General features: G+C 39.3%; 1 protein-coding gene across 1 annotated transcript; it reads left to right on the top strand.

Moving 5' to 3' along the window:
* Window positions 1–30,813: 30,813 nt before the first annotated feature.
* Window positions 30,814–31,299, top strand: LOC139185698 (ribonuclease H-like). The gene has a single exon (XM_070798157.1). It carries the CDS (start codon window positions 30,814–30,816, stop codon window positions 31,297–31,299), a length of 486 nt encoding a protein of 161 aa, XP_070654258.1.
* Window positions 31,300–72,089: the final 40,790 nt, after the last annotated feature.

Below are 72,089 nucleotides of genomic sequence, written 5' to 3'. Positions count from 1 at the left end.
TCCAAGGTTGTCTCCAAGATTCTTACCCTCTGTCTCCACATTATACATTCTCGTCCCCTTGGTCATGGGTGAGTCTGAATATGACTGATTTCACTCCCATAATTAGGTTATATTATATGACATAGGTGAAGGGATTTTTCCAGATGTAATTAAGGTTCAAGAAACAAATGCAAAAAGGCAAAATGGTTGTCTGAAGAGGTCTTACAAATAGCTGAGAAAAGAAGAGAAGCTAAATGCAAAGGAGAAAAGGAAAGATATACCCATTTAAATGCAGAGTTCCAAAGAATAGCAAGGAGAGATTAAAAGAAAAAAAAAAAAAAAAAAGCTTTCCTCAGTGATGAAGGCAAAGAAATTAAAAAAAAAAAAAAAAAGAATGGGAAAGACTAGAGATCTCTTCAGGAATATTAGAGATACCAAGGGAACATTTCATGAAAAGATGGGCACAATAAAGGACAGAAATGGTATGGACCTAACAGAAACAGAAGATATTAAGAAGAGGTGGCAAGAACACACAGAAGAGCTATACAAGAAAGATGGTCATGACCCAGATAACCACAAAGTGTGATCACCCACCTAGAGCCAGACATCCTGGAATGCAAGTCAAGTGAGCATTAGGAAGCATCACTACAAACAAAGCTAGTGGAGGTGACGGAATTCCAGTTGAGCTATTTCAAATCATAAATATAATGTTGTGAAACTGCTGTACTCAATATGCCAGCAAATTTGGAAAACTCAGCAATGGCCACAGGACTGGAAAAGGCCAGTTTTCATTCCAATCCCTAAGAAAGGCAATGCCAAAGAATGCTCAAACTACCGCACAACTGCCCTAATCTCATACGCTAGTAAAGTAATGCTCAAAGTTCTTCCTGTGATGGATTCATTTTGATATTTGGCAAAACTAATACAATTATGTAAAGTTTAAAAATAAAATAAAATTTTAAAAAAAATTTCACTAACCCAGGAAAAAAAAAAAAAGTTCTTCAAGCCAGGCTTCAACAGTACGTGAACCATGAACTTCCAGATGTTCAAGATGGGTTTAGAAAAGGGAGAGGAACCAGAGATTAAATAACCAACATCCACTGGATCATCAAAAAATCAAGAGAGTTTCAGAAACATGTTTACTTCTGCTTTATTGACTATGCCAAAGCCTTTGACTGTGTGGGTCACAACAAACTGTGGAAGATTCTTAAAGAGATGGGAATATCAGATCACCCTACCTGCCTCCTGAGAAATCTGTATGGAGGCAAAGAAACAACAGTTAGAACTGGACAAGGAACAACAGTCTGGTTCCAAATTGGGAAAGGAGTACGTCAAGGTTGTATATTGTCACCCTGTTTATATGCAGAACACATCATGCAAGATGCTGGGCTGGATGAAACCCAAGTTGGAATAAGATTGCTGGGAGAAATATCAATAACCTCAGATATGCAGATGACACCACCCTGATGGCAGAAAGTGAAGAAGAACTAAAGAGCCTCTTGATGAAAGTGAAAGAGGAGAGTGAAAAAGTTGGCTTAAAACTCAACATTCAGAAAACTAATATCATGTCATCTGGTCCCATCACTTCATGGCAAATAGATGGGGAAACAGTAGAAACAGTGACAGACTTTCTTTTCCTGGGCTCCAAAATCACTGCAGATGGTGACTACAGCCATGAAATTAAAAGATGCTTTCTCCTGGAAGAAAAGCTATGACCAACCTAGACAGCATATTAAAAATCAGAGACATTACTTTGCCAGCAAAGGCCCTTCTGGTCAAAGCTATGGTTTTTCCAGTAGTCCTGTATGGATGTGAGAGTTGGACTATAAAGAAAGCTGAGTGCTAAAGAACTGATGCTTTTATACTGTGATGTTGGAGAAGACTCTTGAGAGTCCCTTGGACTCCTAGGAGATCAAACCAGTCCATCCTAAAGGAAATGCGTCCTGAATATTCATTGGAAGGACTGATGCTAAAGCTGAAACTCCAATACTTTGGCCACCTGATGTGAAGAACTGACTCATTGGAAAAGACCCTGATGCTGGGAAAGATTGAGGGCAGGAGGAGAAGGGGATGACAGAGGATGAGATGGTTGGATGGCATCACTGACTTGGTGGACATGAGTTTGAGCAAGCTCCGGAAGTTGATGAAGGACAAGGAAGCCTGGCATGTTGCAGTCCATGGGGTCACAAAGAGTTGGATAAGACTGAGTGACTGAACTGACTGAATTAAGGTCCTAAGTAAGTTGTGACTGAATTAACCAAAAGAGGGCTTATCCTAGGTAGCCCATTGTGAGCCCATTAAAAAGGAATGGATCCTTCCTAAAGGAATCAATTGGAAATGAAAGAGATTTTCTTGATAGCCTTAGAGAAGTAAACTGACATATTGAGGAGAGGGTGAATTGGCATTTTAAAGGGCAAAATAGCACCTTAGTTATATACAGGCTTTGAAGCCTGATTCCTTGGTATTGAAGCTTGTTTCCAATTAACTCCAGACATGTTAATAGTTCCCTCTGAGCCTCAGGTTCCTCAACTATAAACTCGGGTGACACATGTCTGGCCTGCCATGTAAGTTTGTTGTGAGAATTATACATATGAACATAGATGGAGTACTTGGAAGAGTGACCCCCACATTAAGTTCCTTATAAATGGAAACTGTTCTTATTTTGTGTTCCTAAATGCCATTGTGAGAACACAACCAGATCACCATGCCAGGATAATTCTCCTTTGAGCACCAAGATCTCTTTATCATCCACCTCAAATCTAAATTCGGGAGTACCTCAGGACTCTGTAAAGGCTTTTCTCTTCTTTAGCTTGGTTATTTCTTTCCTAAATGATCTCATCCTTTACTGCTGCTATATATCATTTATGCGTCATCAACTCCAAAATGTATTTCTCATACACAGATCATTGCTCTCATCTTTAAACATACACATATACCATTACCTATCTGATATATCCACTTTGATGGCTCATAGGTATCTCAAATGTAGCATGCCCACACCTAAATCCTTAGCAGCCCAACCCTGTTCAATCTCTTTTCCTCAAGGCTTTCCCTTCTTAGTAAATGGTATGATGGTCCATCCTAGATGCTCAATCCAGAAATCTGGGAAAATTTAGCATTTATTTCTCTCCACAATATATCATATTCAATTCATTAAAATTTTTCTCCAAAAGATAACATAATCCATAATCCATTAATTTCTCTTTCCACCATAACATACCTGCAAGACTGCTCCAAATCCTTTTTAAAACAATATGTAGCCATTTAATTATTATTTTCATGTACCAAGTCTGTCTCCCCCTGCAAGACTGCTCTGATCACTTTTTACAACCACTTTGTACTCTACCACTAGCAAAATGCCAATCCCACAACAGATATTGAGAAAATATTTGTTGAATGAATGAATGAATGAACACATCATAGTTCTCCCCCATGACTGTGTTCTGGTGAGAACAACAGAATTAACCACTCAGACTGAAAGCAGAAACAGCAAAACTACTAGAATATTAATGTCATAAAAAGTTTGAGATTCATATATTTCCACATTCAACTCCAGACATAAGAAGATTGCTTACAATCTGAACCACAGAGCTTCACATCTGATCCCACTTTCTATTGCCATCACCAGTGGCTATCATGTCTTGAATCCTTCTTCTATAGCTAATATTAGCTATACTTAATAGTTCTAATTATACTAGGTAAATGCCCGATACTTAGAGCAAAGGCACCAATTCTACTTATGTATTAATCAATAGTCATATCCTTTGTTGTTCTTATGAGGAATCATTCCAGACCCTAAAATGGTTATGCCCAATATCCTGTGCCAAACTCATTCTTTTATTTTTTCTCATCCCCTGGCTTCTATATTTGACCTTCATCATTCCACTTTGCTGAGGTAGTTCTCCTAGCAAATATCATGAAAAAGGTTGGAAGTGCAATCCAAACAAAGACTTTAAAGTTTCAAATCTACTTGAACCACTTTTATTTATACGCAAACCAAGGAACAAGGAAGGGCTTACATACAAATCATTTCTGTGGTAGGACATGCCCACAACTAAATCCTTAGCAACATGACCCTTCTTCAATCTCTGATGAAACCTCTTACCCACAGGCATCTCCCTCAATAACATCCCATAAAGCCTCTCCTTACCAGGACCATGTCCTGAGCTTCTTTCATTGAAAATAAAATTCTCATTTCAGCCCTCATTGCCCTCTAGTTATCACTCTCTCTCTTTCCCACCGAAGCCAAATTTTTAGAAAAAGATTTAAAGACATTTCCACACGTAATACTTTGTCCTCAAAACACTTCCTCTCCAAAGCAGCATAAATCCAATGACTGACTGATACAGGATATAAAGACCAGATCACTTATGCCAACTTTAAGCAACACAGAAGGGTCATCCTAGCTTCAGGATTCTCAGTGTATCAGGTGAAGCCTTCAGTGGGCCTTCATCATAACCTAAATTTTCCCTCTGATCTATCTGTCCATTTCCTTTCCTTCTACAGAGTTGACCTCAAGAATATTTTTAATACACTCCCTGCACTTTATGAATCCACTCTGAAAAAAGCCTTAAATATTATGTTGTTGTTCAGTCACTCACTCATGTCTGATTCTTTACAACACCATGGACTGTAAAACGCCAGGCTTCCCTGTCCTTCACCATCTACCGGAGCATGTTCAAACTCATGTCTATCAAGTCAGTGATGACATCCAACCATCTCATCCTCTGTCGTCCCCTTCTCCTCCTGCCTTCAATCTTTCTCAGCATAAGGATCTTTTCCAATGAGTCAACTCTTAGCATCAGGTAGCCAAAGTATTGGAGTTCCAGATTCACCATCAGTCTTTCCAATGAATATTCAGGACTGATTTCTTTTAGGTCTGACTGGTTTGATGTCCTTGCAGTCCAAGGGCCTCTCAAAAGTATTCTCCAACACCACAGTTCAAAAGCATAAATTCTTTGACACTCAGCCTTCTTTATGTTCCAACCCTTACATCCATGCATGACTACTGGAAAAACTATAGCTTTGACTAGACGGACCTTTGTCAGCAAAGCGATGTCTCTGGTTTTTAATATACTATCTAGGTTGCTCATAGCTTTTCTTCCAAGGAGCAAGCATCTTTTAATTTCATGGCTGCAGTCACCGTCTGCAGTGATTTTGGAGCCTAAAAGAAGAAAGTCTGTCACTGTTTTCTTTGCTTCCCCATCTATTTGCCATTAAGTGATGGGACTGGATGCCATGATCTTAGTTTTTTAAATGTTAAGTTTTAAGACAACTTTTTCACTCTCCTCTTTCACCTTCATCAAGAGGCTCTTTAGTTCTTCTTCATTTTCTGCCATAAGTGTGGTGTCATTCGCATATCTGAGGTTATTGATATTTCTCCTGGCAATCCTGGCTTGTGTTTCATCCAGCCTGGCATTTTGCATGATGTACTCTCCAAGTAAGTTATATAAGCAGGGTGAGAATATACAGCCTTGACATAGTCCTTTCCCAATTTTTATCCAGTCCATTGTTCCATGTCCAGTTCTAACAGCTGCTTCTTGACCTGCATACAGGTTTCTCAGGAGGCAGGTAAGGTGGTCTGGTATTCCCATCTCTTTAAGAATTTTCCAGTTTGTTGTGATCTATACAGTCAAAGGAGAAGTCAATGAAGGAGAAGTAGATGTTTTTCTGGAATTCACTAGCTTTTTTTGTGATCCAACAGATGTTGGCACTTGGATCTCTTGTTCCTCTGACTTTTCTAAAACCAGCTTGCACATCTGGAAGTTTTCAGTTCACATACTGTTGAAGCCTAGCTTGGAGGAATTTGAGCATTACTTTGCTAGCATGTGAAATGAGTGCAATCGTGCAGTAGTTTGAACATCCTTTGGTATTGCCCTTCTTTGGGATTGGAATGAAAACTGACTTTTCCCAGTCCTGTAGCCACTGTTGAGTTTTCAAATTTGCTGGCATATTGAGTGCAGCACTTTCACAGCATTATCTTTCAGGATTTCAAATAGCTCAACTGGAATTCCATCACCTCCACTAGCTTTGCTTGTCATGATGCTTCCTAAGGCCCACTTGACTTTGCACTCCAAGATGTCTGGTTCTAGGTGAGTGATCACACCATTGTGGTTATCTGGGTCATTAAGATCTTTCTCGTATAGTTCTTCTGTGTATTCTTGCCACCTCTTCTTAATATCTTCTGTTTCTGTTAGGTCCACACCATTTCTGTCCTTTATTGTGCCCATCTCAGAATGAAATGCTCACTTGGTATCTCTATAATTTTCCTGAAGAGATCTCTAGTCTTTCCCATTCTATTATTTTCTTGTTTCTTTGCATTGATCACTTAGGAAGGCTTTCTTATCTCTCCTTGCTATTCTTTGGAACTCTGCTTTTTTCCTTTTTCCTTTGCCTTTCACTTCTCTTCTATTCTCAACTATGTGTAAGGCCTCCTCAGACAACCATTTTGCCTTTTTGCATTTCTTTTTTTGGGGGATAGTTTTGATGACCTGCACAACACATAAGCAATTTGTGCCTCCTATACAATGTTATGAACCTCCGTCCATAGTTCTTTAGGCACTCTGTCTATCAGATCTAATCCCTTGAATCTGTTTGTCACTTCCACTGTATAATCATAAGGGATTTGACTTAGGTCATACCTGAATAGCCTAGTGGTTTTCCCTATGTTCTTCAATTTGAGTTTGAATTTTGCAATAAGGAGTTCATGATCTGAGCCACAGTCAGCTTCTGGTCTTGTTTTTGCTGACTGTATAGAGCCACTCCATATTTGGCTGCAAAGAATATAATCAATCTGATTTCAGTATTGACCATCTGGTGACATCCATATGTAGAGTTATTCTCTTATTTTGTTGAAGAGGGTGTTTGCTATGACCACTGCATTCTCTTGGCAAAACTGTTAGCCTATGTGCTCCAACGCCAAACTTGTCTGTTACTCCAGGTATCTCTTGACTTCCTACTTTTGTATTCCAGTCCCCTCTGATTAAAAAGACATCTTTTTTTGCTGTTAGTTTTAGAAGGTCTTGTAGGTTCAATATTATGGGTATCCTTTAATTTTCATATCACTCTTAACAAATTTGAAATTTACATGCTTATTATGTGATTATCTGATTAAAGCCTTTCTTCCCCATGAAAACTGTCATTTTTTTTTTCACTATTATATTTCCCATACCCAGAACAGTGTATATGTCACATGGAATATGCTTGGTGAATAGTCAGTTCTTGCACTAGAATGGTAAATGAATAAATGCCTGTTTATTCACTATTAGGAATCCATTTACTTAAGTTACTGGGTTTCCGAATCAAAATGTGATTGACCCTTATATTTAGTCCATGCATCCTAGAACAAGCACATAAAGACTTTCCTGATGGGAAAAAGCCTTTAAGAAAGGACTTGGCACTATGTTGAGCTTAGAAAAGACCTAAACGCTGATGGAAGACCAACTATCAACATCATGTAGCTGAAAGATTGAAAAAGCATGGGTTTTGGACTCAGCCAAACATGGATTTGAAGTTGGACTTTGTCACTACCCAGGTGATCTGTCATAAGAATTAAAAGAATTCCAGTTGGAAAATACTGGGCATAAAATAACAATGATAAATATTCGTATTTTATCCATATAATCCCTATCATCCTCCAACTACATTGTAACTTTTTCTGAGAAGAATGCTGCCCTTTAAATCATTTTATCTGAATATCCACTGAGGATAAAAGTAAACGTGAAAATGTTTTTTGGACACTTCAATTATTTTGCTCCTTCTTTGAAAATCCTTTCCAGTCTCAAATTTATTTCAGTAAGCTAGTCATCACAGAATCCTTGAGATGGTTGCTATTGGATCTGGTTTAAAAGCAATGAACTGAAACAAAGTATCATGGTAAAACTATGCAAATTGACCCAAACTTAAATCAAACTAATAGGAAGACTTTTCATCCACTGCCAGCTAATTTACTTCATGCTTCTGGATATCGATTCTACTTGGAGTGGCGGGAAATCTGTCATGCTTAAGATGCCATCTGTTCCAACTGCCAATGAAAGTTACTTCTTTCTTCCAAGGTCTGTTGGCCAACAGCTCATCTCTTATTTCCCACAGTTTTTTGAAAGCTTCATTAGGTTCCTAGTCAACGCTAGACAAGAAATCCAATCTATTTATTTTCATTACTTCAAGCTTCCCCTCAACCACAGACACAAAAATCAATGAAGAAGGGAGTGTGGGGACATGTGAGTTTTGTGGAAAAGATATTGGAATTGTAGACAAACAAGAAGTATAGAAGTCTCCATGAGGCTACAGAGCAAAGAAGGGATTAAACAGCAAATATCAGTTTGTTAGAGGAAACGGTCAGCAAAATTTCAAAGGAAAGTGTGTTTCTGGAAAAATTACACCAAGCAATCTTCCCCACAAAACTATGGAAATTCTGTTTCTTGGAACACTACAGATGTGTCAAATGCTGTGGCCTGTGTTGTAGTAATTAAATACTCATTTGTATTGATTCACACATGAATTGGTGATGCACTTTTCATACTGATATTATGGAACTAAATGAATGAGGGGTTTAAAGAACTCAACTAGCAATGAACTAAATCTAACTCTAAATAGTAAAGTCCAGCGAACATTTTAATGGTTGAGGAATTTTTAAATTATGTGAACTCACTTATTTCTTTAACATAAATTCACTTGATTTAACATTTTTCAATCTATTCAGGATACACATGATGTTCCAATGTTGAACAATGTTCACTGATTCCTCAGAAGACAAAGAAAAATAAAACACATTTCTGATCCATGGGTTTTTAGACTTTCCACCTTTCCGTTGTATCTGTCAATATAAAACTGACAGTATAACTAGCTGATAATACCTAGATTAACTGTGGTTGGTGAATTTTTTTTTACATATACTTGGAAGAGTGAAAACAATTCACCTAGTGTTAAGGCTTTGGGGTTTTTTGGAACCCAGGTCAAAACAGGAAGAAGTAGATTTGAGCTGCTGCTGCTGCTGCTAAGTCGCTTCAGCCGTGTCTGACTCTGTGCGACCCCATAGACGACAGCCCAACAGGCTCCCCGTCCCTGGCAATCTCCAGGCAAGAACTGTGGAGTGGGTTGCCATTTCCTTCTCCAATATAAATCAAAGTTAAGACATGCAAAGAACCCAGCCATTTACTTAAACAAGGTGTTCACTCTCTTTGGAATAAATAAATGCTCAGCAGTATATGTTCTAGAATGCCTTCTCTGGACACATATCTGCTATTTCAAGTCTTTGAGCTCATTCCCTGTAATATCTCCATGTTTCAAAAGTATCAGAGAGGGACTAAGCTGAAAAGTACTCACAACAACTTTTCTTCAGTCAATTCATTCATATTTAACTAATTTTTGTTTATTTATAATATAAAAACATTCACTATAGAAAGCTGAAGAAAATTCTATTCACTCACCTTCTTCCTTGCAGAAATAAGATCTTGGTGAATGCATATAAATCCTTTTCTGTGCATACAGACATATATACATAATATTTACTGACAAAATTGAGAATAGATAGGAGAATGGCATTGTAATATGCGTTTTTTAATGTATCTTGAGAACTTTCCTCTTACACTAAATGTTTAAATGCTGAGTAAGATTTTATATATTTTCATATACTCATCAACAAATATTTATTATAAGATAGTGCAAAGTACAAAAAAAATACACGGCAAGATAAGAAGGATAGGGAGAGAGTGGGGACTTGGGAGATAACTAGAGTTCTCAAAGAAGATGTCACTGATCATGTGACTGCTGCTGCTGCTGCTAAGTCGCTTCAGTCGTGTCCGACTCTGGGTGACCCATAGATGGCAGCCCACCTGTCCCTGTGATTCTCCAGGCAAGAACACTGGAGTGGGTTGCCATTTCCTTCTCCAATGCATGAAAGTGAAAAGTGAAAGGGAAGTCACTCGGTCGCGACCCCATGGACTGCAACCTACCAGGCTCCTCCGTCCATGGGATTTTCCAGGCAGGAGTACTGGAGTGGGGTGCCATTGCCTTCTCCGATCATGTGACATTTGATCAGAAATTTAACAGTACAGTGCTGTAGCTCTGGGCAGAAGGGTGCCTAGCGTGTTCAAGAAATTACTGGAACGTCAACAGAGTTGATATGGAGTGAACTGAGGAGAGTATCAGGAAATGAGTGAAAACAGGAAATAAGAAATGTCAGATGTTGCCATAGAAATGCCAACTAGGTGGGCAGACTATGTTAAGTTTTTTGGTCATTGGAATGACTTTAGTATTTACTCTGAGTGAAATAGAGAGACACAGAAGGATTTTGAGCAGAAGAATCCCTCCCCCCTCCCACCCCTCTGTGGTTACTGGAGGAGAGAGGGGTAGAAGAGAAAACAAACACAGAGAACATGGGGAAATCTAGAGCAATAAGCCAGGTGAGCGTTAATCACGGCCCGGACCAGGAGAGTAGCTGTGGGGATAGTGAGAAATAATTGGGTTCTGGATAGATATTAAAGTGAAATAGATATTAAATAGATATCTGAATAGATACTAAAGTTGCTCAGTCATGTCCAACTCTTTGAGACCCCATGGACTATACAGTCCATAGAATTCTCTAGGCCAGAATACTAGAGTGGGTAGCCTTTCCCTTCTCCAGGGGATCTTCCCAACTCAGGGACTGAATCCTGGTCTCCCGCTTTGCAGGCAGATTCTTTACCATCTGAGCCACACGGGAAGCCCAGGAATACTGGAGTGAGTAGCCTATCCCTTCTCCAGTGGATTTTCCCAACCCAGGAATTGAACCAGAGTCTCCTGCTTTGCAGGTGGATTCTTTACCAACTGAGCTAAAATCTATTTACAAAAAAAGATGGTGGCTGAACTGACTCAAAGGTGATAGTTTGCTAATGCTTTCATCTAAGTTGTCAAATTGATGGACACTGAGTTGTAATAACACTTCCAGAAAGACAGGAATCAGTCAGAATTTTAGCCATGTATATTCTCATGCACTTCAGCCCTACTGCTTTTTCATTCATTGGTAACTGCACCCTCCCCAATCTACCTACTATTATTTACCTCTCAGTTTTCAGATACAGTGTGTGTTTATAATCTGGGTGTTTGTGTGTGTGCGTTGCCTCCAGAGATTTTAAGTGTCAGTGGGAGAGACAGACTGTAACAGATTTACTCAATCTTGGCTGAAACTGGAATCTTGATTGATTTTTGAGTATCCCTATCTTGCATTCTTTGGATAAATCCTACTTATGGTGCATTATCCTGCTGTTTTTACATATTGCTAGATGTTTCTCCAATGTTTTATTAAGGATTATTATATTAATGTCCATGAGGGATATAATTATATAGTTTTACTTTAATGTCTTTATCTTCTGGTTTTGTATTTAAGGTAATACTGGTCTCACAAGATGAATTAGGAAGCTTGTTCTCATTAATTTTCTGAAAGAGCTCATATAGAATATATATAATTTCTGCCTCATATGTGTGATACCATTCACCAGTGAAGCCATTTAGCCCTGGAGGTGCGTTCTAGAATATATAGGCATTCAATATCTTGAGTAAGTTTTGTGTTCCTGTTTCTGTCAAGGTATTTGACTATTTTATCTGTTTCTTAATATTTAACATATTATATAATAAGATTAATAATATTATTATTCTCTTAATGTGTATAAAATATACAGCTGTTGTTTTTATTCCTGATATTGTATTTTATGGCATATACTTTTTTCCTGCTAAACCTAACTAAATGTTTATCAATTTTATTGATATTTTAAAGAAACTAGGTACCAGTTTCATATATTTCCCTCATTACTCTTGATTGATTTTCACACTTATATTCATTATTTCCCTTCTTTTATCTATCTCTGATTTAACCTTCTTTTTTTGTAGCCCCTCAAGTTGAAAACTTAGATAAATGATTTTTGACATTTCCTATTTTCTTTTTTTTTAATTTTATTTTATTTTTAAACTTTATATAATTGTATTAGTTTTGCCAAATTTATAAGCATTTAAGGCCATAGACTTCCATCCAAGCATTGCTTTACTTTGTGCTTTCCTTTTTATTAACTTCACATTTCAATTTTCAATACTTCTTTGACTCATTGATTTTTTTAAAACTACATGGCACAATTTTTACATATTTTGAAATTCTCCAAATATCCTTATGTTATTGATGTTTAATTCTGTTTTGGTCAAAGAATATGTTTTGTGTTATTTTAATAATTCCAAATTTTTGAGACTTGTTTTATGACCATATTATGGTCTTTTTTAAAAGCATTCCCTGTACATTTTTTTAAATGGCAAAAAATAGTATTCATATCTTGGACTGGAGTGTTTCATGAGTGGCAATTAGTTCAATCCAGTTGATAGTGTTGTTTATGTCTATTGGTTGACTTTCTGTTTCCTTGCAATATCAAGTACTGAGAAAGGAATCTTGAAATCTCCAAATGTAATTCTGAAATTGTCCAATTCTCCCATCAGTTTTTCTTTCATAAAGCTTTATGTTTAGCTATTAAGTATATAAACATCTAATTGTTATATATTATTGATTCATTGAAACTTTTATCATTATGAAATGTCCTCCTTCTAGTCCTAATAAAATTTCTATACTTCTCTGATATTAATATAGCCATTCTAACTTAATTATAGTGTTTATATGAAATGTTTTTTCCATCATTGCCTTGTAACCTATCTGTGTTTTATATTGAAAATGATTTACTTCCAAACAGCATAAATTTAAGTATTTTTTTAGCTTTTTTTTAAATATTTTATTTTATTTTTTAACTTTACAATATTGTATTGGTTTTGCCATATATCAACATGAATCCGCCACAGGTATACACGTGTTCCCCATCCTGAACCCTCCTCCCTCCTCCCTCCCCATACCATCCCTCTGGGTTGTCCCAGTGCACCAGCCCCAAGCAACCAGTATCGTGCATCGAACCTGGACAGGCAACTCGTTTCATATATGATACTATACATGTTTCAATGCCATTCTCCCAAATCATCCCACCCTCTCCCTCTCCCACCTAAATTATTATTGAGGTATAATTTGCATATAACATGATATTAGTTTCAAATGTATAACATAATGATTCAATATTTGCAATAAGTCTAGTTAACATTAATCACCATATATAGTCACTAATTTTTTCCCTTGTAATTAGCACTTTTAAGATCTATTCTCTTAGCAACTTTCAAATATGCAACATAGTAATTAAGTATTGACTTTTTTATCCAGTCTGATGACCCATGCTTCTATTTAAAATATTTAGTACATATACATTTAATATAATAATTGAATATAAAGGAAGACAGTCAGTATTTGCTTTCTTTCTTTTTTTTAACCAGCTATATTAACTGGGAAACACAGACTCAGTATAGTTGGAAATATGATTTTTATTCATAGCTTCAACTTGAAATGTTTTTCAAGTATGATGAAAGAAGAACGGAAAAAATACTAAGGACATACAGAAGAAATTTAGAAGGATGGAACAAAGGGTAAGCAGGCTTAAGGGCATGGAAAACGTTGGAAGAACAATGGATTATAGGACTTAATAATGTGAAAATATTGTTGTGTCCAAGGTTCTGAAGGAGTAAATGTCAAAGCTAAAAGTACGTGTGTAAGGTTTTAGAAAAGGTTTAGTTATTGATAATGAAAACTTTTAGGTTGATACATAATTCCTCATTGAAAGTTCAAGGAGAGGTAAAGAATGTGATTTTGTGGCATGTTGTAAATACTAGAACTTTAAAATGTCATTTCACTTTAATAAAGTAATTCATAGAATATATTTACTATAGTAATGTGATATGTACCATAAAACATATTAAACATATGTGACTATTTCAAGAGATAAATATTTTACATGACTTTCTTCCATCTTGAATTTGCATTTTTATTCCACTCCTCCCACAAAATTTTATCACAGTGATGTATGTTCTTATGTTTGAAAGTTATTATCCTATTTATATTTCTGAAACAATAATATGTTTCTAAATTAATTTGTTAAAATTTTTTGTAGATTTAGTTATTGTATGATTATTGGTAGTAAATAAATTGGTCAACGTGTTATAAGTGTGCCACAAAATTGAATAGCTAATAAATATAAAATCTTAATAAAAACACATTTCTTAATAAGACGGATAAGGCTTTAAACAACATATCATTTCCATGGGCTAGCTGTGCTTATTATTAGAATGCAAGAAGGTTTAACATCAAATATATTCTTACATTTTTGTTTGTTTTTCATAGTTAAGCAATGAAAACACTTAAGTAAATAATTAGATGGAAACAGAAGAAGGATGGGTAAAACCATCCTTTATACCCAGGCCAATCTATGTGATCTCCTCTGGGTGAGTCTCAACTAAATGCTAGAAAACTTTGCATCCTTTTCTGGTTCATGGCTTTCTGATGACCTGAATTATTTACTCTAGTGGCTATGTGGTTCTCTTCACTGGGCGGAAGTGTTAAGAGCTGGTACCTGTCTTCCTTCTGGTTATACATCTGTCAGGATTCCAGGAAACTTCTGGTGACTCAGGCTTCTTAACAACCAGGTTATAGGGCTTCCCAGGGGGTGTCAGAGGTAAAGAAACAGCCTGCCAAGGCAGGAGACATAAGAGGTGTGTGTTCGATCCCTGCATCGAGAAGATCCCCTGAAGGGCATGGCAACCCCCTCCAGTATTCTTACCTGGAGAATCCCACGTGGACAGAGGAGCCTGTCAGGATACAGACCATGGGGTTGCAAAGAGTTGGCACGACTGAAGCAATGTAGGATGCATAGGTCCTGCAGTAAAATGATTGCAGGCCAGCCTCAAATATATGACTGAGGAAGGTGTTTTATGTCCTATACTACACCACTGCCTCCCTATGCTTTGGCTGATGAGGAAATCTTTAAATTATCTTGTATGCACTGTGTCTCTCTTTTTGTGTATTTAGGGAAATAATTAACTCTAAGATGCCCCCAAACACCCCCATTTTTACCTTAAAACCTCAGTTTGCTTACAACAGGAGAGAAAATATCTCTTTTTCCCCTTCTAAAGTCTCATCTAGGACTTCCCTGGTGGCTCAGACTTTTAAGCATATGCCTACAATGCAGGAAATCCAGGTTCAATCTCTGGGTCAGGAAGATCCTCTAGAGAAGGAAATGGCAACCCACTACAGTATTCTTGCCTGGAAAATCCCATGGGCAGAGGAGTGTGGTAGGCTACAGTCCGTGGGGTCGCAAAGAGTCTGACACAACTGAGTGACTTCACTCTCCTACTCACTCACTAAAACTCTCACCTGGGATCCTTATAACAAAAGATGGATTAATCAGCAAAACACATAGAAATTTGCTTAATATAAGTTTTATTTGGCCCAGATGCCTTTGTAAGAAAATGAAGACCTGAAATGGTTAAACCTGAGCATTTTTCTGTTAGGCTGGATTAAGAGTGGAAAGTCATGAAAAAGATATGAGGCTACCTTTTAAATTAGAATTTTATGCCCTGATTCAGGGGAAGGTCAGAAAGCCCATGCCACTTCTCAGATTCTTTCAGCTTAAGATATGCAGTATGCCAAAGTACCATATTCGGGGGTAGGGTTCCTGAACTCCATCACTTAATACATTCTCATTAAGATCACAATTCTGTATTTAAGACATTCCTTTAGATCTGAAACAACCCAAATTTTCTGTGACCTACTGTTACTAATTGTGCCTTTTACACAATTCTTCACTTATGGAATGCTTTTGAACTCAAGGGAGACAAAATCTCAAATGCCTAATGAGACTTGTGTGTGTGTGTGTGTGTGTGTGTGTGTGTGCACTAAATCTTCTCTATGTCAATATGAGTCTCATGTAGCTTTCTTTTTCTTTTTACAAAATTCCTTGTTTATCTTAACAAAAAGCAAAATTCAGGAAAAACCTAAACACTCATATCTTTCCCTTCCTTTGACATTTATTGAGGGTAAAGTCTCTTATGAAGAGAACTTGAAGTTTTCAGCTTCCTTACTAATGGCAGTTTCAAAGGACATTCATCCATTTTTTCCTTCTACACTCACATATCCTTTCTAGTAGCTGAGCACACCCTTAGCAAAAAAGAGATTTCTCTTCAGTACCCAGTAAGAACTTATTCACCTCTTCATGTGTCTAAACCTAATCCCATGATAAGCTTCACAGTATAGTTAAATAATTTCAGAAGTTTACAGGCAACAAGCAAAAATGTAAAGGGGAATCTAGAATACTGTTAAGTTCTAATACACTAATTTCCAGGTTTGCATCAATTTAATAGGTTCTCGGTTACCATATCAGAAGGAGGAAAAAAAAAAAAGACTAATCAAAGTAGACTGAAAGCCTAATGAACCATCATACCAGAGGACATGGATAAAACAAATAATGAAATTCCAAAGAAAATTATTGTAGGTCATTTCTGAAACCTCTCCTATTATGGTTAACTGGACAAACATTTAGTCATGCAAGGAGCATGGTGAACTGCAGCCAACTCACTGACCAGAAGCCAGGCATCCCAGGCAAGGGGCAGGTGGCTACACCCACCACTGTAGCTGTGAGTGGCAAAGCCCATGCTTTAAAATAAATACATACATACATACATAAAACAACAGGTAAAATATTCTTGAATCAACTGAGTACTTTAGAAAAAGCCTCATACTTCTAAATAATATTCCGATATAATATCTGGATTATAAAGAGAAATAATAATATAATTGGAAGAATTTTAAATTGGAAAGTGGCTCATCTGAAATTACCACAAATAGTTGAGCACTACCAAGACTCTTGAAAAAGAAGAATGATCTGAAAGGAAAAATCTTACAACATTTCAAATTAAACAAGAGAGTGAAGATGACCAAGAGCACTTGAAACAACACATTCTATTTTCAAATGTATTCTTCTTGCACTCTGAATTTTAACACATAACAAGAAACCAGAAATAATTTGGACATTAGATAAAAGAAAGTCTGCTGCTGCTGCTGCTAAGTTGCTTCAGTAGTGTCAGACTCTGCGACCCCTTGGACTGCAGCCTACCAGGCTCCTCCATCCATGGGATTTTCCAGGCAACAGTACTGGAGTGGGGTGCCATTGCCTTCTCTCAAAAGAAAGTCTATAAAGGCTCAAAAAAAAGATTAAAAAGGCTAATGACATGTCCTACTTGGGACCTCAGTGATAGGGCATACATTCACAAATAGCTGTTTCCAGTGATTATTTTAGCGGCTCAAAATGAGCTTAGCATAATTATTTAAGGCAAACTTTGACATTTCTATTGATCTAATTTCCATTCTTTCTGCACAAAACCATTCCATTTTACCCTCAAGTGGTCCCCCAGAGTAAGTTAGACCATAATTGAAACTGGGAATACCCATGACCCTTTCAAATTTGCCTGATTCTGTCTCTGAACCCTTAACTATCTCCATTAGACTCTTACTAAAAGAACTTAAAAAGTATGTTTTCCTTCTACATGACTATTCTGAGTATTAAATTACTGTATTACAGCATTAAATTACTAGGTAGAGACATTTTTTTTCTTGTAAATGAAATTGTAAAATTCAGTTCACTTAAGAAAGAATTTACTTTTAAAAGTCTAATGAACTAAATAAAGTTAGGCTATAATGAACACATCCAAACTCATTCTACGAGGCCACCATCACCGTGATACCAAAACCAGACAAAGGCAACACAAAAAAAGAAAACTACAGGCCAATATCACTGATGAACATAGATGCAAAAGTCCAACAAAATTTTAGCAAACAGAATTCAGCAACACAGCAAAAAGCTCATACACCATGATCAAGTTGGGTTTATTCTAGGGATGCAAGGTTTCTTCAATATACAGAAATCAATGTAATATACCATATTAACAAATTGAAAGATAAAAACCATATGGTCATCTCAATAGATGCATAAAAGCCTTTGACAAAATACAGCATCCATTTATGATTAAAACTCTCCAAAAAATGGGCATAGAATAAACCTACCTCAACATAGTAAAGGCCATATATGATAAGCCTACAGCAAACATTATTCTCAATGGTGAAAACCTGAAAGCATTACCCCTAAGATCAGGAATAAGACAAGGGTGTCCACTTTCCTAACTTTTATTCAACATAGTTCTGGAAGTCCTAGCTATAGCATTCAGAGAAGAAAAAGAAATAAAAGGAATCCATAGCAGAAAAGAAGAAGTAAAGCTCTCACTGTTCACAGATGACATGATACTGTACATCAGATCAGATCAGATCAGTCACTCAGTCGTGTCCGACTCTTTGCGACCCCATGAATCGCAGCACACCAGGCCTCCCTGTCAATCACCAACCCCTGGAGTTCACTGAGACTCACGTCCATCAAGTCAGTGATGCCATCCAGCCATCTCATCCTCTGTCGTCCCCTTCTCCTCCTGCCCCCAAAGAAAACCCTAAAGATAGTATCAGAAAATTACTAGAGCTAATTAGTAAATTTAGCAAAGTTGCAGAACACACCATTAATACACAGTAATCACTTGCATTTCTATATTCTAACAATGAAAAATCAGAAAGAGAAATTAAGGAATCAAACCCATTCACCACTTCAACAAAAAGAATTCAACATCTAGGAATAAACTTATCTAAGGAGACAAAAGAACTGTACACAGAAAATTATAAGACATTAATGAAAGAAATCAAAGATGACATAAACAGATGGAGAGATATTCCATGTTTCTGGGTAGGAAGGATCAATATTGTGGAAATGACTATACTACCAAATGCAGTCTACAGATTTAATGCAATGCGTATCAAATTACCAATGGCATTTTTCACAGAACTAGAACAAAAAATTTCACAATTCATGTGGAAACACAAAAGACCCCAATAGCCAAAGCAGTCTTGAGAAAGAAGAATGGAGCTGGAGGAATCAAGCTTTCTGACTTCAGGTTATAGTACAAAGCTACAGTCATCAAAACAGTATGGTACTGGCACAAAAACAGAAATATAGACCAGTGGAACAAGATAGAAAACCCAGAAATAAACTACAAAGCTACAGTCATCAAAACAGTATGGTACTGGCACAAAAACAGAAATATAGACCAGTGGAACAAGATAGAAAACCCAGAAATAAACCCATACACCTATGGGTACCTTATTTTTGACAAAAAGGAGCTAAGAATATACAATGAGACAAAGACAGCCTCTTCAATAAATGGTGCTGGGAAAACTGAACAGCTACATGTAAAAGAATGAATTATAACATCTCATAACACCATTCACAAAGATAAACTCAAAATGGATTAAAGACCTAAATGTAAGACCAGAAACTATAAAACTCAGGGGAAAACAGGAAGAACACTCAATGACATAAATCAAAGCAAGATCCTCTGTGACCCACCTCCTAGAGTATTGGAATTAAAAACAAAAGTAAACAAATGGGACCTGATTAAACTTAAAAGCTTTTGCACAGCAAAGGAAACTCTAAGCAAAGTGAAAAGACAACACTCAGAATGGGAAAAAATACTAGCAAATGAAATAACTGACAAAGGATTAATTTCCAAAAGAGAAAATCAGCTCACACAACTCAAAACCAGAAAAACAAACAAGCCACCAAAAAGTGGGGAAAAGACCTAGACATTTCTCCAAAGAAGACCTACAGATGGCTAACAAACACATGAAAAGATGCTTAACATCGCTCATTATTAGTGAAATGCAAATCAAAACCACAATGAGATATCACCTCACACCAGTCAGAAAGGTCATCATCAAAAAAGTCTACAAAAAATAAATGCTAGAAAGAGTGTGGAAAAAAGGGAATGCTCTTGCACTGTTAGTGGGAATGTAAATTGATAGAGCCACTATAGAAGATGGTATGGAGATTTCCTAAAAAACTAGAAATAAAACCACCATATGACCCAGCAATCCCACTCCTAGACATATAGCCTGAGAAAACAAAAATTGAAAGAGACACACATATCCCATTGTTCATTGCAGCACTATTTACAATATCCAAGACATGGAAGCAACCTACATGTCTATTGACAGATGAATGGATAAAGAAGTAGTGGTATATATACACAATGGAATATTACTCAGCCATAAAAAGGAACATAAGAGTCAGTTCTAATGAGATGGAGAACCTAGAACCTATTATACAGAGTGAAGTGAGTCAGAAGGAAAAAGATAAATACCATATTCTAACACATATATACAGAATCTAGAAAATGGTACTCAAGAATTTACTTACAGGGCAACAATGGAGAAACAGACAGAAAATAGACTTACGGACATGGGGAGAGGGGAGGAGAGGGTGAGATGTATAGAAAGAGCAACATGGAAACTTACATTACCATATGTAAAATAGATAGCCAATGGGAATTTTCTGTATGGCTCAGGAAACTCAAACAGCGGCTCTGTATCAACCTAGTGGGGTGGGATGGGGAGGGAGATGGGAAGGAGGTTCAAAAGGGAGGGGACATATGTATGCTTTTGTCTGATTCATATTGAGGTTTGACAGAAAATAGCAAAATTTTGTAAAGCAATTATCCTTCAATAGAAAATAAATTAAAAATATAATGACACTATAAATCTAGGTTTTAATTTCTATGTCTTCACATTTCACTCCTTCTAACAGCCCCGTGAATAGACAAGTTCCCTCTGGCCTATAAATGAACAGATCTATAGATACATGCTGTACATTCTAAACAAAACAATCAAAATGCAGATAGAGGCCCATAAACCCATTCCATAAACTTTCTCAATGTCCACTAAAACCAGAATTTATCACAGGAAGAAGCAAACACTTAATTCTGTCATACACTATGACCTTATATATATCCTGTTTTCCTTGGGGGAGGGAGGGAGTGAGAAGGCTATCAGAGTAACGATTAGTGTAATAGGTTCTTAGCACCATGAATATAGGCTTGCTTTCCAAAACTAATCCAATAAATGCTTTCCATGATTTTTAACTTAGTGAGTGAGCCTATTAGAAAACAGATCAGCATATATCTACATTAGAACCTAGCTATGAGCTATGATTTTAGGACTCTTAATTACTCTTGCTGCTGTTATACCTCACAAAACTGAGCCCAATACAAATAAAATATTTTACCAATGAACCTCTATTTACATTAGGGATTTCATGGAAAGCTAACTAAAAGTATTCAGAGGTAGATGATCCACAAGAGTAGACAACTATACTGAGATCACTGGATCAAGTAGACAATTTTCTAATATGGATAGCCTTTTTCCAAGTTCTTTATGTCACACTTCATGACTGGGAGAATAGATAATCATGTACTAAAGTTTTTTCTCCTTTGCTTATCACTGATTACGTTGTCCTTTACTTTGTACTGGCTTGATATGATCTACTGCTCAGATGGGACTTCCCAGGTGGCACTAGTGGTAAACATCCGATCTACCAATACATGTGGAATTAAGGGATCTGGTTTGATCCCTGGGTCGGGAAGATCCCCTGCAGGAGGAAATGGCAACCCACTCCAGTATTCTTGCTTAGTGAATCCCACGGACAGATGAACCTGGCAGGTTTTGGTCCATAGTGTCACAAAGAGTCAGACACAACTGAAGCGACTTGGCAAGCATGCAGGCACTATACAGATGAATTCCTAATGATCATTTTGCTTGGAGGTGTAAGTTAAACCTTAGTCACACTTTGCTATTCAGATGTTGTTTTATTACAGCTGGTGGCTGCGACCGGTGCACTAAGCACAGGCGGCTGTGACTGGCACGCTAAGCGCAGCTGAGAGGAGCTACCCCACGTCCGAAGTCAGGGGCAGAAGCCGGGGGGACCCCATGTCTAAAGGGCAGGGGCCAAGAGGAGTTACCCCACGTCCAAGGTCAGGGGCAGCGGCCGAGAGTGCCAGGCTGCGACGGCCTAGGAACGGCCGAGAAGAGCTACCCAAGTCCGAGGTCAGGGGCGGCGGCTGGGAGGACTAACCCCACGTCCAAGGAGCAATGACTATGCGGGCACAGTAGGGCCTAGAGGAGCTATCCCACGTTGAAGGTGAGGAAGGGTGGCGGTGAGGAGATACCCTCGTCCAAGGTAAGGAGCAGCGGCTGCGCTTTGCTGGAGCAGGCAAGAAGAAATACCACATGCCCAAGGTAAGAGAAACCCAAGTAAGACGGTAGGTATTGCAAGAGGGCATCAGAGGGCAAACACACTGAAACCATACTCACAGAAAAGTAGTCAATATAATCACACTAGGACCACAGCCTTGTCTAACTCAATGAAACTAAGCCATGCCCATGGGGCAACAAGATGGGCGAGTCATGGTGGAGAGATCTGACAGAATGTGATCCACTGGAGAAGGGAATGGCAAACCACTTCAGTATTCTTGCCTTGAGAACCCCATGAACAATATGAAAAGGCAAAATGATAGGATACTGAAAGGGGAACTCCCCAGGTCAGTAGGTGCCCAATATGCTACTGGAGATCAGTGGACAAATAACTCCAGAAAGAATGAAGGGATGGAGCCAAAGCAAAAACAGTACCCAGTTGTGGATGTGACTGGTGATAGAAGCAAGGTCTGATGCTGTAAAGAGCAATATTGCATAGGAACCGGGAATGTCAGGTCCATGAATCAAGGCAAATTGGAAGTGGTCAAACAAGAGATGGCAAGGGTGAATGTCAACATTCTAGGAATCAGAGAACTAAAATGGACTGGAATTGGTGAATTTAACTCAGATGACCATTATATCTACTACTGTGGGCAGGAATCCCTCAGAAGAAATGGAGTAGCCATCATGGTCAACAAAAGAGTCTGAAATGCAGTACTTGGATGCAATTTCAAAAATAACAAAATGATCTCTGTTCGTTTCCAAACCATTCAATATCACGGTAATCCAAGCCTATGACCCAAACAGTAATGCTAAAGAAGCTGAAGTTGAACGGTTCTATAAAGACCTACAAGACCTTTTAGAACTCACACCCAAAAAAGATGTTCTTTTCATTATAAGGGACTGGAATGCAAAAGTAGGAAGTCAAGAAACAACTGGAGTAACAGGCAAATTTGGCCTTGGAATACGGAATGAAGCAGGGCAAAGACTAATAGAGTTTTGCCAAGAAAATGCACTGGTCATAGAAACACCCTGTTCCAACAACACAAGAGAAGATTCTACACATGGACATCACCAGATGGTCAACAACAAAATCAGATTGATTATATTCTTTGCAGCCAAAGATGGAGAAGCTCTATACAGTCACCAAAAACAAGACCAGGAGCTGAATGTGACCAAGATCATGAACTCCTTATTGCCAAATTCAGACTGAAATTGAAGACAGTAGGGAAAACCACTAGACCATTCAGGTACGACGTAAATCAAATCCCTTAAGAATATACAGTGGAAGTTAGAAATAGATTTAAGGGCCTAGGTCTGATAGATAGAGTGCCTGATGAACTATGGACTGAGGTTCCTGACATTGTACAGGAGACAGGGATCAAGACCATCCCCATGGGAAATAAATGCAAAAAAGCCAAATGGCTGCCTGGGGAGGCCTTACAAGTACTGAGAAAAGAAGAGAAGCGAAAAGGAAAGGAGAAAAGGAAAGATATAAGCATCTGAATGCAAAGTTCCAAAGAATAGCAAGAAGAGATAAGAAAGCCTTCCTCAGCAATCAATGCAAAGAAATAGAGGAAAACAACAGAATGGGAAAGACTAGAGATCTCTTCAAGAAAATTAGAGATACCAAGGGAATATTTCATGCAAAGATGCGCTCAATAAAGGACAGAAATGGTATGGACCTAACAGAAGCAGAAGATATTAAGAAGAGGTGGCAAGAATACACAGAAGAACTGTACAAAAATATCTTTACAACACAGATAATCACGATGATGTGATCACTCACCTAGAGCCAGATATCATGGAATGTGAAGTCAAGTGGGCCTTAGAAAGCAACACTATGAGCAAAGCTAGTGGAGGTGATGGAATTCCAGTTGAGCTATTTCAAATCCTGAAGGATGCTGCTGTGAAAATGCTGTATTCCATATGCCAACACATTTGGAAAACTCAGCAGTGGCCACAGGACTGGAAAAGGTCAGTTTCATTCCAATCCCAAAGAAAGGCAATGCCAAAGAATACTCAAACTACCGCACAATTGCATTCATCTCACACACTAGTAAAGTAATGCTCAAAATTCTCCAAGCCAGGCGTCAGCAATACGTGAACCGTGAACTTCCAGATGTTCAAACTGGTTTTAGAAAAGGCAGAGGAACCAGAGATCAAATTGCCAACATCTGCTGGATCATAGAAAAAGCAAGAGAGTTCCAGAAAAACATTTATTTCTGCATTATTGACTATGCCAAAGGCTTTGACTGTGTGGATAACACACAACAAACTGTGGAAAATTCTGAAAGAGATGGGAATACCAGACCACCTGACCTGCCTCTTGAGAAATTTGTATGCAGGTCAGGAAGCAACAGTTAGAACTGGACATGAAACAACAGACTGGTTCCAAATAGGAAAAGGAGTACGTCAAGGCTGTATATTGTCACCCTGCTTATTTAACTTATATGCAGAGTACATCATTAGAAATCCTCGGCTGGAAGAAGCACAAGCTGGAATCAAGATTTCCGGGAGATATATCAATAACCTCAGATATGCAGATGACACCACCCTTATGGCAGAAAGTGAAGAGGAACTAAAAAGCCTCTTGATGAAGGTGAAAGAGGAGAGTGAAAAAGTTGGCTTAAAGCTCAACATTCAGAAAACGAAGATCATGGCATCTGGTCCCATCACTTCATGGGAAATAGATGGGGAAACAGTGGAAACAGTGTCAGACTTTATTTTTCTGGGCTCCAAAATCACTGCAGATGGTGACTGCAGCCATGAAATTAAAAGACATTTACTCCTTGGAAGGAAAGTTATGACCAACCTAGACAGCATATTCAAAAGCAGAGACATTACTTTGCCAACAAAGGTCCATTTGGTCAAGGCTATGGTTTTTCCAGGGGTCATCTATGGATGTGAGAGTTGGACTGTGAAGAAAGCTGAGCACCAAAGAATTGATGCTTTTGAACTGTAGTGTTGGAGACGACTCTTGAGAGTCCCCTGGACTGCAAGGAGATCCAACCAGTCCATTCTAAAGGAGATCAACCCTGGGATTTCTTTGGAAGGAATGATGCTAAAGCTGAAACTCCAGTACTTTGGCCACCTCATGCGAAGAGTTGACTCATTGGAAAAGACTCTGGTGCTGGGAGGGATTGGGGGCAGGAGGAGAAGGGGATGACAGAGGATGAGATGGCTGGATGGCATCACTGACTCGATGGACGTGAGTCTGAGTGAACTCCGGGAGTTGGTGATGGACAGGGAGGCCTGGCGTTCTGCGATTCATGGGGTCGCAAAGAGTCGGGCACGACTGAGCGACTGAACTGAACTGAACAACGTGCTTGTGTGAATGAATGACATGCCCTGCACAAAGCAAGTAAGGAGCTCTGCTCTGTGGTCCCATGGTGATATCATATGGTTTACTGCAGAAATCTGTCGGGGGTTTATACTAACCTGCCAATGCCAAGAGGCACCCAATGTCTCCTTCAGGGACCGACCAGAAATGTTTAAAAAAAAGTGTGGACTAAACTCTCCTTTCTTGGTCAAACTTTCTGGTCTCTGTGATCATTTCATAACTTCTTGGGTATTAGAACTACTAACCTATCTGTCGGATCATAGACATTCAAAGGACCTTTGATCTATGCTGTTACTATATACTGTTGTTGCTGCTGCTAAGTCGCTTCAGCCGTTTTCAACTCTGTGCAACCCTATAGACGGCAGCCCACTAGGCTCCTCTGTCCCTGGAATTCTCCAGGCAAGAATATTGGAGTGGGTTGCCATTTCCTTCTCCAATGCATGAAACTGAAAAGTGAAAGTGAAGTCATTCAGTCATGCCTGACTCTTAGCAACCTCATGGACTGCAGCCTACCAGGCTCCTCTGTCCATGGAATTTTCCAGGCAAGAGTACTGGAGTGGGTTGCCATCGCCTTCTCCAACTCTATACTGTTACTTAGGTCCCAAACTTGGATTGGTAGTCAGGAAGCACCTAGCTTCACTAGGAGTCGAAAGTTCAGAAGCTAGATGGAGCTCTAGCTTCAAGAGCATCTCTTAGGTTAAAGTTTACTCAGATTGGAAGTACAATGAGTTTCTTCCTTTGGTAACACTATCTCTTAGTGGACCAGAGGAGAATTTTCAGTGGCTTTTGTCCCAACTCCTTAGATATTCTTTCTGTGGAATCTGTGGGAATGAATGGAAGGACTGGCCCTAATAACTCGAGAACAAAAGTCACTTTTTCCTCACTGGCCAGCCCTTCACCATCTCTTTTGCTATCGCTTATACTGGTGAGATGATGTTTGGAAGGAACATCTCAGTTTTATGTTCGTACCCATCTTATTGTGGTCAGGAATATACTCAGGGTCATGCACAGGCACTCAGGTGACAAATGTTTCCCCCAGCGATCTTAGCTTGGGAGGCATTCCAGAAGGTTACTCTGATTGCACCCTGGGTGGCATCAGAGGCAAGCAAGGTTTTAAGGGTGAGGAACTGGACATCACTCAGGGGTGCCATCAGGTCTACCCCTGGTGCATCGCCACCCCACCTCCATGGTAGAACCGGGAGGGACGAATATGGCACCTGCGTTGGTAAGGGAGAGACTAAGTCCAACCAGGGAAGAAAAGCTTCAGTGTAAAGTCTGTCTACACCCCTATCTAGAGCAGGGAGGGGCGCCTCTGGTAGAAAGAGGCACTGGTCGCTTTTTTTCTCTCTTACAGATGGGAGCTAACAATTCCAGCCTCACTCCTTTGAACTGTATCCTGGACAACTGGGATATATTTGGTGCCCAGAGCTTAAAGAAGACATTCCTGATCTTCCTATGTGAAACTGCATGGCCACAGTATTCATTGGAGGATGGCAAACAGTGGCTGGTTGGAGGGTCTCTTAATTATAATACGTTTTACAATTAGACCAGTTCTGTAAAAAAACAAGGGAAATGGGTAGAAGTAGCATATGTGTTGCCCCTTCTGTCTGAGAGATATGCCAGACTTATGTCCTAAGGGTATAGATTTGGGTGTGAAACCTTCAGCTCCCTCCTGTTCTCCTACTTTGCCCCTGTACCTGGGGCTCCAAACTGAGCAAGCTGGAAGTCAGGGACCACCCCCCTCCCCCAGGAAGGGTTACCTCGGTCTCAGTAAAAACCCAAACTGAGATTCAAGCAATCCAAGTAAAGGTCCAAACAACCCCTGTCTCAGTACGACCTCAGACTACTCTGGTTTCAATAGAAACTCAGACAATCGAAGTAAGAGAAGCTCAGACAGCAAAAACTAAGGGGTGAGACAAGAAGGAGGACAGGAAACAAAGATACACAGAAAAGCAGGTTTCTCCAATCTATCCTTGGGATCATATGCACAGAATAGCCAGGGAGGCTGAGGAACAGCCACAGAAGCTATTGCCTCTTCATGAAGCACCCACTGGGAGAAATAATCAGTCTATGAGAGTTAATAAGCCCTTTTCTTATCAAGAAATACAAAGAATCAAGGAGGATCTGGGAAACTATTTAGAGGATCCAGAAAATATGTTAGAGCTTTTAAAGGTGTTACTCTGCTTTATGACCTTATTTGGAAAGATGTGATGTATATCATGGGACAATCGCTGACTCCTGGCTCAAAAAGTCAAGTTTTGGGGAAAGCCATTGCTTATGGAGATGAATGGCTTGGTAATGAATCAATAAGCAAGAGGGAGGACGGGATAGCTGCCCTCCCCACTGGGAATGAGGCAGTCCCAATTATAGAACCAGACTGGGACTATAACACGGCTGAAGAAAGATGGGATCAGAGTCATTTTGTCAGATGTATTCTTGAAGGACTCAGGCAAGTGCGTGCTAAGATATTCAGTTCAGTTCAGTTCAGTTCAGTCGCTCAGTCGTGCCCGACTCTTTGCGACCCCATGAATCTCAGCACGCCAGGCCTCCCTGTCCATCACCAACTCCCGGAGTTCACTCAGACTCACGTCCATCGAGTCGATGATGCCATCCAGCCATCTCATCCTCTGTTGCCCCCTTCTCCTCCTGCCCCCAATCCCTCCCAGCATCAGAGTCTTTTCCAATGAGTCAACTCTTCACATGAGGTGGCCAAAGTACTGGAGTTTCAGCTTTAGCATCATTCCTTCCAAAGAAATCCCAGGGCTGATCTCCTTTAGAATGGACTGGTTGGATCTCCTTGCAGTCCAAGGGACTCTCAAGAGTCTTCTCCAACACCACAGTTCAAAAGCATCAGTTCTTCAGTGCTCAGCTTTCTTCACGGTCCAACTCTCACATCCATAGATGACCGCTGGAAAAACCATAGCCTTGACTAGATGGACCTTTGTTGGCAAAGTAATGTCTCTGCTTTTGAATATGCTATCTAGGTTGGTCATAACTTTCCTTCCAAGGAGTAAGAGTCTTTTACTTTCATGGCTAAGACTTTAAACTATGCTAAATTGCCAAACATAGAACAGGAGGAGAAGGAAGCTCCTGGTAAATTCCTAGATAGACTGAGAAAAGCCCTTTGCAGATTCACTGAGATTTATCCCAAAAGTGAAGAGGGAAGAGTGATCTTAAAAGATAGGTTTCTCACTCAATCGGCTCCAGATATCCATCGTAAGCTATTAAAACAGGTGTATGGACCAAATTAGTTTTTAGATAATCTGGTGCAACTGGCTCAAGAAGAAAGAAAGGCAGAAAAAGACAAAGGAACAAGTGGAAGCTCTTGTAATGGCTGTCAGAACCATTCTTAAACAGCCTGAGAAACATGCCAAGAGGGACCCAGGTGAAAAGAGATGGGCTTGCTATTACTGTGGAAAGGAGGGGCACCTCAAGCAGGATTGCCCTTAGGCATCTAAGCCGGCCCAAGCTCCATGTCCGGTCTGCAAAGGACCACACTGGAAGAGAAATTGCCCCCAGAGGCATATGTTTCAGGGATCAGATTCTCAAGACAATCAGGACTGAAGGTGCCCAGGGGCCCCCACACAAGCTCCCATCCAAATTATACCTGAGGAAACCCAGGTATTAATAACTGTCGGGGGGGGGGGGGCAATCCATCAATTTCCTTTTAGATACTGGGGCAACTTACTCTGTGCTTACTGAAGCCCTTGGCCTACTTTCTTCCTGATCCACTTCTGTAGGGGGACTGTCTGGACAAGGCAAAAGGTATTACTTCAAAATTGTTCTTTAAGCTGTAACTTGGACTCTGCTATTTTCACACAAGTTTCTGATCACACCAGAGTCTTCCTCACACCTTTTGGGGAGGGATATACTTTTGGGTGAACTCCAGGAGTTGGTGATGGACAGGGAGGCCTGGCGTGCTGCAGTTCATGGGGTCACAAAGTGTCGAACATGACTGAGCAACTGAACTGAACTGAACTGATACTGAGCACGGTCCATGCCTCTGTTTTCATGAATATGGAGCCCTCCCTTTCTCTCCCTTTAATTGAACAAAATGTAAATCCTAGAGTGTGGACTGATGGAAAATCTGTGGGTCGAGCACAAAATGCTATTCCTATAGTTGTCAAGCTCAAAGACCCACACTTATTTCCACATAAGAAGCAGTATTCACTGAAACCTGAGGTTAAGAATGGGTTAAAACCCATCATTGAGAATTTAAAGGAGTAGGCACTATTAATTCCCTGTAACAGTCCATGCAACATTCCTATTTTTGGGTATAAAGAAATCAAATGGTAAATGGAGAATAGTTCAAGATTTATGGATAATAAATGAGGCTGTAGTTTCTTTACACCCTGTGGTGCCTAATCCTTATACTCTATTGTCTGAAATTCCTGAACTAGCCAAATATTTCTCAGTAACTGATTTAAAATATGCCTTCTATTCAGTGCCTTTGGCGGAGGAAAGTCAATTTCTATTTGCCTTTGAAGACTCTATGCAGCCAGCTTTTCAGTTAACCTGGACAGTTTTGCCCCAGGGATTTCATGACAGCCCTCACCTATTTGGGCAAAGTTTGTCACGGAATCTACAAAACTTTAATAGCTCCGAAGCAGTGGTGCTACAATATGTAGATGATATTCTGCTCTGTGCTGAGACAGAGGAAGCTTGTTCACAAGCCTCAGAAGATTTCTTAAACTTTCTGGCAGGCTGTGGATACAAGACATCAAGAGAAAAGGCTCAGCTTTGTCAACAATCTGTTAATATCTGGGCCTAATCATATCAGAAGGGACTAGGGCCATAGGTCCTGAGAGAATTAAACCTATACTAAATCATCCCCTACCTATGATTTTAAGACAATTGAGAGGATTTTTAGGAATCATAGGCTACTGCTGCCTTTGGGTTCCAGATTATGGGGAACTTGCCCGGCCTTTATATGAAATTATAACTGACACACAGCAGGCCCAAACCAACAAACTGGTTTGATCTCCAGATACTCAAAAGGCTTTTAAGGCTCTTCAGACTGCTCTCCTACAAGCTCCTGCTTTGAGCTTGCCGACAGGGTCAGAATTTAATTTGTCACTGAAAGAAAAGGTATGGCCTTGGGAGTTTTGACACAACCCCAAGGGCCTCACCAGCAACCTATTGCTTATTTAAGTAGAGAATTAGATGTAATTTCACGTGGGTGGCCACACTGTCTAAGAGTAATTGGGGCAACAGCTTTATTAACACCTGAAGCCTTAAAAATAGTGGGTGAAATCTTACTGTACTGACTCCACATGATGTGAGTGGAATCTTAAACTGTAAGGCTAAATACTTGGATGACAGACAGTAGCTTCTTAAATATCACTCATTATTGTTAGAAGGACCAATAACTAAGCTTAAAGTTTGTGGAAATTTAAATCCTGCCACTTTCCTTCCTGAGAAGAAAAATGAAACACCTGATCTCAATTGTTCCCAATTTCTCACTTTAAACTATGCAGTTCGGGAAGATCTAATGGATACCCCATTAGACAATCCTGACATGGAAATATTTACAGATGGCAGTTCTTTTGGTCGGGTTGGGAATTGTAAAGCAGGTTACGCCCTGGTGATGGCTGAACAGGTTTTAGAAGCAAAATCTCTCCTCCAGGGAACCAGTGCTCAGTTAGCGGAGCTTGTGGCTCTGACCCAAGCTCTAGAGTTAAGCAAAGGGCAGCAAGTAAATATCTACCCTGATTCTAAGTATGCTTATTTGACTTTATATGCTCATGCTGCAATATGGAAAGAAAGACATTTTAAAACAGCAACAAGAGAACCTATTAAGCGTTTCAGAGAGATTGAGAGACTTTTAACTGCTATATATTGTCCTAAAGAAGTAGCTGTTATGCATTGCAAAGGGCACAGCAGGGATGGGAGTAAAGAGCCTAGGGTAATCAGCTGGCTGACTGTCAAGCCAGAAAAGCAACACTTTAGGAAACCCCTTCACTGCAGACGCCTTTGATCTGGACAGGTCCTGTGGAACAGGAAAAACCACAATATACTGAGAAAGAATTAGAAAGATATGAGAAAAGAGAAGCCAAGACTCCTGAAAAAGGACGTCTAGTATCTACTGCCCCTATATTCTGGGAACAAATAGAGCCATCCCCAGAAGCTAGCCAACAACTTAATTATAATGACTGGAAACAATTGGGATTTTTGCCTCAGGAAATGTGCAGTGTAATCATTCCCATGTTTTCCAACCCCAGTTCAGGTCCTCCCTTTGCCTGGGCAGGCACTGATTGAGACTGCATATCTCAGTCACGCTGGCTTGCTCCAAACGGGACCCATTGGATATGTGGCTCTTACATATGGGCATGGCTCCCCCCTGTATAGACAGGGAGATGCACCCTAGGTCTAGCTTTTACTCACTGCTTCATACTTTCAGAGCTTCCAGAAAAGTCTGCTAATTTACCACACCTTAAAACTCGGTGGGCAAGGCCTGTATTTCACTGGTATGATTATTTGGCTTCAGTGTTTGTTCTGTCTTTGGGAACTACAGATGTTATGCTATGAGTGGATGCTTTGACTAATTTTACTCAGGCATTAGAGGATTCTCAAAAAGCTATTTCAGCTCTTAATGCTGAACAAGTACAAATTAGAAAGGTGGTTTTACAAAACAGATTGACCTTAGATATTCTGACAGCTGCACAAGGAGGAACTTGTGCCATTATTCATACCCCGTGCTGTATGTACATACCTGTTATGAACAATAACATTACTCATTTTACTAAACACATGAACAAGGTGATTGAGGCTATGGATGCTCCTGAAGCCTCAGTTGCCTTACTTTGGTAGAAGTTGACTAGTTCCCCATGGTGGAAAACTATCTTAATTACAATAATTCTGATTGTTCTGTTTTTTCGCTGTTTGCTCCCTCCATCTGTAACTGTGTAGCTGGATTTGTTTCTAGTCACATGAAGGCTTTTAAGTTACAAATGGTTGTCCAAGCTCCTACAAGTGCCACAGCTTCCTCCAACTATTACTGGGGGCCCCTGGATCAGAGACCCTCAATGTGAGGGTTAGGACAATATGTTACCTCAACAATTTAGGGACAATGCCCCTTAACAGCTAGGAAGAAGTTATGGAACGAGAACAACACCCCTTTCCCTTGGCAACATAATTCTCCTAAAAGAAAAGGGAGGAATGAAAGAGTCACTTCTTAGGCAGGTTGATAAGAAGTCCAGGGGTCCCCAAGGAGAGAGGGGTCTGGAATTCTCAAGGAGGAGGAAAGGACAAACTCCCCCCCCCCTCTAAATTCCTTAGTCTTTAGTCACATAAAACATTTTCATCTTTAAGCCTCTTTAAACTGATGAATACACAACAATCAACTCAGTTAAAATTGTACTAAGGATTATGTAGCAACAATGTATCCTGCTTGAGGACAGTTTCTCCCTCCTGAAAAGCTTCTGGCTAATCCTGTTATTTTAAAACATAAATTATTGGAGTGGGTCTAGTAAGATCTTTACAACCTCCAGATATTCTGTTGATTCATTTTAAGTTCTGCCACGAGAACACACTGGTCATAGCAAACACCCTCTTCCAACAGCACAAGAGAAGACTCTACACATGGACATCAACAGATGGTCAACACCGAAATCAGATTGATTTTATCCTTTGCAGCCAAAGATGGAGAAGCTCTATACAGTCAGCAAAAACAAGACTGGGAGTGGAATGTGGTTCAGATCATGAACTCCTTATGCCAAATTCAGACTTAAATTGAAGAAAGTGGGGAAAACCACTAGACCATTCAGGTATGACCTAAATCAAATCCCTTATGATTATACAGTGGAAGTGAGAAATAGACTGAAGGGACCAGATTTGATAGATAGAGTGCCTGATGGACTATCGATGGAGGTTCGTGAGATTGTACAGGAGACAGGAAGCAAGACCATCCCCAAGAAAAAGAAATGCAAAAGAGCAAAATGGTTGTATGAGGAGGCCTTACAAATAGCTGTGAAAAGAAGAGAAGTGAAAAGAAAAGGAGAAAAGGAAAGATATACCCATTTGAATGAGAGTTCCAAAGAATGGCAAAGAGAGATAAGAAAGCCTTCCTCAGCGATCAATGCAAAGAAATAGAGGAAAACAAAAGAATGGGAAAGACTAGAGATCTCTTCAAGAAAATTAGAGATACCAAGGGAACAATTCATGCAAAGATGGGCCCAATAAAGGACAGAAATGGTATGGACCTAACAGAAGCAGAAGATATTAAGAAGAGGTGGCAAGAATACACGGAAGATCTGTATAAAAAAGATCTTCACGACCCAATAATCACAAAGGTGTGATCGTTCCCACTCACCTAGAGCTGGACATCCTGGAATGTGAAGTCAGGTGGGCCTTAGCAAGCATCACTATGAACAAAACTTACTAGAGGCAATGGAATTCCAGTTAAGCTATTTCACATTTTAAAAGATGATGCTGTGAAAGTGCTGCACTCAATATGCCAGAAAATCTGTAAAACTCAGCAGTGGCCACAGGACTGGAAAAGGTCAGTTTTCATTCCCATCCCAAAGAAAGGTAATGCCAAAGAATGCTCAAACTACCGCACAATTGCATTCATCTCACATGCTAGTAAAGTAATGCTCAAAATTCTCCAAGCCAGACTTCAGCAATATGTGAACTGTGAACTTCAGATGTTTTAGCTGGTTTTAGAAAAGGCAGAAGAACCAGAGATCAAATTGCCAACATCTGCTGGATCATGGAAAAAGCAAGAGAGTTCCAGAAAAACATCTATTTCTGCTTTATTGACTATGCCAAAGCTTTTGACTGTGTGGATCACAATAATCTGTAGAAAATTCTGAAAGAGATGAAAATGCAAGACAACCTGACCTGCCTCTTGAGAAACCTGTATACAGGTTAGGAAGCAACAGTTAGAACTGGACATGGAACAACAGACTGATTCCAAATAGGAAAAGGAGCATGTCAAGGCTGTATATTGTCATTCTGCTTATTTAACTTATATGCAGAGTACATCATAAGAAACGCTGGGCTGGAAGAAGCACAAGCTGGAATCAAGATTGCTGGGAGATATATCAATAACCTCAGATATGCAGATGACACCACCCTTATGGCAGAAAGAGAAGAGGAACTAAAGAGCCTCTTGATGAAAGTGAAAGAGGAAAGTGGAAAAGTTGGCTTAAAACTCAATATTCAGAAAATGAAGATCATGGCATCACTTCCTTGGAATTATATGGGAAAACAGTGGAAACAATGGCTGACTTTATTTTTCTGGTCTCCAGAATCACTGTGGATGGTGTTGTAGCCATGAAATTAAAAGATGCTTGCTCCTTGGAAGGAAAATTATGACCAACCTAGATAGCATATTAAAAAGCAGAGACATTACTTTGTCAACAAAGGTCCATCTAGTCAAGGCTATGGTTTTTCCTGTGGTCATGTATGGATGTGAAATTTGGACTCTAAAGAAAGCTGAGTGCAGAAGAATTGATGCTTTTGAACTGTGGTGTTGGAGAAGACTCTTGAGAGTCCCTTAGACTGCAAGGAGATCCAACCAGTCCATCCTAAAGGAGATCAGTCCTGGGTGTTGGAGGGACTTCCTGAAGCTGAAACTCCAATACTTCGGCCACCTGATGTGAAGAGCTGACTCATTGGAAAAGACCCTGATGCTGGGAAAGATTGAGGGCAGGAGGAGAAGGGGACAACAGAGGATGAGATAGTTGGATGGCATCACCGACGCAATGGATACGGGTTTCGGTGGACTCTTGGGAGTTGGTGATGGACAGGGAGGCCTGGCGTGCTGCAGTTCATGGGGTCACAAAGAGTAGACACAATTCAGCGACTGAACTGAACTGAACTGAATAATTAAAAAGTATATAACTCCCTTGCTAACACAAGGGAAGGGGGCACTCTTTCTGCCCTCTTCTGATGTCTATGTCAGACGCTTTCTCTATCTCTTTTCAGTTCAGTTCAGTTCAGTCGCTCAGTCGTGTCTGACTCTTTGTGACCCCATGAATCGCAGCATGCCAGGCCTCCCTGTCCATCACCAACTCCCGGGGCTCACCCAGACTCACATCCATTGAGTCAGTGATGCCATCCAGCCATCTCATCCTCTGTCGTCCCCTTCTCCTCCTGCCCCCAATCCCTCCCAGCATCAGAGTCTTTTCCAATGAGTCAACTCTTCACATGAGGTGGCCAAAGTACTGGAGTTTAAGTTTTAGCATCATTCCTTCCAAAGAAATCCCAGGGCTGATCTCCTTCAGAATGGACTGGTTGGATCTCCTTGCAGTCCAAGGGACTCTCAAGAGTCTTCTCCAACACCACAGTTCAAAGGCATCAATTCTTTGGTGCTCAGCCTTCTTCACAGTCCAACTCTCACATCCATACATGACCACAGGAAAAACCATAGCCTTGACTAGACGAACCTTCGTTGGCAAAGTAATGTCTCTGCTTTTGAATATGCTATCTAGGTTGGTCATAACTTTCCTTCCAAGGAGTAAGCGTCTTTTAATTTCATGGCTGCAGTCACCATCTGCAGTGATTTTGGAGCCCAAAAAATAAAATCTGACACTGTTTCCCCATCTATTTGCCATGAAGTAATGGGACCAGATGCCATGATCTTCGTTTTCTGAATGTTGAGCTTTAAGCCAACTTTTTCGCTCTCCATTTTCACTTTCATCAAGAGGCTTTTGAGTTCCTCTTCACTTTCTGCCATAAGGGTGGTGTCATCTGCATATCTGAGGTTATTGATATTTCTCCTGGCAATCTTGATTCCAGCTTGTGTTTCTTCCAGTCCAGGGTTTCTGATGATATACTCTGCATATAAGTTAAATACACAGGGTGACAATATACAGCCTTGAAGTACTCCTTTTCCTATTTGGAGCCAGTCTGTTGTTTCATGTCCAGTTCTAACTGTTGCTTCCTGACCTGCATACAAATTTATCAAGAGGCAGATCAGGTGGTCTGGTATTCCCATCTCATTCAGAATTTTGCACAGTTTATTGTGATCCACACAGTCAAAGGCTTTGGCATAGTCAATAAAGCAGAAATAGATGGTTTTCTGTCTCTTTTAGACTTTAATAAACCTTTATTACACAAAAGCTCTGAGCGATCAAGCCTTGTATCTGGCCCCAGAGTGAATTCTTCTGCTGCAGAGGCCAAGAATCCCAGCATCTTTCATTGTTCAGCAACAACCTTTCATGCTGATCTGGTCACTGACCAGTAGTACCCTGTAGCATTCTATAGAAAACAAAGTAATGTCCAGATAACCATAGGACAACCAAGCATTACCTAGCTTCCCCACCCTTGGTTTACAAGTTAGTTTGCTGGGTGAAAAGGTTGACTGGTTAGAGAATATGAAGCTAAGTGCAAAATTCACATGTGTCCAGTATCCTATTATAAAAACAAATCAGTGATCCTGAATAGGAAAAACTCACAAAGTCAAACTTATTTATTCAAATCTGTACCTCAGAGGAATGACTGACCAAAAGAAGAAACTTAAAGAGGAAAAAACTGCATTTTGTCCTACATTTCCTCAGCCTAGAAAAGTTTTGCATTTCTTAATTAAATAGAGTTTTTTCCAAGATGGGCCATGAGTAGAAGGACCTTCTTAATATCAGCTATGAATTACCAAGACATCCAAAAGAATAGATGGCCTGTAATTGGATGACAAAGGAACTCAAATTTCTGGGATTATTTACTATTATTTTGTCTGCCATAGGATCAATTAGTCTATGCACGTAGAAAGCATTTTCTAAATGCTTGTTGAACTGGAAAGGAAAGAGATTGTGAAGCTAATCAAACACAAAGAGATCTGAATTTTTTTATGTATTAAAACTTTGGTTTCTGTCAAATATAAACTAAACATGCAATTGGAATTGTGACTCCCATGTAATAATCTGATCTGTAAATACCATGGATTGTATCTTTTATGGGTCCTTTTCTTTTAAAATTGTGGACCCTTGCATGCATGTAAAATTCTCTTATTTCCCCCGCCCAAAATCGTGTATAAGTCAGTTTGTTTTAAGTAGGGGCAACATGTCAACTTAATATTGCATTTTAAAATACAATATGAATATGCTACTTAACTCAATAATTGCTAGCTTTGAACATTTTTCTCCTACATAGTCAAACTGCTGTGAAAATGACAATAATCAGAACAGAAGAAGACAAAACTGGAAACAGAAGAGGATTAGACAGGATATATTCAATTTACAATTTTATTTTTAAAGAGAGTCTTAAAACTGAAAATGTTTAAGGAAATATAGGTTTAAATTTGGTCAATAATTGCTTGCCCAAACTCTTTCCTTGATGTCGCTCACTTGTTTCACTCTTTTCCTTCTGTTTATTTCTTTCTAAATTTTCCTTTATGCACTAATACAATATAGTTCTCTCTTGACAACCATATTCAGTTGGTCCCAATTTCTAACGATGTTTCCCACATGGAGGCCTTCAATTGCAGGCTCTCTTATACTAACCTAGTTTAGGCCCTCAGCACTAACTGTCATCATTGTGTGTGTGTGTGTGTGTGTGTGTGTGTGTGTACTTAGCCGTTCCCCATTGATGATAGCCTACCAGGCTCCTCTGTCCATGGGATTCTCTAGGCAAGAATACTGGAGTAGGTAGCCATTCCCTTCTCCGGGTGTGATCTTCCCCAACCAGGATCAAACCCAGTTCTCCTGCATTGCAGGCAGATTCTCTACTGTCAGAGTTAAGTCTCACGGTGGCTCAGAGGTTAAAGCCTCTGCCTCCAATGCGGAAGATGGGGGTTCAATCCCTGGGTTGGGAAAATCCCCTGGAGAAGGAAATGGCAACCCACTCCAGTACTCTTGCCTGGAGAATCCCATGGACGGAGGAGCCTGGTAGGTTACAGTCCACGGGGTCACAAAGAATCAGACACGACTGAGCGACTTAACTTTCTCTACTGTCTGAACAACCAGGGAAGCTCCATATATAAAATATATGTTTCATTTCCACAACTGCTTCTTTAATATCTGGTACTTGACCATTATTTAATCAACTGTAGACCCAAATATGCTATATACATAATAAGTGTTCAATAATTATTTGTTGAATTAGAGATATAAGAGACTATAAAATCTACTAAACTAACCTAATGCTTGAGTGCACATTTAGATACAAATATTGGACTTTCCATGTGGTGCTAGTAGTAAAGAATCCACCTGCCAATTCAGGAGAATTTTAAGAGATGTAGGTTCAACTCCTGGGTTGGGAAGATTCCCTGGCAGAGGGCATAGCAACCCACTCCAGTATTCTTGTCTGAAGAATCCCATGGACAGAGAAGCCTGGCAGGCTACAGTCCATAGGGTAGCACAGAGTCAGACTCAACTGAAGCAACTTAGCATACACAGATATAGATATTGTATATTAAATTTCTGGGTATATCAGAAACTTGATTGACTAAAGAAGATTCAGATACATTTGCAATAGGCCAAGTTGTTATTTTCAGTTCAGTTCAGTTCAGTCGCTCAGTCATGTCCGACTCTGCGACCCCATGAATTGCAGCACGCCAGGCCTCCCTGTCCATCACCAACTCCTGGAGTTCACTCAGACTCATGTCCATTGAGTTGGTGATGCCATCCAGCCATCTCATCCTCCGTTGTCCCCTTTTCCTCCTGCTCTCAATCCCTCCCAGCATCAGAGTGTCTTTTCCAATGAGTCAACTCTTCGCATGAGGTAGCCAAAGTACTGGAGTTTCAGCTTTAGCATCATTCCTTCCAAAGAACACCCAGGTCTGATCTCCTTTAGAATGGACTGGTTGGATCTCCTAGCAGCCCAAGGGACTCTCAAGAGTCTTCTCCAACATCACAGTTCAAAAGCATCAATTCTTCAGCACTCAGCTTTCTTTACAGTCCAACTCTCACATCCATACATGACTACTGGAAAAACCATAGCCTTAACTAGACGGACCTTTGTCTCTGCTTTTTAATATGTTGCCTAGGTTGGTCATAGCTTTCCTTCTAAGGAGTAAGCGTCTTTTAATTTCACGGGTGTGTTATTTTACAATAAGATTAAAAACATCATCTGGAAAATGAATAAAATGGAAATCTTGTCTTCACTGATCCAAATCACGATTCCCCAAGCAATCATGTCATAAAAAATTAAGCACTTTTGTTTCACTCAATTAATAACTAGAGCAAATATTTATCAGACTACATACATCACACTGCATATATTTCAAGAGCTAACTGAAACTGGTATAAGCAATTGGATAGGTATTTGTTTGTTTAATTTATTTAAGTGATGGTTACTCATGGCCATACCCCATGGGTTCTGGAATCAAAATCCTTAGAGTCAAATGCCTGCTCTACCACATAGTAGCTTGTCATTTTGAACAAGCAATTTGTTTTTTTAATCTCACTAAATCTTACTTATTTCACATGAGAACCAATGGTAAGATTACATATATAGTTGACCCTTGAACAATGCAGGGGTTAGGGATGAAAATCCAAATATAACTTTATAGTCTCCTCCTTTACTCCCCCACCCCCTGACCCACCACACCACTGCAGTTCTACAACCGAGGATTCAACCAACCATGGATGGTGTAATACATATCCTTTTTTTTTTAAATTGCATATAAGTGGACTCATATAGTTCAAACTCATGTTGTCCAAAGGTCAACTGTAGTTGTTGTGAGGATTAAAGGAACTATAAATGTAAACAACTTAGCGTGTATGAACCAAAGAAGGTTTTAGTAAATGATAATTATTTTTATTAAAATCTGTTTTTATTTATTTCAATATTTGTTTTTCCTTTCCAACTTTACTTCTTCCTGGCTGTCATGTGACTTCTACTCAAATTGCCATTTTAAGAAATAAACTTGTAGACAACACATCAGTGGCCTCCCTGGACAATACTTTCACCACAGCTGGGATTATTACTGTTTATAGAGAATCAGACACATTAATACAAAATTATAATACCAAGCATGGTCCTGTGAAGAAGAAAAAGCAGTAGGAATGGATTACTCTTGAGCAGCTTAACAGTTAAGGGCAGTAGTAGCTTGAAGAAGGAAAAATTTAAGGGAAAATTGTGATAGGATAAAGGTACTTTAGTCATGGAGGGAAAGCAGCAAATGGAGAGGGTTGGTGGGAGCGAAGGGGAGATCTTAAAAGAGGGGAGTGAATTAAAGGCAAAGTGCAGGAAATGGCTGCTAGAGTAAAATTCTGGTAAATATGGGAATGAATGGAATCAGGAGAACAAAGGAATGGATCCGTTTTAGAAAGAAGACAGACATATTCCCAGAAATGAGAGGAAAAGAGCGAATAGATGAGGATGTGGAGAAAACATTAGTTGGAGAAAGAAGTTGAAGAACTAACTTGCCAGATAAAATATGGGACACCTAGTTAAATTTGAATTTCACATGAACACTGAATACTTTTATCTTCCTGACCCAGGGATCGAACCCAGGTCTCCTGCATCGTAGACAGACGCTTTACTGTCTGAGCCACCAGGGAAGTCCCTTTTTAGTAAAAGTATCTTCTAAATATCGTGTAGGAGATACCTATACTTTTGAAAATGATTGATTGTTTATTTGAAGTTCAATTTTAATTAGGTTCTTTATTTTTCTTGCCTAATATGACAACTCTATAAAGGGATACATTTTTTCATGATCAGTGAAACCAGCTATATGAAAATTTACCCAGATAAGGACTTTTGAAGACATGGATGCATGAGAAATTGAAATGAATGTAACAGCCATGGTAAAGAAAAGCTTTGTGATCTATTCTGGGTAGAATTTTTAAACAGTTAGGTGGGAAACACTGATTTTTTAAGTCAAATGTTGATCATCCCTGGTGTTAAGAAATTAATTCAAATACTGAAGGTTCTTTGCAATTTTATCTTCCAGTAGGTCAGCATCTAGCATTACTCTTCATTATTATTCTCCACATTTAATTTCCCTCAATTAAGAGACCAGAATCAGTTCCTTTAGCATCCCTGACACATAAGAAAATATAATTCTTTTGGTCATAACCCCAAGTCCAAGCAGCCTATTTAACTATTCTCCAGAGTATGCTGTGCTCTGATTCAAAGGCTTTCCAGTATTCTTCTAAAAATCACTTTGTGCACTGTTTCCTAATGCATTGTTTCATTCTTCCTGGAAATTTTCCTTTTCATCAGGTGGCCACTTTGAAACCTTTCTAGCTACCTACCTGATTCTGCTGATTCTGGTTAATTAACAGCTTCTAGTCTGACCAGTCCCAAGCATCTCTATAATCATAAATGCTCCCTCTTGCATCCTCATCCATTGCATCACATATCCTGAAAGCCCAGGTTTTAAAATATCTTATCTCCTCACACCTCCATCCCTAGGATCATCACTTCAATGTCGGGCACAAGGAATTAATTTCTTCAATATTTGCTGGCTACACAGTCACCATACCTCAGGATGTCAAACCACCGGTCAGTAACAACTTTGTTATACTTTAAAATTTCCATTTAACATCAAAAGAGACATTTAATAGATAAATTTCAGAAACTATAGATGTAGAATGAGGAGATATACTGAAACTCTCAAATCACATCACAGAATATCTCCATGACTATTTGTCATGTAAAACCCTAATTATAAATGAACTATCAGGATAGGCTACCCACTCCAGTATTCTTGGACTTCCCTCGTGGCTCACTTGGTAAAGAATCCACCTGCAATGCGGGGAGACCTGGGTTCAATCCCTGGTTTGGGAAAATTACCTGGAGAAGGTAATGGCTACCCACTCCAGTATTCTGGCCTGGAGAATTTCATGGACTGTATAGTCCATGCAGTTGCAAACAGCTGGACACAACTGAGCAACTTTCACTTTCACTTTCACTATCAAGGAAGGTAGCCCTTGAGAGATTAAATTCTGAGAAGACTCTTAAGTCCAATTTGGTTTAAAAGCACCTGATTCAACCTACCCAAGGGTTCATTTTTTCGTTCATATCTTCTGCTAATTTTGTATTAACATTCAGTTCAGTTCAGTTCAGTTCAGTCGCTCAATCGTGTCTGATACTTTGCGACCCAATGATTGCAGCACACCAGGCCTCCCTGTCCATCACCAACTCCCAAAGTTGACTCAAACTCACATCCATCGATTCAGTGATACCATCCAGCCATCTCATCCTCTGCTGTCCCCTTCTCCTCCTGCCCCCAATCTCTCCCAGCATCAGAGTCTTTTCCAATGAGTCAACTCTTCGCATGAGGTGGCCACAGTACTGCAGTTTCAGCTTTAGCATCATTCCTTCCAAAGAACACCCAGGTCTGATCTCCTTTAGAATGGACTGGTTGGGTCGCCTTGCAGTCCAAGGGACTCTCAAGAGTCTTCTCCAACACCACAGTTCAAAAGCATCAATTTTTCGGCACTCAGCTTTCTTCACAGTCCAACTCTCACATCCATACATGACCACTGGAAAAACCATAGCCTTGACTAGACGGACCTTTATTGGCAAAGTAATGTCTCTGCTTTTGAATATGCTATCTAGGTTGGTCATAACTTTCCCTCCAAGGACTAAGTGTCTTTTAATTCCATAGCTGCAATCACCATCTGCAGTGATTTTTGAGCTCAAAAAACTAAAGTCTAACATTGGTTCCACTGTTTCCTCATCTATTTCCATGAAGTGATGGCACCAGATGCCATGATCTTAGTTTTCTGAATGTTGAGCTTTAAGCCAACCTTTTCACTCTCCTCTTTCACTTTCACCAAGACGCTTTTTAGTTCCTCTTCACTTTCTGCCATAAGGGTGGTGTCATCTGCATATCTGAGGTTATTGGTATTTCTCCTGGCAATCTTGATTCCAGCTTGTGCTTCCTCCAGCCCAGTGTTTCTCATGATGTACTCAGCATATAAGTTAAATAAGCAGGGTGACAATATACAGTCTTGACGTACGCCTTTTCCTATTTGGAACCAGTCTGTTGTTCCATGTCCAGTTAGAACATGTTGTTCTAACTGCTGCTTCCTGACCTGCATATAGGTTTCTCAAGAGGCAGATCAGGTGGTCTGGTATTCCCATCTATTTCAGAATTTTCCACAGTTTATTGTGATCCACACAGTCAAAGGCTTTGGCATAGTCAATAAGGCAGAAATAGATGTTTGTCTGGAACTCTCTTGCTTTTTTCATGATCCAGCGGATGTTGCCCATTTGATCTGGTTCCTCTGCCTTTTCTAAAGCCAGCTTGAAAATCTGGAGGTTCACGGTTCACGTATTGCTGAAGCCTAGCTTGGAGAATCTTCAGCATTACTTTACTAGCGTGTGAGATGAATGCAATTGTGCGGTAGTTTGAGCATTCTTTGGCATTGCCTTTCTTTGGGAATGGAATGAAATCTGACCTTTTCCAGTCCTGTGGCTACTGCTGAGTTTTACAGATTTGCTGGCATATTGAGTGCAGCATTTTCACAGCATCATCTTTCAGGATTTGAAATAGCTCAACTGGAATTCCATAACCTCTACAAGCTTTGTTCATAGTGATGCTTCCTAAGGCCCACTTAACTTCACATTCCAGGATGTCTGGCTCTAGATGAGTGATCACACCATCGTGATTATCTGGGTCATGAAGATCTTTTTTGTACAGTTCTTCTGTGTATTCTTGCCATCTCTTCTTAATATCTTCTGCTTCTGTTAGGTCCATTCCATTTCTGTCCTTTATCAAGCCCATCTTTGCATGAAATGTTCCCTTGGTATCTCTAATTTTCTTGAAGAGATCTCTAGTCTTTCCCATTCTGTTGTTTTCCTCTATTTCTTTGCATTGATCACTGAGGAAGGCTTTCTTATCTCTTGCTATTCTTTGGAACTCTGCATTCAAATGGGTATATCTTTCCTTTTCTCCTTTGCTTTTCGCTTCTCTTCTTTTCACAACTATTTGTAAACCCTCCCCAGTCAGTCATTTGGCTTTTTTGCATTTCTTTTTCCTGGGGATGGTCTTAATCCCTGTCTCCTGTACAATGTCAAGAACCTCCACCCATTGTTCATCAGGCACTCTATCTATCAGATCTAGTCCTTAAATCTATTTCTCACTTCCACTATATAATCATAAGGGATTTGATTTAGGTCATACCTGAATGGTCTAGTGGTTTTCCCTACTTTCTTCAATTTAAGGCAGAATTTGGCAATAATGAGTTCATGATCTGAGCCACAGTCAGCTCCTGGTCTTGTTTTTGCTGACTGTATAGAGCTTCTCCATCTTTGTCTGCAAAGAATATAATCAATTTGATTTTGGTGTTGATCATCTGGTGATGTCCATGTGTAGGGTCTTCTCTTGTGTTGTTGGAAGAGAGTGTTTGTTATGACCAGTGTGTTCTCTTGGCAAAACTCTATTAGCCTTTGCCCTGCTTCATTCTGTACTCCAGGGCCAAATTTGCCTGTTACTCCAGGTGTTTCTTGACTTCCTACTTTTGCATTCCAGTCCCTTATAATGAAAAGGACATCTTTTTTTGGTGTTAGTTCTAAAAGGTTTTGTAGGTCTTCATAGAACCGTTCAACTTCAGCTTCTTCAGTGTTACTGGTTGGGGTATAGGCTTGGATTACCGTGATACTGAATGGTTTGCCTTGGAAATGAACAGAGATCATGCTGTCGTTTTTGAGATTGCATCCAAGTACTGCATTTCGGACTCTTTTGTTGACCATGATGGCTACTCCATTTCTTCTAAGGGATTCCTGCCCACGTAGTAGATATAATGGTCATCTGAGTTAAATTCACCCATTCCAGTCCATTTTAGTTCTCTGATTCCTAGACTGTCGACATTCAGTCTTGCCATCTCTTGTTTGACCACTTCCAATTTGCCTTGATTCATGGACCTGACATTCCAGGTTCCTATGCAATATTGCTCTTTACAGCATCGGACCTTGCTCCTATCACCAGTCACATCCACAGCTGGGTATTGTTTTTGCTTTGGCTCCATCCCTTCATTCTTTCTAGAGTTATTTCTCCACTGATCTCCATTAGCATATTGGGCACCTATCGACCTGGGAAGTTCCTCTTTCAGTATCCTATCATTTTGCCTTTTCATACTGTTCATGGGGTTCTCAAGGCAAGAATACTGAAGTGGTTTGCCATTCCCTTCTCCAGTGGACCACATTCTGTCAGATCTCTCCACCATGACCCACCCGTCTTGGGTGGCCCCACACGGCATGTGTTAGTTTCATTGAGTTAGACAAGGCTGTGGTCCGTGTGATTATATTGACTAGTTTCCTGTGATTATGGTTTTAGTGTGTCTGCCCTCCGATGCCCTCTTGCAACACTTACTGTCTTACTTGGGTTTCTCTTACCTTGGACATGGGGTATCTCTTCACGGCTGCTCCAGCAAAGCGCAGCCGCTGCTCCTTACCTTGGACCAGGGGTATCTCCTTATCACCACCCCTTCTGACCTTGAAAGTGGAGTAGCTCCTCTTGGCCCTCCTGTGCTGGTGCAGCTACCACTCCTTGTATTAACATTAATGATATCAATCCCATAACATATAATTGAACTATTCATGATGCATTAATCTTCTCTTTAGATTACTAGGGGTTTCCCTTGTGGTTCAGCTGGTAAAGAATCTGCCTGCAATGCGGGAGACCTGGGTTTAATCCCTGAGTTGGGAAGATTCTCTGGAGAAGGGGATGGCTACCCACTCCAGTATCCTGGCCTGGAGAATTTCATGGACTGTATATACTCTATGGGGTCACAAAGACTCAGACACGACTGAACAACTTTCACTTTCACTTTGGATTAGTAGAAATTGATGATTCATCTGAAAGAAAATCAAACTTTTATTACATCAGGTCTTCAAAAAAAAAATCATAGATTTTCAAGACATTTGAATACTGTCCTCTTTATCTTTACCCTTTTCATCTGAATGCCAAACTCAGAGACATGCAATTAAGGTATACATATTTTAGAATGCATTTTAAATCAAATGTCAATAATGCCAGGTGGCAAAATTTCATTTCCTCAAGTTTTTTGAGAGGAATTACAATAATTTGTAATTGTATAAAATACATCCAATTTAGCATATCTAAAACATTATCTCTTAAACTTAAAATCAGAACCTTAGAAAATTTTGTGTGAAAAGCAGCATGAAGTGTCACCAGGTTCTCATGTCCAGCATCCACATCCATCAAGAGTGGTGTTACTCCAGTTACACATAGGTGTCATGCTATTTAAATGACATTTTCTTGATGTGGAAGAAATAAATTTTTAATTTCAAGTTATTTTTTCCTGTGTGTGCAGGGTGGAATATGAAAGAGAATCTGTTATCAGTTCATATTCATGTATACTAGAATATAATATAGGTTATTTGTTTAACATGAAACTATAGTTGTATTTAAGTGAAATAAGCTATCACCAGTAGGCAGCTGCAAGAGCTCCGACATATAAGCACTTGTAAGAAAACTGGAATGAGCATCGTCAGGGATGAGGGACCTGGGTTTTACTTCCAGGTTTACCATTATTTCATTATGCAGCCTTAAGCAAGTTCATCTATTTTTTATGGACCTCAATATCCTCAAATATAAAATAAGGACTTGGGTTAAATCCATGGATTTTAAACATGGTTTTAAAATTAAGAAAGCTAGTTTAAAACAAAATCTTACCAAGAAATAAAAACAAATATGATAAAAGAAAAAAAATTTGGTTGAATAGTGGGGATGAAAGGGGACAGCCCCAAATTACCCTCAAACTTTCTTTTGATAATGCTTAACTCTCACTCCTGGGAAACCCCACACACCTTTATTATTACATATATTTATATTCCTATTTCAACTATAGCACTAAGTAAACTCTCAAATAATCTCTTTATTTATCACGTAGTTATTACATTAGATGCAAATATACTACAATAAAGATAATATCCGTTACTGCACTGAGTTAATATAAACTTAATAATATTGGTTCAGGACTCAATGTTGAGGCCAAAATAAAACCCTGGAGATGACCTATAAATATGAGAGCTGATTACCATTTTAGTTAAGGGAAATTTTGAGTTGGTCAGATATGATAGGTAAGGAATACACAGCAAATGAAACTAAAGAAGAGGCAAAGCAGACTTTGTCAAGAGAAGACCACAAGGGAGCATCATGAGAAAAAAGTAGGCTTATCCCTAACTTTTGTGGAGTCCATGAAACTAAATTCAGGCCCACATATCACATGCCTATATATTTAAGAGTTACTAAACAACAGGTTTTGGGGCTTCCCAGATGGCTCAGTGGTAATGAATCCACCTGCCAAGCAGGGGACACAGGTTCAATTCCTGGGTCTGGAAGATCCTCTGAAGAAGGAAATGGCAACCCACTCCAGTATTCTTGCCTGAGAAATCCCATGGATAAAGGAGCCTGGTGCACTCCAGTTCATGGCATCGCAAAAAGTCAGACAGGACTTAGCAAATAAACAACAAGAGCAATCAACAGTTTAAGTCAAAATTATGTAAATCATTACTTTTTTCCCTACATGTGAGAATTTTCTCAACAAATGCTAGAAACAGTAGTAATTTTTAATAACAACCACGTCGGTGGTGGTCAGAAACTATGACCTTCTGCCTAGTCTCCCTAACCCTCATTACTACAAATGTGTCTACGTCGATGAAGCCATAACTCTGATGTTAAATCCCTTGATCCCATATTACTTAGAGGGGATCTGTTTTCCTGATTAAATCCAGATGGATATGCTATTTTTTATGGAAAATATTCTAGGATAATAGAATCTCAAGAATAGGAACTAGAATAGGTTCTTTGATTACAGACAGTAATGACACTACAATGATTCAAGGTTGGAGAATTGAGAGGACTCAAAAGACTTTTCAGTGTACACTCACCTGAAGTATATGAAAAGAGAAAGCATGTGCTAGAAGGAAAAAAGTGAGCACAGGAAGCATAAGGGCTGAGAGATTTCCAGGCACAGTTTCCCAGGTTCCTGTTTCACCAGCACAGGAGCAGCTTCATTTCTGGATTCTGAACCTCTAACAGTGATGTGGATGTAAGTGAGTATTCTAAATAGCTTCAGGAGAGATAAGGCAAGAGTTTCCAGAGGGATCTTCTACACCCTATTCATTACATAGACAAAGCCCAGCTATGGATCTGGCTAAAGCTGGGGTAAGTTATCAATATGCATATCCCTGAAAACTATTTTTAAAAAGCTGATCCTCACCTGCATCAAGAGAATTTTGAGCTTTTAACAGCAAATAAAAGATCACTCATCTCACACACTAGCAAAGTAACGCTCAAAATTCTCCAAGCCAGGCTTCAACAATACATGAATCATGAACTTCCAGGTGTTCAAGTTGGATTTAGAAAAGGCAGAGGAACCATAGGTCAAATTGCCAACATCTGCTGGATCATCGCAAAAGCAAGAGAATTCCAGAAAAACATCTACTTCTGCTTTATTGACTATGCTAAAGCCTTTGACTGTGTGGATCACAATAAACTGTGGAAAATTCTGAAAGAGATAGGAATACCAGACCACCTGACCTGCCTCTTGAGAAATCTGTATGCAGGTCAGGAAGCAAGAGTTAGAACTGGACATGGAACAACAGACTGGTTCCAAATAGGGAAAGGAGTACGTCAAGACTGTATGTTGTCACCCTGATTATTTAACTTATATGCAGGCACTCTGCATATGAGAAACGCTGGGCTGGATGAAGCACAAGCTGGAATCAAAATTGTCGGGAGAAATATCAATAACCTCAGATATGCAGATGACACCAGCCTTATGGCAGAACGCAAAGAAAAACTAAAGAATCTCTTGATAAAAGTGAAAGAGGAGAGTGAAAAAGTTGGCTTAAAGCTCAACATTCAGAAACCTAAGATCATGGCATCCAGTCCCAACACTTCATGCCAAATAGATGGGGAAAAAACGAAAACAGAGACAGACTTTATTTTGGGGGCTCCAAAATCACTGCAGATTGTGACTGCAGCCATGAAATTAAAAGATGCTTGCTCTTTGGAAGAAAAGCTATGACCAACCTAGACAGCATATTAAAAAGCAGAGACATTACTTTGCCAACAAATGTCCGTCTAGTCAAAGCTATGGTTTTTTCAGTAGTCATGTATGGGTGTGAGAGTTGGGCTATAAAGAAAGCTGAGTGTCTAAGAATTGATGCTTTCAAACTGTGGTACTGGAGAAGACTCTTGAGAGTCCCTTGGACTACAAGGAGATCCAGCCAATCAATCCTAAAGGAAATCAGTCCTGAACATTCACTGGAAGGACTGATGCTGAAGCTGAAACTCCAATACTTTGGCCACCTGATGTGAAAGGTCAACTCATTGGAAAAGACGCTGAGGCTGGGAAAACTTGAAGGAGGGAGGAGAAGGGGATGACAGATGATGAGATGGGGCATCACCGACACAATGGACATGAGTTTGAGTAGTCTCCGGGAGTTGGTGATGGACAGGGAAGCCTGGCGTGCTGCAGTCCATGGGGTCACAAAGAGTTGGACATGACTGAGCAACTGAACTGAACTGAGTAAAAGATCACTAGTTAGCCTTCTTCCTCTTAATCTTGCCTAAGTATCACTACCAGACTTTCAGACTTCTCAGAGATAAGCAGAGGTATGTCCTAGTCCCACTATAACATAACTGTATCTTACAAAGACCCTATTGGCACTGGATAATAAGATACTGGTAGTCCATGACAAGCAGTAGTAACACCAAAAGAAAAACTGCTTTTCTGGAAGGACTGCAGAGATCGATGTCACTATCAGGACTTGAAAGATGTGGGCAAGGTTATACCTATCACATACCCATTCCACTCACCTATTTGGGCTATGCAGAAGCCAGATGCATCTTAGAGATTTATAGTTGATTATAATAAATTAATCCAAAGACAGCTGCTGCTCCAGGAAATCAACACAACCTCTATTACTTGATGTGTAACTACAGATCTGATTTTTTTTTCTCTCTCTCCCTCTATTCCTTTAACAAAGGAATAGTGTATTGCTACTCCTTATTTTAGGAATATATTAACTTTCCAGCTTACTGCTTTAATCTAGGCTATAAAGAATTTGGTTATTTGGCCATTCCATAGATCATGACAGCAGTTCAACTCACTGAATGCTGATTGACCTGGTGAGCAGAAAGTAGATTCTTTACCATCAGAGCCACCAGGAAGCCCCAACAAATACTCTAGATCAGTATTACTCTAAGTGCAGTCTCCAATGGAGACTAGAAAATTTTATGTGCTAATTTTCAATGAGTTAAGTAGAGAAATTTAGACTAAGAATTTATGTTTTATAGCAGTTTGACAGCATGATTTTATGTTTGTGCTGTGCTTAGCCACTCAGTCGTGTCCAAGTCTTTGCAACCCCATGGACTGTAACTCTCCAGGCTCCTCTGTCCACGGGGATTCTCGAGACAAGAATACTGCAGTAAGTTGCCATGCCCTCCTCCAGGGGATCTTCCCGACCCAGGGATTGAACCCAGGTCTCCCACATTGCAGGCAGATTATTTACCATCTGAGCCACCAAGGAAGACCATAATTTTATGCTTATTGAACCCAATATTTAAAAGTAAAGTTTTATTTTCTATCTTTATCATCTTATTTTTAGTTATTCATTTTTACTAATTTTTACAAAAGTAGCAGTCTGAAATGGATTGCAAATTTAAGAAGAGAAAACCATACTACAGATAGTTAGGGAAGTATTGCCCAAAAACTGCAATCAAACTATGAGGAACCTGTCTTCATACAACTCGTGAACTAAGAACATTTTTTTCCATTTTAAAATAATAGTGAAAAACCAAACAAAAAGGAAGAACATGTGACAGAGAATGCTACATGGTCTGCAAAGCCTAAAATAATTACTATTTAGCTCTTTACAGAACATTTTTCTAACCCCTACCACAGATACCTTGGTTAGACACACATATGACAAAGCATAGGAAATAAACCCCTCAATAATTTAGGATTCTGTAACTTCAGTAAGGTTTTTGGAGTTTCAGTGCATGTCAATATATCAGCTCTGAGGTGAAGGACAAGTTGGTACATCTGGCATCCACTACCACCAAGGCCTATTGGGCACCTGAGTTTTAAAGGCAACGTATGGCAGATCTGGTCATGAACGTGGCTTGGCACATTCACCAAATAATTAGTAAGATTTCTAGTTCTTAGTTGAGCCCACAGAGCAGGCTCTGCCATGGTGCCACACTTCTGTGTAAGCCTTTCTGCCACTCGTGCCATATGATGCAGCAGCCTCAGTGGAACATGAAGTACCTGTGATAGGAATGGTGTATGGGACCTTTGGCAGGACCTTATTGATGAATTACTCTGCAGACCTGGGATACTAGAGTAAATTGTGCTCTTTCCTACAGAAAACCACTCTCCTGAAGAGCTGATGGTGGCCACAGAGTTACTATGTAAACTGAACTACTCATTACAAGCTGAATGCTATATGAACCACCAACTCATAAAGATTGACGTGACAGCAATGCATCATCAAGTAGAAGTGGTATGTGCAAGACTGGGCTCCAAAAGAAAGGCTTATATGAGCTTCCACGAGCTAGTGATTTAGACTCCTGTGGTGCCTGTTCAGGTTGCATTGCCTCTTCTCCTTTACCTCATCTCATGGCCTCATGCGAGAGGGAGGGGCATATGTATACTTATGGCTGATTGATGTTGTTGTATGGAAGAAGCCAGCACAACATTGTAAAGCAATTATCCTCCAATTAAAATACATTTTAAAATAAAATAAAAATAATTTTAAAAAAGACTCCCCTATGACCACTTCATTGAGAACGGAAACTAGTTGGGCATGACTTACAATTGGTTCCAGAAGATAATCTAAAACTATTCAAAAGTAGGTGGAAGTAGTAGTACTGAAGGAAAGCTATTTAAGGGACAGCCTCCTTGAGGTAGGCTTTTGAGCAGTTACAATCTTAAGTTAGGTATGCCTCAAAGATAAGATTACCTGGAAAATAAAAGTATAAGTCTACACGTATCTATATGTAGTCACTTACAATTTAGCTGAATGACCAGAGATTTGAAAATAATGAGATTCAAAAACTGGAAAAGCTGCTTGGGAGAAGGGTTATGTGGATGAATCTTTCAAAATGGGCATAAAATGTGGAGGATATCCATGTGACATGCAACAATACAAGAGAAAACACAGTAGAGGAGACACAACAATTAGATGGGCAAAGTGTCCCATTCTATGAAAATCAGCCAATGCTGGAGATTAAACATATGAGTTTTCATTCCCCATAGCTGATATAGCTATATCCACTGCTGAATGAGCACTTTATCAGCAACATGGATACCAATTCTGAATCTCCACAAGGCAAAAAACTATGATATACTTGCTGAGGACAAAGGGGTTATGGATAGTGAAAGTGGGAAATTATGAATACTAACCACAGCCAGTTGTACTCTTGCCTGGAAACCCCCATGGATGGAGGAGCCTGGTAGGCTGCAGTCCATGGGGTCTCTAAGAGTCAGACACGACTGAGTGACTTCACTTTCGCTTTCATTTTCATGCATTGGAGAAGGAAATGGCAACCCACTCCAGTGTTCTTGCCTGGAGAATCCCGGGGACGGGGGAGCCTGGTGGGCTGCCGTCTATGGGGTTGCACAGAGTCGGACACGACTGAAGTGACTTAGCAGCAGCAGCAACCACAGCCATTTGACAAGTTGCAGGAAAAAAATGGCTAGTAACTGTCCATATTTTCTTTATTCTTTGATATATATATATATATATATATATATACACACACACACACACATACACACACATATGTATTTGTATAAATAAGTTTAAGTTTAGTTTAAGTTTATAAATAAGTATAAGTTTCTCATATATTCTCAATTATGAAATTAAAAATATGCTCATGGTGGTCAACTCTGTATTTTAATATCCAAGTCATGGATTATCAGAAATGGATAGAGTGGCAAATGAGCCTTCCTGCCTTATCTTTGGGGAAAATAAATGTGTCTGTACATGAATTAATGTAAGTTGCCTCACAGTAGTTGAAAGCAAGGCGTTATATTTGTCTTTATTCAGAACTTAAAATTTTAAGAAGAAATGTTGCACCTGGATGTTGCGTTGATGAAAGGGTGATTGTATTGAACTACCATTTGTCAGCTCAGCACTGCCCCTATTCCTCTCCTATGCAATGCAGAGTAGTAGCCAGGAACAATATATTTTAGAAGTCTCAGCTTTGTATGGTTCTGAATGAGAGATAGATGGTGAAAGAAACTCATGTGATATTTTGTAGGCAGAATGGAAAAGAAGTCATTATTCTTGTGGGTTTATGGTACCAAGATTCATGGGTACAAGGAGAATATCCACCGACTTCCCAGGCATACCAGGTGCATCCGCATTGTTGCTGTCTGCTGGTTGTTAGACGCTTTCTTAGAGCTACTGAGATTGCAGCAATTCCCAATCAGTCCTTTAAGAATAGTATGTCTTAGAGCCTCCAGCTCGTTCTTAATGACTATTTTCCTGACCTTCAAGCTCCAGACTTCCAACATCCACTGTCTCAGCTCTTCCCACAATCATGGCAACCTTAATTCCTTTCACTGATGTTTTTTCTCATAATACCTAGAATGGTTCTGTTTCCTGATTAAACCCAGACTGACACAAATTACTTGTCTTTTCTTTTATCTATGTAAGTTTGCCCTCAAATTCTCTCTGATTTCTAAAGCACAGACCATCTGTGACACCAGCAGTATCATGTCTCACAAATCTTTATAGCACTTGGAGTTGACAACCGTCTATTTTGAAAATATAGGACAAGATATGGAGAAGTAGTTTTCTGAGGCCTAAATGGTACTGGTCACGAGAATGGATGCTCATTGTTTCAGTATGAACTGTGCCAGTATGAGTCCTACATCCCAGGTGACAGAAATAACCACACTTTTTTAGATAAATGTACTCTGTGTGTGTTTCCATGATACACAAGGCCCTCTAAAATGCAGGGCCTTATCCCAACCTGAAAGCAGTTCTAAGAGCAAGGAAAACTAAGAAGTAAACTTGTGTAGATGCTATATATTCTGGTCTACATGTTACCATCACTTTAAAAACTATCACAGTCAGAAACCAGGATGCACTGTTTATGTATTTATGTAAAGCCACTGAAATACAGGGAGTGATTTATTCATGTTGTTCCATATATAGAAGCAACCTACACAAAATTAGTCACAAGAGCACTAAGTCACACTCTCTGTCACTGACATCAAAGGCCAAAGGAACATGCTCAGTGTGACTCATTGATGGTAAAAAGGCCTACAGATTGTATTAAGCTTTTTGGAATTATGTATTAGAAATGCTTATGATAAATATGCTCAAAATAGTCAACTGAGAAACCAACCAAGTGACATATATGCTGCAGTGCATTTGTTGGACACTCCCCACTGAATCAGAGTTATCTAAGCCCACACAGAAGACATCAATTGCCATCCCAGCCGTAAAGATTTCAGATTCATTTTAATCCTAAGATTAAACAGATAGAAAAGATGCTGAGAGATCTTCAAGTTCATCAAGATTAGACTTAAATTGCTCCAAGGAGAACAAAATTCAATCTCTTTAGACTCTCTAGGGAAGGGATATTCAACTTCCCCTGCTACCATTCTATTTGGATGTGACTTTAACTTAAATCAATTCCATTGCTATTTCCTGTCCTTTGTTCCCAAGTACACAAGGACAGTTTGTATTCTCTTTGTCAATGAATGGTTTGAGACCAATTTATTTATATGTACATAAAATACATATGCGATCCTGAAGCCTACATTGATTTCTTCAACAATCAATTTATGAGTACCTCCTAAGTTATTATGATTGCTGTGCTAGATATTAAGAAACAAAAGCAAAGAAAAGGAGCTCATAATCTAGACTGTGAACCAAAACACTGCCTTTAACCTTTGGAGCTCTTTATGGTTTATAAACTCTTTTTATTCTCTTGGTAATATTTGAACTCATAAAACCTTCTAATATCTTTCAGGAGTACTCTATCAGTAATATGACATGAGACATAATGAAGAGGTGAGGGTTCTTGAATGTTAGCCCATACCTTTCAATTCTTTATTCAAGGCTCTTTTTATTATGCCTGTTTTATGAAATTTTTATGAAAACTTTTCTTCAAATGAAAGCTGAAACAATAGCCCAGCATATTTGAAATCCCAGTCTGGGCCCAACTGCTGCATTTAGTCAAACCAGATATCAATCTTGCCACCCAATATATTCATCCTGTACACTGATTATTAAAAAAAAAAAAAAAGCACACTCATCCAAAGTTTAGTGAATATTATAGGTTTTCTGAACATTTCATGGGAAAATGAAAGAGAGGGTGCAGATTATTTACTATGACTTAGTAAAGAACGGCATTTGACAATTTCCCCAAGTTTTTTGATATCCACTTGGCCAATCAGTGGTCCTTTCTTTCGTCTGTTGGCCACTCCCTCTGGCTTTCCTCTAGCTTCCTCTGCCTTGAAACAGCACATGCATACAGCCAGCTCTAAAATTCACACTACCCACAGGTGACCCTCACTCCTCTATGCAGTGGTCCAGAAAGGTATAGTCAATTTCCCATTTTGACCCAAGTACTTTCTTTAGAGGTTATCTGATTGTGAATAACAAAACATAGCTTCAAAATTTCTTTAACAACAATACGAGTTATGACCACTTTACTTCCATAAGGGACTAAATCAGATAGTGGGAAACCAAGTCACAGGTTACTTTGCAATGTTTCTAAGACCCAATTCTGTGGCTGCCTCATTACTATCACCCTCTGTAGAATAGTTTTATCTTTTCCCAGTAGAATAAAATTTCCCCATGGAAGGCAGAAAGCACTTTACTTTAAACATCCACCAGAGATTGACAGCAATTTCCATATCCAGTGAGAGAAACTCTGATTGACTCAGCATATGCCAGTCAGGTTATATGTCCAGTAAACCATGGCCAAAGTCATATAACCCATTCTCTATCCAGAAGAGGGTGATACAGATCCACTATCAAGAAGGGCATTGGAGAATTCCCTGGTGGTCCAGTGGTTAGCACTCCCTGCTTCCACTGACAGGGGTGTGGGTTCAATCCTGGTCAAGGAACTAAGATCACACAAGCCTCAGGGCAGGGCCAAAAAAAAAAAAAGCCCGGGATGCAAATGGTACCATTAAACATATACTTAGGTCATAATTCAAAGCCTGTAATTCTGAATTTAAGATCAATATTTATATAGTCAGTCAATCAGTGCTTCAATAAACAAATACAAATTTCCTTTCTACAGAAAACTTCTCTATAGAGAAGAAACAAAACCCAACTATGTAGCCTGGCCAATGACAACTTGTCTACTGGAGAGTAAAGCATATATACAAATTAAGATTGACCACAGTGCTTCTCTAATATTGCTGCTACTGCTGCTAAGTCGCTTTAGCCGTGTCCGACTCTGTGCGACCCCATAGACGGCAGCCCACCAGGCTTTCCCGTCCATGGGATTCTCCAGGCAAGAACACTGGAGTGGGTTGTCATTTCCTTCTCCAATGCATGAAAGTGAAAAGTGAAAGTGAAATCGCTGTCGTGTCCAACTCTTTGCAACCCCATGGACTGCAGCCTACCAGGCTCCTCCGTCCATGGGATTTTCCAGGCAAAAGTACTGGAGTGCGGTGCCATTGCCTTCTCCGCTTCTATAATAAGGATCTGTTATTTTATTTCTGTGAACCCTATAAAGTTCTTTATGATGTTGTTTAAATATTGTTTGTATTTTGTTGAGTCTAAAAATATATCCTATTCTAGATTATCTAGATAAATCCTTTCTTAAGTCTGATTGGTATTAATGTGGAAGGTGTGAAATGACCACCTAATTATTTAATAAAGTGTTTCTTACATTGAAATCCACAGATATATTGGGGGAACTTTGAGGTTATTCAAGTTTAAAAAGCATTGATACAAGATGAAAGTTGATAAGGCATTGTCATTTATCAAATCCCTCATATAAACCATATATTTTTAGAAAGATTTTATAAAATTTCACACTTAACCTTAAAATAATCACTTGAAGTTGACATTATCATCTTCACTTGTAGATAGTGAAACTGAAGTCTATAAAAGCTAAGCCAGTGAGAATTTGCTATATGACACAGGGAGCTCAAACCCAGTGCTCTGTGACAACCTAGAGGGGTGGGATGGGTCGGGGGTGGGTGTTTCAAGAGGGAGGGGACATATGTATACCTATGACTGATTCATGTTGATGTATGACAGAAACCAAAAAATACTGTACAGTAAGTATCCTCCAGTTAAAAATAAATTTTAAAAGTGCTCAGCAGTTTGCCCAAAGGTCACAGAGATGGTAAAGTTGAAGCCATAATGCTAACCTGAGTAGGTCTCATTTGTATCCTTCTACAACATGCTGACTTAGGAGAGGGAACAATTACGTGCTCCATACTTTTATTTATGATATCTAGGTAGTTAGGAGGTAATTCTGACAGAATCAGAAAAGCTGAAAAGCATGAGGTACATGTAGAAAACAAAATATACTTGAATCCAATAATGTAGCAAGGATGGAAGAAGCACTGCCAGATTTAGCAAACAAAAGTACTCAGTTAAATTTACATTTCATATGAATAATGAATCATTTTTATGGTATGACTATTTTCCATGCAGTATTTTGGATATATTTATACTAATAAATTCTTTATCTGAAATTCAGATTAACTGGGCATATTGTTATCCAGCAATCCTTCATGAAAAGAAGTAGTCGAGGGTAAGCAGAAGAGGTAGGGAGTGGTAGAGATAAATGGAGCCAAAGGTTGTCAACTAACTAAGATTAGATTTCATTCTCCAGGCATAGGGGAATCATTTGGGGTTTCTGAGAAAAACAGTGATATGATTGGATTTGTGCTTCAGGAAGATTAATCTGGCTGAGACAGGTAAAACAAATTAGAGACATGAAGAGTTGGTGGTAGCAATTCAGAAGAGAGGTATAGGGGCTGAATTATGCTAGTTGCAGTGGGATCGAGGTGCCAGGGAGGATTTGAGTGACAGAATGGAGGGAGCATGATCAAATTGGGTAATCTCAAATAGGCTAGTGAAATTTGCCTATATGGATTTGTAGAACTAACACCTTCAGGGAAAAAAAAAAATATATGTACCACTGTCAATATTCCTATTTTAAAACAAATACTTGAAATGCCTTTTGGATTGTTTCCCTCCACATTTGGATGACATTTTCTTCAGAAGCTATATTATTAATAGCTGAGACTCAATCTGGAGTTCCTCTGTAGAGTTCATGGAGTAGTTTTTCATCATGACAGTGAACCCAGAGCACACACTCAAGAGGTCTATGATGGATTAAGGACAGCTTCGAGCTGCCAGTGGGGATGAAAAACAGAAGAAGACTGAAGACTGCAGCACACCAGAGAGAAGTGTTACCTTTTGGTTGTTTTTTCATCAAGCATGAGGTTTATCATTTGCTCCAGGACTCAATGTTTTCCACATGGGCACAGTACTTTCTAGTCACGGTGGAGGTACTCTCCAGAGGTCACCTAAGTTATCCATCAGGCCCGGTTGCCAGTTGTCACATGAGTATCATCCGGATACCCGCGCACTCTGAAAAAGAGAACAGAATATGTTGGCAACAGTAGAATTTTTAAATCAATTTTAAATATTTACTCAGCTAATGTTTATTGTATACGTACTATGCTCTACAACAAGCTTAACAATTTAAAGCCCTTATGCCAAATCTGTGTTGTAGACTGTTTTTATAAATAAAGTTTTACTGGAACACAGTCACAAATATTTAGCTGCTTTCAAACCCCAATGGCAAAAACAGATGCCATGTCCTGCAGGATTAGCAAACTTTCCTAGAGACAAACAATAAATACCTGAGATTTTGTGGAGTCATTTGGTCTCTGTCACAACTACTCTATTGTGCATTGTCAAACCAAAGTGGCCATAGACAATATGGAAGTGAATGGCCATGGCTGTATCCTTATACGATTTTATTTGCAAAAACAGGAGGTCAACCTGCAGCCATAATTAGTCACTCCTTGGTCTAGACCATAGAATTATCTCCGAGAAAAAGCAATAATAAAATCTCCAAGAACTGGCTTTGTATTTTCAAATAACACTGGCTCAGTATTTTTATTTCTCTCCATTACTCTAGAAACAGAGGTTTGATAAAACATATTTTATTTCTGTTTTTCCATATCATGACTTATCTATATTGGATAATACAATTTCAACAGATCACAATTAAATCTCAAGTGCATGTTATTCTATTTTTTTCTCATTCAAATATTTATTTTATTATTATGTCTGTTGCAATAGAGAAAAGAAAACATCTTCATGCACCTCTCAAATTCATTTGACAACACACATTTTATGGTGTTTTGTTTTTATTTCAACATATTCTTGAGTAAATTGAATTTTTTTAAAACTAAGTTTGGATGTAGATTCTTCCATATGAGGGACAATTGCTGGTAACTAGAGAGGAAAATATAATACCATTTAAAATGTACACTCTGAATTTATCAATTGCTACATTGGGGTGATATCTGTTATACATGGAATAATAATTTATTTGTAAAAACCCAACCAGATACAGAAACTACTACAGTAATTTAATCAGGGGAACTTTAAAGAATTGTTAACTAGCACAAAGAAGATAAACATTTTACTAGTAAAAGGTAAAAGAACACCAAAGAATACAGAAAACAAACATGAGATGCAGCCACTACCCATAGGGCTGAAGAATAGTGCCCAAGGAAGTAATAAACCCAGAAATGACCTTCACCAGGGTGAGATTCAGATATCACTGGAAGGCGGGGCTATGGCCCAAAAGATGGTCAGGTTTGCCGAGTTCCTGCAAGCTGAGGCTGGCAAACAAAAAAATAACCATTCAAATAACCACTTGCTGGGGTGCCAGTTTGGAGAAGGCAATGGCACCCCACTCCAGTACTCTTGCCTGGAAAATCACATGGGCGGAGGAGCCTGGTAGGCTGCAGTCCATGGGGTCGTGAAGAGCCAGACACGACTGAGCGACTTGACTTTCACTTTTCACTTTCATGCATTGGAGAAGGAAATGGCAACCCACTCCAGTGTTCTTGCCTGGAGAATCCTAGGGACAGGGGAGCCTGGTGGGCTGCCGTCTATGGGATTGCACAGAGTCGGACACGACTGAAGCAACTTAGCAGCAACAGCAGGGGTGCCAGTTAGACTTTTATGGAAGCCACCCATGAGGGCACCCACAGGACCTCCTAGAGAGCTGCCCACTGGGGCTTACTTGGGAACTGCCTACTAGGTTCCTGAGAAAACTATGTAGAAAGCCATTGATTGCCCAAGATAAATAGCATGGAAACTGGAAGACATGTTCCTAGATACCATCCAGGGCCCTCTACTAAAGAGACCTAGCATTTGTGACTGACACAAATAATAATTTCATTTTGCAAATATAGCCTGCAAAGCATCATTGCATCAATGTACTATGTTCTAGTAAGAATCTATTTACATGTCTTGTATTTAAAGTCACCCATGTGCAAGGCAACTTTAATAAGCCTGAACGTACACTTGCATCTGGATGTAGTGTAGATGTCTATTGTAAACTGCATGTTTGTGTCCGCTCAAATTTATATTTTGAAATCCTAACCTTCATACTGCAGTGTGATTGGAAAGCAAGTCACTATTCCCAGAGTTTAGCCACACTGCAGGGCATGCAGTGTATTAATTTCCTGGGGTCAGACCTGTGTCTACTGCAGCGGAAGCATGGAGTCTTTACCACTGAACCCTCAGGGAAGTCCAGGCCAATGATGTCTAAATTTTCAACTTTGCTAATGCATTTTCCTCTGATTTATTGCCCCCAACCCTTCAAAATAAAACATTTGATGAAATCCTGCCAAGTCTTTAAGGTTGTTTAAAGGCACTGCCTTCATTGTCTTCCCTATATTTCCCATCTAAAACAGTTATCTCTATTTTGTGCTTAGTCACTCAGTAGTGTCTGACTCTTTGCGACCCCATGGACTGTTGCCTGCCAGGTTCCTCTATCCATGGGGATTCTCCAGGCAATAATACTGGAGTGGGTTGCCATGCCCTTCTCAAGGGCATTTTTCCCAACCCACGGATCAAACCCAGGTCTCCCACATTGCAGGATTCTTTACTGACTGAGCCAGAAAGGAAGCCCAATCTCTATTTTGGGGCCCCTAATATTATGTGTCAGTTTCTAAGTATTGAGCATATAGGTAAATAAGATAAAACTTGCCATACAGAGAGTCTTTGGTAGTAGATGAGATAGACAATGATGAAAGAGATGTTAGAAAAACCAGAAGAATAGGACCCCAAAAACCAGTGAGGAAATGTTTCCAAATAAAATGAATGATCATCAATGCCAAATGCTACTGAGAAATACAATAAGATAAAAACTGAAAACAGACCATTAGTCTGGCAAAACAGGAATATCCTTTCTAAGAGTTACTTTGTCAGAAAGGTGAAAACAAAAGCCTAATTGGAGAATTGGCATGGATCAAAGAGAGAATGACAGATGAGGAAGAGATAATGAGTAGAGGCAAAATTTTATTTGGCTGTAAAAGGGAGAAGACAAATGGGAGTGTTTGCTTAATAAATATGGGTCCTTTACTATACTTTAAAGTGATATACTTTACAGCATGATTTTATATTTATGGGAGTGATCAATAAGAGAAATAAAATATTAAGATTCAAAAGAGAAGCCCTTGAATAGGCAAGAGAGAATGATATCTAATATACAAATACAGAAACTGTAGGTTAGAATAGGGCTAGTTTGATCAGGAAACAAGAGGGAAAAGACTACAGAGATGCAGGTATAGTAAGAGATTTGGGAAGGGATAATGAGGTCTATTTGGAGAGATTCTAGTTTTTCAGTGAAGTAAAGAATAAGGGTTAGAGGAGTATTAAGAGTTTGGAGGAGAGGGAGGTGTGAGTCTTCATAGAAAATAAGGTGAATTTTCTAGGCTTACCATGAGGCATCAATGATGTGTTTGAGAATTTATGAATAATATGCATTAGGCAACATGATTGTGTCTTTTTCTCCAGACACACTTTGATGCGTGGGTGCAGAGGGTAAGTATTAATATCTAGAGAGTTAGGTTTAATGAAGGAAGAGGTATTGTCAAATAATTATGACAGGACAACTGAAGGGAAAAGAGTTGAGGCTGTAGTTGGGAAAAGTTGTGGTAATGGAACACAGATTCTAAGCTGGGTGATCAGGGAAGGGAGCACAAGAGAATAGTAAAGAGTATGTAAAAGATACTGAGTAATAGAAGGCCCACTGAGGTCAAAAACCTGTTGAAAATGAGGCAGTGGAATGGTAGAATTACTCCTGATGACAAGATCTAAAATATGATTGTAGAAGTGGTTAGCTGGTGTGATGTAGAGTAGAGAAAAAGATGCTTGGGAGTGGGATTCAAAGAAATGTAGTCCTATTTAATGGTACTCATACTTTGCTCAGTACTGTATACAGAGTTCTACATTTGTATTCCCCAAATTTTAAGTTTATAGCCCCTTTAACATCTTAGCAATTTTTCTCAAATCACTCAGAGGCAAAAAACAAAGACCTAATAGTTCTGTTTATTAAGTAGTTGGGTCAGAATAACATAAGCATTTAAATCTTATCAGTTGTTTCAAAAATGCACATAAACTGAAATAAAAAACAATATTGGGTTAATTAAATAGATGGATAAATTACCATACTTCAAAAAGCATAGCCCCAGGAATTAAAGTTTGAGTAAATTCCGGGAGTTGGTGACGGACAGGGAGGCCTGGTGTGCTGCAGTCCATGGGGTCACAAAGAGTTGGAACAACTGAGTGAACTGAACTGAACTGAGAATTCCTTGGCAGTCCAGTGGTTAGGATGCCACACTTTCACTCCCAAGAGCCCAAGCTTAATCCCTGGTCAGAGAACTAAGATTCCTGCAATCTTTAATCTGCTCAGCGTGACCAAAAAGAAAAAGGAAAGAAAGGGTAGCCCTCACCTCATAGAGAAAATTGGTCTCTTGATTGGCTTGGAAATGGGATGATACACTGCTGGTATTCTCTATAGGCTGTGGCACACATTACTAGGAACCCAGGTTCTAGAAGGACTTATGCTGAAGCTGAAACTCCAATACTTAGGCCACGTGATGCAAAGAACTTACTCATTGGAAAAGACCCTGATGCTGGGAAAGATTGACATCAGGAAGAGAAGGGGACGACAGAGGATGAGATGGTTGGATGGCATCGTTGACTCGATGGACATGAATTTGAGTAAGCTCCGGGAGTTGGTGATGGACAGGGAAGCCTGGCATGCTGCAGTCCATGGGGTCTCAAAGAGTTGGACACAACTGAGCAACTGAACTGACTGACTGACTGCGGCTCTGGTTGAGGGATCATATCTGATCCATATGTCCACATATGGCATAGAAGGCTAGAAATTATGTTTGTTAGTTTTATGCTTGGGATATGTAGAGGAGAACAGGATTCAAAAAGAAAAACAATATGAATATATTCATGCAGGAAGAAGGAAGATTTTTACTTTTCTGTTATTTTTCATTAGCAATAATAATAACAATAATGATGACAATGATAACATTGTGATCCTAATCTTTTTGAATAATTGTAGTCTTCTCCCTCTCTAACACTGCCATGTCCAATTGTTGCCAAGACCCAGATCCATTTAGTCTATTATGTTTTCCTCCTAATTGAGGTCTGAACTCTAAGTCTCTTTTGACATTTAAGGACTCCTTGGCTTTTAACTTAAAGACTCCCATAAAACTGGCTAATTTTCTTTTCTAGGATTACCTCTGTATGTTCTTGCATAAGTAACTTTATAGCTGTGTTTTTTTCTTCTGGAATGTTCCCATCCCCATCTCCAACTGTCAAAATTTTCTCATCACTTAGGAACCAATCTCTAATTGTCTTTCACATGAAGGGTTTCTGTTGCTCCACTAAGTAAATATACTCTTCCCTTACTCTGATCGCCTCCAACTACATTTCTATTTTGCTTCTGTCAATTAATATTCTCCATGGGTATTATATTCCTTTGTTTACTATTTTGAGAAGGCAATGGCTGATAAGCAACTTACAGACTAGGGCTATATGTTAGGGAGTTAGCGTGGTACACAGGGTGCTATAGTAAATCTGATGGTTGGGTATGAGCCCCAGCTGCTATACTTGCCAGAGGTTCTTTTCAGGCCTTAATTTCTGATTCAGTGAAATACATTACATTACCTAATATTAACAGCTTTGCACACAAATTCACTAACACACTGTTCTAGTTCACAACATGTGCCAAATAAATATAGGCTTTTTTCTTTACATCTTTAGAGTCCTCTTGCCTCCAACACAAAAAAAGTTCAATATTTGTAATTCGTTTGCTTAGAAACATAGCTCATGATAAAGGGAATTCAGTATCATATAGGGAATTCAGTATCATTAATTGAACAATCCTATTTCAATCTGTAGTGTAGCAAAATCTTAAAATGACTAATTTCCAAATCTTAGTCTTTTCAATATGAGAAACAAATATGAATTAATCTAGTGTTCCCAACTTTGTATGTGTGTGTGTGTGTGTGTGTGCGTGTGTGTGTGTGTGGAGAGACAGAAAGAGAGAGAGAGAGACTATGTAAATGAAAGACACATGGAGACGGAACTTAATCCTAAATTACAAACTTGAACCATCATTTGGATTTTGTATTTATTTTCTCAGTCCATTCACTACTTTTTTTTATCGCTTCAGTTCAGTTCAAGTTTACATGGAAATATGTTGCTTCTTTTTTTTTTTTTTTAACTCTATTCTAAACTTTCTACCTTTCTTTTTTTTGTATTTGTCCCCCTCATTTTGCATTGTCTCCAAATCTAAAGCAATTACTGTACTGTAAGTCACTTCAGGTCTGTCCAACTCTGTGCGACCCCATAGATGGCAGCCCACCAGGCTCCCCCACCCCTGGGATTCTCCAGGCAAGAACACTGGAGTGGGTTGCCATTTCCTTCTCCAATGCATGAAAGTGAAAAGTGAAAGTGAAGTCGCTCAGTCGTGTCCAACTCTTAGCAACCCCATGGACTGCAGCCTACAAGGCTCCTCCGCCCATGTGATTTTCCAGGCAAGAGTACTGGAGTGGGGTACCATTGCCTTCTCCGAAAGCAATTACTACTGTCTACTAATAAATAATTTGGGGAAAGTGAACATTTCACATTGATATATCTCTTTTTAAATGCAGGTTTTCAGGTGTCAGATTTTCTTTATATGGGATAAATCTGTAATCTCATCCCTACCTCAGTATCAGTTCAGTTCAGTAGCTCAGTCATGTCCGACTCTTTGCAAACCCATGAACCACAGCACGCCAGGCCTCCCTGTCCATCACCAACTCCTGGGGTCTACCCAAACCCATGTCCATTGAGTCAGTGATGCCATCCAACCATCTCATCCTCTGTCGTCCCCTTCTCCTCCTGCCCTCAATCTTTCCCAGCATCAGGGTCTTTTCAAATGAGTCAGCTGTGATTTTGGAGCCCAGAAAAATAAAGTTAGCCACTGTTTCCCCATCTAATTTCCATGAAGTGATGGGACTGGATGTCATGATAATAGTTTTCTGAATGTTGAGCTTTAAGCCAACTTTTCACTCACTTCATTCACTTTCATCAAGAGGCCTTTTAGTTCTTCTTCACTTTCTGCAATAAGGGTGCTGTAATCTGCATATCTGAGGTTATTGATATTTCTCTCAGCAATCTTGATTCCAGCTTGTGCTTCCTCCAGCCCAGAATTTCTCATGATGTACTCTGCATATAAGCTGAATAAGCAGGGTGACAATATACAGCCTTGACATACTCCTTTTCCTATTTGGAACCAGTCTGTTGTTCCATGTCCAGTTCTAACTGTTGCTTCCTGACCTGAATACAAATTTCTCAAGAGGCAGATCGGGTGGTCTGGTATTCCCATCTCTTTCAGAATTTTCCACAGTTTATTGTGATCCACACAGTCAAAGGCTTTGATATAGTCAATAAAGCAGAAATAGATATTCTTCTGGAACTCCCTTGCTTTTTCAGTGATTGAGTGGATGCTGGCAATTTGATCTCTGCTTCCACTGCCTTTCTAAAACCAGCTTGAAAATCTGGAAGTTCACAGTTCATGTATTGGTGAAGCCTGGCTTGGAGAATTTTGAGCATTACTTTACTAGCATGTGAGATGAGTGCAATTGTGTGGTAGTTTGAGCATTCTTTAGCATTTCCTTTCTTTGGGATTGGAATGAAAACTGACCTTTTCCAGTCCTGTGGCCACTCCTGAGTTTTCCAAATTTGCTGGCATATTGATTGCAGCACTTTCACACCATCATCTTTCAGGATTTGAAATAGTTCAACTGGAATTCCATCACCTCCACTAGCTTTGTTCATAGTGATGCTTCCTAAGGCCCATTTGACTTCACATTCCAGGATTCCTACCTACTTGGTATTTATTTCCATAATGACAAAATATATATTGTCTTTTGAGAAAATAAAAACCACACTTATTGAGTACTTGGATGCAATCTCAAAAATGACAGAATGATCTCTGTTCATTTCGAAGACAATCCATTCAATATCACAGTAATCCAAGCCTATGCCCTGACCAGTAACGCTGAAGAATGGTTGAATGTTCTTCAGCAATGGAAGAATGTTGAATGGTTCTATGAAGACCTAGAAGACCTTCTAGAACTAACACCCAAAAAAGATGTCCTTTTCATTATAGAAGGCTGGAATGCAAAAGTAGGAAGTCAAGAAACACCTGGAGTAACAGGCAAATTTGGCCTTGGAGTACAGAATGAACCAGGGCAAAGGCTAACAGAGTTTTGCCAAGAAAACACACTGGTCATAGCAAACACCCTCTTCCAACAACATAAGAGAAGACTCTACACATGGACACCACCATATGGTCAACACCAAAATCAGATTGATTATATTCTTTGCACCCAAAGATGGAGAAGCTCTATACAGTCAGCAAAAACAAGACTGGGAGCGGACTTTGGCTCAGATCATATATTCCTTATTGTCAAATTTGGACTTAAATTGAAGAAAGTAGGGAAAATCACTAGACCATTCAGGTATGACCTAAATCAAATCCCTTATAATTATACAGTGGAAGTGAGAAATAGATCTCACTACATCTGATAGACTAGATCTAAGCAACTAGATCTGATAGAATTGCTGATGAACTATGGACAGAGGTTAGTGACATCATACAGGAGACAGGGATCAAAACCATCCCCAAGAAAAAGAAATGCACAGAAGCAAAATGGCTCCCTGAGGCAGCCTTACAAATAGCTATGAAAAGAAGGGAAGTGAAAAGCAAAGGAGAAAAGGAAAAATATACCCATTTGAATGCAGAGTTCCAAAGAATAACAAAGAGAGATAAGAAAGCCTTCCTCAGTGATCAGTCCAAAAAAACAGAGGAAAACAATAAAATGGGAAAGACTAGATATCTCTCCAAGAAAATTAGAGATACCAAGGGAACATTTCATGCAAAGATGGGCTCGATAAAGGACAGAAATGGTATGGAGCTAACAGAAGCAGAAGATATTAAGAAGAGGTGGCAAGAGTACATAGAAGAACTGTACAAAAAAGATCTTCACGACCCAGATAATCACGATGATGTGATCACTCACCTATCCTGGAATGTGAAGTCAAGTGGGCCTTAGGAAGCATCACTATGAACAAAGCTAGTGGAAGTGATGGAATTCCAGTTGAACTATTTCAAATCCTGAAAGATAATGCTTTGAAAGTGCTGCAATCAATATGCCAACAAATTTGGAAAACTCAGGAGTGGCCACAGGACTGGAAAAGGTCAGTTTTAGAAAGGAAATGCCAAAGAATGCTCAAACTACCACACAATTGCACTCATCTCACATGCTAGTAAAGTAATGCTCAAAATTCTCCAAGCCAGGATTCACCAATACATGAACTGTGTACTTCCAGATGTTCAATCTGGCTTTAGAAAAGGCAGAGGAAGCAGAGATCAAATTGCCAGCATCCGCTGGACCATTGAAAAAGCAAGAGAGTTTCAGGAAAACATCTATTTCTGTTTTATTGACTATGCCAAAGCCTTTGACTGTGTGGATCACAATAAACTGTGGAAAATTCTGAAAGAGATGGGAATACCAGACCACCTGACCTGCATCTTGAGAAATCTGTATGCAGGTCAGGAAGCAACAGTTAGAACTGGACATGGAACAACAGACTGGTTCCAAATAGGAAAAGGAGTACATCAAGACTGTATATTGTCACCCTGCTTATTTAACTTATATGCAGAGTACATCATGAGAAATGCTGGGCTGGAAGAAGCACAAGCTGGAATCAAGATTCCCGGGAGAAATATCAATAACCTCAGATATGCAGATGGCACCACCCTTATGGCAGAAAGTGAAGAGGAACTAAAAAGCCTCTTGATTAAAGTTAAAGAGGAAAGTGAAAAAGTTGACTTAAAACTCAACATTCATAAAATGAAGATCATGGCATCCAGTCCCATCACTTCATGACAAATAGATGGGGAAACAATGGAAACAGTGGCTGATTTTATTACGGGGGCTCCAAAATCACTGCAGATGGTGACTGTAGCCATGAAATGAAAGGACACTTACTCCTTGGAAGGAAAGTTATGACCAACCTAACAGCATATTAAAAAGCAGAGACATTACTTTGCAACAAAGGTCCATGTAGTCAAGGCTATGGTTTTTCCAGGGGTCATGTATGGATGTGAGAGTTGGACTGTGAAGAAGGCTGCGTGCTGAAGAATTGATGCTTTTGAACTGTGATGTTGGAGAAGACTCTTGAGAGTCCCTTGGACTGCAAGGAGATCAAACCAATCCATCCTAAAGATCAGTCCTGGGTGTTCATTGGAAGGACTGATGTTGAAGCTGAAACTCCAATACTTTGGCCCCCTGATGCGAAGAGCTGACTCATTTGAAAATACCGTGAGGCTGGGAAAGATTCAAGGCAGGAGGAGAAGGGGACGTCAGAGAATGAAATTGTGGATGGCAACACCGACTCAATGGACATGATTTTGAGTGGACTCCGGGAGTTGGTGATGGACAGGGAGGCCTGACATGCTGCAGTCCATGGGGTCGCAAAGATGCCGATGACTAAGCTACTGAACTGAACTGAATGAAATAAAGGGGATAAGTCAAGAGCTGCATTAATAAATTTAACCAAATCAAGTACCCCATCTCATACTCAAGTGGAAAAGCCTTCCTTGAAGGCAGAAAAGAATTATAACTCTATTAAAACCTCAGACACAGGCTGCTAACCATTGAATGCAATTTTATAGATTATTTTATACTTGAATATGGAGAGGCTTTTGACTCTCATTTCTTCAATAAGATTTGTATAAAAGAGGGATGACCAGTTACATGGTAATATACAAATATACTGCTCCATCTGCTACTTCAATGGTTTTGCTGTGATGATAAAAAACTTACAATGCCATTTCCCTTGACATAAATGCAGATCTATAAAACAGAGATCTTCATGATCACAGGATATTTGCACTAGTGGGATCATAGTGTAGCCTTTTCCTTTTATATTTCAGGATACTGAGACCTAGAGAGATAATGACATACTCAAAATCAACCTGGTTGTTAGCATCTATACCACAGGAAATTTTAGTTGTTTCTTCTTTTATTCCATAGCTGAAAACAAAAATGGGAAATTCTAATGCAGTCAAAATTCACAGTTTAGCTTCTTGCCTACTTGTTGAGAGCCTGAGCTGCTCTGAAAATTCCAAGACTTCATTCTTCTAGTGATTGGTATAAACTCTCAAGGTGGTCCTTTAGGCAGAGGCTGGGCTTACTGACTTCAGCCTCTGACTTCCGGCTGACTTAGAGCTGACTTCTGGCCCCTCTTATGGTCTCTTAGACTCACATCTCTTTGGGTGATTAGTGCAGCCACTATTTGCCTGTTTGCTTTCTTGTATTCTAAAGGTTCCTTATTGTATTCTCGTTGTTCCTCCGCATTTATGCCTTTAAAAAAAATTACTTTGTTATCAGAGTATTGCTCTTTGGATAGAAAGAGAGCTCAATCTGCTAGTGTAATCATCATCTAGGATACTCTGACAATCAAAAAATAAATAAATAAAACCCTGGCAGGTCAGCACTGGACATAGTATGGTCTGGCAAAAGGATGAAGACCTTTGGTGTCAGAGAAACTGGGATCCAATATTAGCTTTGCCATTGTTAACTAGAAATGGCAAATATGGGGTAAGTTAAAAATATCTAGGCTTCAGTTTTCCCTTCTGACTAGGCATAATATAAATTTTGTAGCCTCTTGAGAAAACTGGATGAAACAAAGGTGTTTGGCACCTTTTCATGTGCTTTTTCTTTTCACGTGTTTGTTGACCATCTGTATGTCTTCTTTGGAGAAATGTCTATTTAGATCTGCACATTTTTTATTGTTTTTTGTTTTTTTTTAATTGAGCTGTGTGAGATTATTTCAGAGATTAAGCCCTTGGTTAACAGCGTCACATGCAAATATTTCCTTCTGTTTCATAAGTTGTCTTTTCATTTTGTGGTTACCTTTGTTATGCAAGTTTTTAAGTTTAATTAAGTCCCACTTCTTTATTTTTGTTTTAGTTTCCATTACTTAGGAGACAAATACAAAGAAAATACTGCTGCAATTTACGTCAAAGAGTGTATTACCTACATCTTCCTCTAGGAGTTTTATAGTACCTGGTCTTTAGTATCTATTTAGGTCCTTAATCCATTTTGAGTTTAATTTTGATTGGTGTTAGAGAATGTCCTAATTTCATTCTTTTACATGTAGCTGTCCAGTTTTCCCAGCACCACTTATTGAAGAGATTATTTTTTCTTCATTATATATTTTTGCCTCCTTTTTCATAGATTAATTGACCATAATGTGTGGGTTTATTTCTAGGCTCTCCATCCAGTTCAGCTTATCTTTATGTCTGTTTTTGTGCCAACACCATACTGTTTTGATTACAATAGCTTTGTAGGAAAGTCTGAAGGCAGGGAGCATGATTCCTCCAGCTCTGTTTTGCTTTCTCAAGATTGCTTTGGTTATTTGGCAGGTCTTTTGTGTTTCCATACAAGTTTTTAGTTTCTTGTTTCAGTTCTCTGAAAAATGTCCTTGGTCATTTGATAGCGATTGAACTGAATCTGTAGATTGCCTTGGGTACTATGGTCATTTTAACAATACTGATACTTCTAATCCAAGAACATGGCATATCTTTTCATCTGTGTATTCTTCAATTTCTTTCTCAGCATCATATAATTTTTAAAATATAGGTCTTTTGCCTCCTTAAGTAGATTTATTCCTAGGTATTTTATATCTTTTGATGTAATGGTAAATGGAATTATTTACTTAATTTCTGTTTCCTATATTTTGTAGTTATTGCATAGAAATTAAACAGATTTCTTTATATTAAAATTTTGTATCCTGCAACTTTACCAAACTTATTGTTGATCTGTAGTAGTTTTCTGGTAGCATCTTTAAGGTCTTCTATGTATAATATCATGTCATCTGCAAACAGTGACAGTTTTAAGGAATATTTTGAAGCAAAATGACTGCTATTATGCTCATCAAGATACTTAAAGCACTCATTTAAAATCTGGACTCTGTGGATTCAATTCATTCCCAGAAAGAATTATGAAATGTTACTGTGATGACACTACATTCAACTATCACTTAATCTTTCCCATAAGGATGATCTCCTAAGCACAGCCTTAGATGGCAAGAAAAAAAAAAAATCAGGAAAATTATTATATCAGCTTCTCAACCTGATAGAGATTTATAATGGCAAAACTACTTTGGAGTAATTCCTACCTTTAAACTGCTGCATCCAGAAAGTTAATAAATGTTAATTGGAGAACTGAATAAACCAGCATTTGGTGACTGTGCTCCACCAGTACATCTAGAAAAGCCTTTACC

The sequence above is a fragment of the Bos indicus genome, chromosome 11 (genome assembly GCF_029378745.1).
Source record: "Bos indicus isolate NIAB-ARS_2022 breed Sahiwal x Tharparkar chromosome 11, NIAB-ARS_B.indTharparkar_mat_pri_1.0, whole genome shotgun sequence".
Taxonomy (NCBI): Eukaryota; Metazoa; Chordata; class Mammalia; order Artiodactyla; family Bovidae; genus Bos; species Bos indicus.
Note: the sequence above shows the minus strand (reverse complement) of the source record. Positions and strands in the feature narration are given on the sequence as shown.

Bases quoted from the DNA above. Each gene is read 5' to 3' on its own strand.
- LOC139185698 (XM_070798157.1), top strand. From the start codon at position 30,814: ATGGATACCCCATTAGACAATCCTGACATGGAAATATTTACAGATGGC.